Source organism: Acartia tonsa, chromosome 4 (genome assembly GCF_053477335.1).
Source record: "Acartia tonsa isolate MP-2025a chromosome 4, ASM5347733v1, whole genome shotgun sequence".
Classification (NCBI taxonomy): Eukaryota; Metazoa; Arthropoda; class Copepoda; order Calanoida; family Acartiidae; genus Acartia; species Acartia tonsa.
The window spans coordinates 25,414,791-25,484,993 of NC_137263.1; the positions used below are offsets into that span (position 1 = coordinate 25,414,791).

A 70,203-nucleotide genomic window follows, 5' to 3' on the forward strand; every position below is an offset into this window, starting at 1 on the left:
CCTATTACTCATCAGTATTTTTTAAAAATATTACAAGTATTATTTTTTATTTATTTTAGACAGATTATGTGTCTCTTTACCTGGAGATGATTGTTAGACAGTACAGTACAGTTGAGATGTGGTTATTATAAACGACACTATGCTTTAAAAAATTGCTTACAAACAAAAGTACATGTTTCCATTAATTTTTTTTTACCCCAATCATCATGAAAAATTAAAATATTCCAAGCCCAATTTAAAGAATCTCATTAAAATATATCGGTGGTTCATGTGTATTTTTAGAGAAAATTACTTGTTCTAGTCATAGCAATCAGACCGCTCCTTAGCCGCTTTTTAGCGGCCAGCCGCTAAATTTTAAAACAGCTGTAGAGCGGCCAATTTTGCAGCTAGGATGACCAAATTTTTAGTACAAACTTTTATTTTTCATAACAAAAAAATTACTTTTTCTGATCATCGCCGAAAATCGGCAAATAACGGAAACCGCCATTTTCGGCGGTTACGGCGGTAAAACGGCGGTTGGCGGCGCCAATTAATATTTTTATCTGTGTATTGCTGCTCAAGGATTTACCAAAAAAATTTATAGGTCTCTTGCTGTAATAGAAGCCACGATATTCTTGATATATGTCTGTAGTAAAAGCCGGACAAAAATCGGTCATAAAGTCGGTCAGGGAGCGGTCAAACGGTCATAACACCACTTTTCTCAGAAGGTCATTGATATCTAAGTATTCCCCAAAAAAATTTAGGTTTCTACCTTATACACAAAAGTCATAATGTAGAAATTAAGATTTATTTAGAATTTTTTCACAGTCACAGCTCTCCATCTTACCTACAAAAAAAATGAGATTGAAAAAACTAGAGGGGGGGGGGGGGGGCTCCCCGATCTGTAAGGGTTAAGGCGAATTGTAAATGAAAAATAAAAGTTCGTCGTTATTTGATTTTTTGCATGAAACGGCGTCTGTTCTTGGTTGTATAATGCAAATAAATACTGTAGTAGAAAACCTCCCTTCTTTATTTTGAAAAAAAAATCATAATAAGGGGGAGGCAATTTATATTCCTACAATATAAACTAAAAACTAATACACCCCCTGACCTCTAATGAGTGGAGTTTCTGTTCTTGACTATGACTTTTTAGGGAAACAGCCAACTTCCTTGAGTTGAATTCTATTTAACATTAATATGTCTTATACTAAAAATTTCAAACTAGGGTTTAATCCTAAAACAAATTTTCAATGCAAGACCTCAATTTTATTAACAAATTAAATTAATTATTCTTAAAAGGACACTAAATATTTCATTTCTACATATTTCATAAAAGATCGCAAACCTGCATTTTATTTAAAAAGTAAATATTTAATTGACAATTTAGAGTACAAATCCTGAATGAGTTTTGGGTTGTACAAATATTACTCAACGTTTACTCATATGTTGACAAAAACGAGGTCCTGATACCATCTCAAAACAATCGTATAAAGCCGGAGGCAAAATCTTACGCGGTAGTCGTCTGGTATGTTGTTGTTAGAAACGGCTAGCTCTGTGTATTACATACATACATCAATGAAATATAAACAAAGTAAGGCGCGTAAGCACGCGAATCAGTGCCTCTGACCAAACGACGCGCGATTTTGCTTTAGTTTTGTTAGTCCTGTGCTTGTATGCAGTAGTGACGCGCGTCACGCGCACACAAACAAACACACACACAATTTTAAATCCTTTATAATTATTTCCTTCTATACGAGACTTCATGTCTTGTAAAATTATATTTGTTGTGTGTGTTTGTTTGTATGTTTATATCATTTCTTGTGAAATTCTTCGTCGATGTATTGACTTCCCTGTCATTACATATAATCTTTGTGATTGATTTTATTAAATTAATCTTAAATTATCAATATCCTTATACACACACATATATACATTATACAATATACATACCTTAAATAATATATTTAAATAGTGATTATCAAATATCAAATGTTAAAATAATTTATTAACAAAAAAGATAACTTTTTATGACCCTATTAGAAAATACAGCTGATTACCCATTTCTTTGATAGTATGTACTACCATTGGTTAAAGCACAAGAAAACCCAAGCTTTCACCACACGCCCACATACTCAAATACGCTGGAACTATATCTTTTATGGAGAGAGAGTGTACTACAAGTATAATTACAAGTACAATGGCAAATTACTATTCCTGGCAAATAATCAACAAAATACTACATCTAAGAATGGAAACAAAATTTTAAGATATTTAGTTTTGTTTTTAGGTAGACCCCTGTTTCAAATAATATGAACTATACTATACAAAAATGGGCCTTCTAAAGTACTTAGATCCTATAATACTTTTCCAGTATGGCCTCAAAACCAAATAATATCCACTGGATTAGATTCTGTTTTGAACCATTCTAGAAAATCATGTATCGTATCGTATTATAGATTCTTTTCTGCGAATAATGAAATTAACACTAGTTTTGTTGGCCCCCGTATTTCATAAAAACTTTAATGAGAATATCATATTTCTTCAAAGATCAGACATCATTCTACTTTTTATTAGAAGATTAAGATTTTTTAAAAATGAAGATGAATATTCTGTATAAAATTGTTAAAAAATATCATGTGAGTCTAAATTTAATTTGATATCCAAGCAAACAAATGTATGAATATATTTGCTTCTAGAGTTCTATCATTCAAACTTTCTTAAGTTAATAAAGAAAACTGAAAATTGAAAATTTCAAAAGTTGATAAAAGAAAATTTACAAAATGTTCAAAGTTTCAAATGGAATTTTGTCATCCCATGACATATGTTTACTCCTGTAGCAATTTATTTTCATTGTTTTTTCAATCATTTTATCTTCATGAATAAAAGATATTAATCAATTAAGTAAAACAAATGTCCAAATTAAACTAAATTACTAACCAAAAAATGTTAAATTAGTTCAAGTTTAATATTAGTTATTGAAAAAAAAGTATTTTGTATTTCATTGTTGTGTTTTGAAGCCATAACTCTGCGGGACGTCAGCTCTAATAAACCTAACAAAAATATCATCTTTAAGAACCTAAATAAAGTATTTTGTTAATAATTCAACCTCACCAGAGCCAGAATACTCTTAAGCAGTGGCGTGCAACTGCACAGGGTTTTGCCAGGGAGTCGCGACCAAAAATTTTGACACCTCCTCCCGATTTTTTGATAAGCTAAAATCAAGAACTTCGGACTCTTACATAATTAAAATACTCAAAAGACAAAAATAATGTGGCTTTTTTGCCTTGGCCTCCCACCTGGCTCTTTAAAGGGGTGTAGATACCTGTTCATTTTGCAATGGGGGGTTATATACCCCCTACTACCCCCTTCTGTTCACCTCTGCTCTTAAGTAAAATTTGCCGGTATTTTTGTTCCAATTTAACTCAATAAAAGACAGTGATAAAATAAAATTATTTTATGTCTATTAAATAATTATATTTTGTCCGTGAAAATTTAAAAAAAAATCCAAGTTGATAAGTTTAAAAATGTTGTGGGAATTTCTCGTTTCTTCAAGGTTATGTTTCTTACAGTACTGGTGTTATTAAACCAAGGACCACTGTGTCCTTAAATAGTTCATCAATAACAAGCTAATAATTGTTTGACATAAGTGTACAAAAAATTTTACAATTATTTTTATCTCTAAGATATTGTCAATTAATTAATGACTATGGCTTTTCTTCTTATAAACAGTAAACATCCTTATTTTTAAATTTGATTGATGTTTAAAAAGTTGTCTACGAAATAACAAATATGTTCTAGGCATCACTCCTATTTGTCTTCTGATTGACGTACGAACGAACGGTCATTTCCTTTTTATGCAGTAGCAGTGCTTTAAATAATGTTAGGGGTGAGGGGTAGGTCATTAAGGGGGAAGGTATAATGATTGCAAGTGGTTTTTAAAGAACACACACACGCACACACACATGCACATACCACATATACACACAGTAAAGTAATGCATTGGTCAGTTTGCTTCATAATTTATCATTAAGTTTACAAAATGTATTTATAAAATATCATCAATTCTCGTTTTTTGATATAACTAGAATATCATCAATTCTCGTTTTTTGATATAACTAGAATTTCAAACACATTTGTTTCTGTGAGTTTTGGGGGGGGGAGGATACATTCTTTTTTCAAGACCCAATGAACTAGACGAAGAAAAATATACGCACAACCATCAACTGTATATTGTGCAATTTTCCTTTATTTTGATTACAATTTTATTTTAAGAACCTCCTTCTGCGGGCCTAGATACAATTTAAATTTGAATAAATTGAAATGAAGAATAAATAAATATATTCTTTTACATAATCCGCTAAAAAATTATTTATCCATTTACGTATATCAACATAAACCAATGGGATATACACATATTTTGTGTCCTATTAATGTCCAGTAGCAAATTGAAATATTGTTATTTATGACTAGCATATTGTTATTTGGGGGATTTTTTTCATATATCATATCCTTATTGATTCATAAATCCATATCCTCATTCCAAATTAAGTGAGTCATATTATACATTTTACATGTAGGGAATTTACATCAATTCAATTTTTTAAAAATAATGTGTCCAAAAGTCGTCAATACGTTCATTTTAAGCCTTTGATTTTACGCGACAGTTTAAGGCAACAGTTTAATTGTAAATCTGAAACTGGGTCACAAATACAGTTATTTTTACAATTTTAGAAATATTTATTTTATGTTTTCTTTTATGTATGGTGTCTTGTTACTTTATATTAAGTAGGTACACATGGCTTGTGAATTTTATGAATACATAGATTTTATTTGTAAGCGCTACTACTTTACTACTCCGTCTGTTCGTTATGAATAGTAAGTAGCGCTAGTTAAATTAACTTATTGTCGAAATACAACTTGAATAACATTCGTAGTTTTGGTCATTCTTTGGTAATAATGGTCATTTAGTCATTTATGGACAATATCGGTTAAAAAAGATATTTTTCTTCTCCATTACAAATTTCGTTGCTACGCTGCTTATTGACACATTTGTCCTGTTAAATAAGTATTCAAATTTTATTTAAAGATTTTATTTTGGTTTGCTGTACCATGCAGGCAATTAGAGATATTACAATGGATTATAGATTATACAACTCTACTTTATTCTTGCCCTAGTAAATCTAACCTTTATAGGTTATAAATATTGGTGAGAAGAAAGGTGTGTAGATTTTTATATCTCCCTTCTCCCTGAGGTGTATGCATATTTCTCTTTGTTTACATTTCTTTATGAGAACGCCCCTTTACCGAAACAAGGTTTGTAAAATATTTAGACCCACCCAAATTTTACTTCCTGTATTTATATTTATTTCCATCATATTTTTTTTATCCTTATATACGTCACTACGTGCTCTTTTTTTTCATGGATTTATAAAGATATGACATATTTAGGTAGGACAGCAAGTGATTTTAGTTTTGTAATCCTGCATTTAAGGTTGTTAACTTACATGAAGACGAAGTTCGCAAGTCAAAACATTAATTATGAACTTTTTTGCTTATAGATTACGCATTATGTTAAGTGTTATATTAGGTTATGTGAACTGATTTGTTTTAAATGAGTCAACGAAAGTAAATTTACAAATGTGTAAATATGTGGTTGCACGTATTTTGCCTGTGTATATGTCTTTATAATGATTCATCACAGTTGCACATGTGCTCCCAAGAAAGGCACATCTTATTTTGAAGTGTGTAATTAGATCTATGTCAAAGTATATAATGATCTAATAGCTCCTAACATAGTATATTTTCAATATTGCATAACCCTCATCTAACTAAGTGATACAAATAAAAATAGTGCAACCAAGCATTTGACCATCAATGCATAGATAAAAGACAATTTTCTATATTTTTTCATCATATTTTATAATATTATTAAAAATTATCCTCAGCAAGAATGTTTAATAAGATCACAAGAAATATTCTTGAAAAAAATAATATGTCTAATGATGTTGACATAGAGTCACTAACTACAGAGTCTAAAGATACCAAAACTGCCCCTAAAAATGACTCTATTAAATCAGTAAGAGCAAGTCTCCAAGAAGCTCTGAAGGTAATATCTTTACTCCAAGACAGAATTACTGCCCTAGAAAAGGTCAACAACAACACATCTACAGATAAGTGTTCTACTTGTCACTCAGACATAAAAAGAATAAAAGATATCCTAGGTATCAACGACGCCCCCAAACCCAACTGCACACTCAACTCTCACAATTCTGAACCAGAACTTGCTAAGATCCACAAAGCCAGACACATTGTGAACATAGGTGACCTCATTCATGTCGACAAAATTACGTGGAAATATGGAGGAAGCCACAGTGAACAGATTATGGCATTGTTTGGTAATAGCCAGGCTATAGTGAAAATATATCAATTAAAGCCTAAAGTTGTGAATGGGAAATCCCTTTATCCAGTGAATATATACTTCAGTTCTGAAGTTGCAAGTGATAAAGCTATCTCAATACTGAAATCTGTTTGTGACAAGGCTGGTAAGAGAATGCCAACTGTTCAATACGCCCTAACAGGCTTCCCAACACTACAGAAACGTGTCAGAGATGTTTCTTCTATTCTCAGCTTGGCAAAACAGAACAAAGAAATTACTGCCTATTCTATTATGAATTTCTCTATGGCAAAAGACAAATCCATAATCCCACTATATTCTGTTAAAGTTACTGAGAATGGACCATGGAGCAAGTATATAGAGAGTCAAACTATCAACCCAGACAGCGCAAGCAACGGACATATATTTCAGGAAAGCACTAACACAGAGGAAGCGCAGATCCACATTCAAACATTGACTGGAAAGATTATGGAACACATTCAGTCATTAGACCGCACAAACACTTCTATCAACCCTAAAAGGAACATCCAACAGAAAACTAACAAACACAACACTCCCTCAGATTCTGTGGACGGCATCAACAATTATCAAAACTCTAACCCTTTTATCAACAGTACTCATCAAAGTAAACGCGGACGCTCTTCCTCTTCTAGCCCATTTCTCCATGCCACAAAAAAACAGTTTTACAATATTCCCTCCAACGATCATCACAATACCTCCCCCTTTCTATACTCTCCACCACAGCAAACCCACATCTCCACATCCCCCCCTCCCCTCCAACAATTATATCCTATCACAAGCGTTCCTACAGTAACACAGCACCCCAGTCTAGCACCAGTCCACCTACACACTGGCATAGCCCCGCAGGGATACAACCACAGCAACTTCCAGACACACCAACAAACCTACAACCAACAGCAAAATCCAGGCCTAACTTATAATAGCTACAATGTGTAATATGATGATTTAAAATGTAGAATATGTTTTTACATAAGTTGCATTTTTAGGAGAATCTTTCATTGATTTGCCTTTAAATTTTTGGCTGTTGTCCAAAGCCAATTCTCATATTTAAATTTGGACTAAGAATTTCAAAAGTTTGGCTTTTGATTCCCTTTTTTATAGGAACACTCATTGTTTGTTTCTTCCCCCCCCCCCCCTTCTTCTTATTATTATATAGTTATATTATTAGTTTTAAGTTAAGATTAGAATGCAATTTGACTCCTCTTTTAACATAAGATTTGTTAACTGTCGTGGTCTAGGGCTCCTCTCAAGTAACAGCAAAAGGCATAGACTAAATAGGATTTCACACAAAATCAAAGAACTGGAATACTCCAATAATGGCATACCTTCCTTATATGCTCTCTTAGAAACAAAATTAAAACCTAGCAAAAATACCCCAAATCTCCCAAATAATTGTAGTTACATCGGGGAAACGTCAGGAGGAAAAGGAGGGATACTATTATATTCTCATAATACAGTTAGGGAGTTGAATCCATTTTTATAGAAGCAGAAATATAATCTATGATTATGGTTTGGACCCTCTAAAACTATAATCTACCCTTCCACTTTCCCCTCTCTTGGTGAAGATATCTTCAACGCCGATACGATTTTTGAAATGTAAGATTCTACTTTCCCCTCTCTTGGTGAAGATATCTTCAACGCCGATACGATTTTTGAAATGTAAGATTCCACTTTCCCCTCTCTTGGTGAAGATATCTTCAACGCCGATATGATTTTTGAAATTTAAGATTCCACTTTTGCCTCTCTTGGTGAAGATATCTTTAACAAGAGAGACAAAAGTGGAATCTTATATTTCAAAAATCGTATCGGCGTTGAAGATATCTTCACCAAGAGAGGGGAAAGTGGAAGGGTAGATTACAGTTTTAGAGGGTCCAAACCATAATCATAGATTATATTTCTGCTTCTATAAAAATGGATTCAACTCCCTAACTGTAATAGCTTGGAAACTGAAAATTTTAAAGTAATTTCATCAAAACATGCATGTTACATTAGACTGAAGATAAAAGAAAAATATATTGAGAACATTATAGTGTATCTCCCATGCGACATATTGGAGTGTTTTACTGTTCTTTCTGAAATCGAAAAATTCATTGTAAACAATAATATAAGCAATTTTTGCATATATGGTGATTTCAATATATCATTTGACTCACCTCACCATTCTTGTAAAGCTAAGCGGTTACAAAAATTTCTAAGCAAATTTAACTTGTTTGATCTAGCAGACAAATTAGGCAGTAATCATGCATATACTTGGTCCACTATTCGAAATAAAAAATTACATACTAGCAATATAGATCATTTTTTTGTCAATTTCGATGGTTTTACTTCCATAAGATTTGAGCACAATAGCTTTAGTGACCACATGCATGCGACAGTTAGCTTTAAAAAACCATACGTATATACATCTCCTAAATGGAAAAATTATTTATTTCGAAATAAGGACTTTACCTCTATGCTAGAAAAAAAAGCTACTGAATTTTTGTTCGATTACGCAGATCCCGGCATTTTATTAAAGTCTAAAGAATTTTATGTTGAAAACCCAACTTGCTTAGATAATGAAATGTCATTTAATAGCCTCGAGTATAAAGATACAACTGCTTTTTTTAAACTTCTGAAGCATCTTAAAAATGAACATGATCGTTTTTTCTCTAAATATAAACTGAAAAATTTTCATAAAACACAAGAATTTAACAAGCAAGTTAACATGTTGTATGAAAATTTAAGTAGATTTAATTCCAGAGATACATTAAATCAAATCCAAAATCTAGTAAAAACCCAACAAGATTATTTCAAAGGTCTAGTTTTTACACAAGCTGAATTTAAATATATGCAAAGATTAAAAGTTGATGGGGCAAACAATAGCTATACATTTAAACATATACCAAATCTTAAGAAGCAGAATTACAAATTAAAAATTGATGGTAATACAGTAACATGTCCCCATAAACTAGCAAATATATTTGCAGAAAATCATGCCAAAATTGTGTCCCCTGAAAACATCCCCCCCTCTGAATTAAAGGGTTTACTAGAGGACTATGATTTGACATTAGATGAAATATTTCCGCAAATTAAAAGTCTTACTTCTCCTTATTCTACATCTATTGAGTTTAAGAATATAATTAAGTCTATGAAAAACTGTTCTGCCCCAGGAATTACTTCAGAAACAAAAATTCTATTTGAGTTCTTAATTAATATTTTTCCAAATTTTATAACAAGAGCTTTGAATAACTTATACAATATCGACATTGATCAAAGCCCCTTTAAATTCATAAAAGATAGAAATATAATTTTCATTGCCAAGAAAAATAGTGACCTTTTGTCACCTGACGACTATCGTGGCATAGCGTTATTGGAAACTGTGTATAAAATTCTGTCTAAGGCACTGAATAAAAAACTTAATGTCCATCTTCATAAAATTATTCATAGTCAACAATTTGGCTTTGTTCCTAACAGAACAATGTCCAATGCATCAATTAACATTACAGCCGCCATAAACCACATTGTTAAAAAGAAGGACAATGCTCAAATCATTGCACTTGATTGGTCACGTGCCTTTGACACAATTTTACCCTCAGTTATTGACTCAATCTTATTGCATATAATTCCCAATGGTAGTTTTGCAAAAACGTTTAATCAACTTACAAATAACGGTAGATTTAGAGTAGCTATAAAAGGAACATTCTCCAAATTCTACAAGTTAAAAAGGGGGTCAGCTCAAGGTGACCCACCCAGTGGAAGTAAATTTATAATTACAAACCATATATTTATAAGATGCTTAATCAGCGAAAAATTAAAGCATATTTTCTATAAGATTGGAAAGAAACATACCAAACCTAAAAGTTTTGCTGATGATTCTATTTTAATTTCTCAATTGAAGACAAATAAGGATGTTAATGATTTAAAACAGTTATTGCACAAACTTGAGAAAGGTACCGGGCTTCATATAAACTTTAGTAAGACAAAAATTTTAACCCATGGCACCTTCCCCCCCGATCTTGCTTCTATAGGGAAAATTGTCGACAAACTTAAACATCTTGGAATTTACCTCTCCTTTAATCAAAATTTAGCAAGAATTCATACTTATGATGAATTATGTAGTAAACTTGAAAAAAAAGCAAAGTCAATTCCTCTAAAAAGCAGTTATAATTTGATTAAAAGACGCAATCTTTGTAGCCATTTATTATCAGCCTGTGCTTACCATGTATACAGAATTTATCCCCCTGACGAGAAATATTGTAAATCAATTTGGAAAATTATTTCAAAGTTTTTATGGTCTAGTAGAAATCCTGATGGAAAAATATCATACAGATATAAAATTTCACAAAATCGTATAGAACAAGATTTCACTCAGGGTGGTTTGAACTTTCTAAAACCTGACACCCAAGCATTTTCAATATGGTTAAATAGTTTTATGAATTGTCTAAGATTTTCTTCCCAACATAATGATACTACCATTAGCTTAATTTTAGAACATAAACATCTAAACATTCAAGCAATGTTACCTACATTTAGTTATAAAACAATAATTGAGCATCAAAATTTCTTTAAGAGTCTTTATCCATGTGCAGGTGGTAATTATTTTCATAAGCTAAGTGAGTTTTTTTATGATTTAGAACATGAACCATCCACGTTTTTCCAATCCCCCATTATTTCATCCAATTTTGCTAATATTTCAACACCTTTTAATAAACACGATGAAAATATATTACTTAAAACTAAGAAGCTAACCATCGCTTCCATATTTGAAACAAGAAAAATTGATGAAAATGTATTGTTTTTGCCATGCATAAAATCTGATCTATCGAATATAATTAGAGATGTTTCTTTAATAAATAAATTGAGTAAACTAGTAGAGTCAACAAAAACAGCTTTTCCTAGAGATTGTGTGTTTAGCATGAAGAGAGCAAAGCAACTTTTGATTCCAATTGGAACAGTTTTTTTAAAGAACAAATCTGTATTTTCTCTCCATTTTAAACTAATTCATAGAAATAAAAACTCATGTGAGCTACCTGCACTAAAAACTAGAGTGAGTGATAAGTTATATATTCCAGACAAAGAAATGCTTTCTATGTCGTTAAAAAAAATATTTAGCATGCCAATTATTTTATATTATAAAAATTTTATCCTTGAACAAATGAACAGAACATTAAATAGTAAAAATAAACTATATAAATTTAAATTAACTGATTCAAATTTATGTTCAAAATGTAATATAATAAGTTCAACAGAACATGCCCTCTATTTCTGTGTGTTTCCTACCTATTTTATACATAAACTTGCATTATTTCTAGATTATGTTCTAAATGATAGTAAGCCAGAATTCATCTTTTTAAAAGAAAACTTTTACTTATACAATATGTTTTATGAAGGCTTTTCAAACGATTTCTATCTACAATTATCCCATTTAATTTTAGTTGCAAAAGATAGATCTTTAAAAATAAGCATAGAGGACGATTTCATTAAGTGGGATGACAACAATTTCTATGCACACTCTATTCTTTTATCTCAATTTACTTGTAAACTCCTTCATAATGCTGGCTTGAATAACAATATAATATATGATTTTATTAATTTCATATCAAACTAAGCCTATCATACACATTGTTTCTTTTATTCGTTCTATGTGGATCGATTTATGTCTTAATTTTATCTTTTTATTATTATTATGTTTTAACTATGTTTGTATATTATTTCGTATTGGAATAAATATTTAAATGTCAAAAAAAAAAAAATAATGATTCATCTCAACAGGCCCATTTTTATCTTTATACAAGGATAATAAAATACATAAATAGCAAAGCAAAAATAATCTGGATAGAAATACAGACTTGGTGTTTTTAAGAGCAGATATATTTAAATGGAGAAAAAAATTTAGTTGGAAAAAATTACGAAACCTTAATTATTAAATTAAACTATTTGATTTTTAGTAGTTCATATGATAACTTTACTATAACTTCTTTTTATTTTCGGTTAAACAATAATCACGGTCTCTATTTAATGCGTTGTTTCTAGTTTCAAGTCTAAGACAATTAAAGCGATGCCCTTTGAGATACTCCTCTCTCGTTACTCTTCTAATCCCTTCCACATTTCTTATAAAAACTTGTTGTAATTTAATTTCCTTGTTTGCAAATGAAAAATATAAAATATAAAATCTGACCAAAATGGTTATGACCTACGGCTGTGTGTGCGTAAGTGTGTATGCATTAATGTGTGTGCGTGTGTGGATTCCTGTAATGGTTTGGTATTTAGGTGGATACCTGTTTACTTTGACACATTTTGGTGTATTTTCGGATCTTGTACAGTTAAGGTAAAAGTTTCTTGAATCGAACATTACATCAACAAAGAAAAACTTAGTCGTACTTCTTAGTTATACTTCTTTCATTAACAGAACCATAAGCTTCTAGGGGTGTCAACATCCCCCTTAAAATTAAAATTTGGAAATAATAATGTATATAGAATACATGGATAATGTGAGATATTCTCATGATAATATCAGGCTAATATAATGACATAATGAAGACTTTATCAGCAACCAAAATTGACGACATAAATTTCCCTGTCACAATATCCACGTATTCTATATCCATTGGAGTAATGCCTTCCGCTCTTCTTTACCCCATCACCTTTGAGAAAACGCAGTGCACGCCACTAATTTTCATAAAACTTTACAACAATACCGTACTTTTAAGGAATAATATATATTTATTTGAATTCAAGACATATATAAAAATGTGTAGTTGACTACTTGCTTAAGAAAATATTAATCCACTTATCTCCCCAACTGTTTAACATCATTAGTCTTTTTATCTTTGCCTTTCTTATTTTATAAAATGTTCAGGGTCAAACTCCTTTGTTTCAAGGAATACAATCTACAACCATGTCTTGTTTTCTTTATATGGTAGTATAGTGTGGCTTCAGGAGGGTGTGGGAGGTCCTCTTTTATTTATGTTCCAAAATAAAAGGCGGAAAGTTGTTATTGGACGGATAGTTTTTTTTGTCTGGGGGACTGTTTCTTGCTAACCCTTCCCAAAAACATGTATTCCGGGGTTGTTAAAAACTTCCAAAATCTGATTAGAAACTAGATCTATAGTGGTTAGATTAAATACTAGCTTAAACTATCGTCACCCAAAATATTATGCTTTATAAATTTCCGATAACCGGACTTTCCATTGCGTCAAAATTTCATAAAGTGTACGGAGTGGGGACAAAACCGCGACAAACAAAACCGCGACAGGGACAAAACCGCGACATAACAAAACCGCGACAGGGACAAAACCGCGACAGTGACAAAACCGCGACAGTGACAAAACCGCGACATTGCAAAAAAATCTATAATAAAAAAATCTTAATGCTAGAAGGTCATGGCCGCAGAGCTCGGCACCCTGGCCTGCCTAGCCGCGGGCGCTCGGCCCCCTTGCCTATAACCTAACCTAACCTAACCTATATGTTTGAATGTTTAATGTACATTAACTTATTTATAGTTTAGAATTTCGTGGGTTTTACAAAAAGGGGTTGGTAGATTTTTTTCAAATTTTTAATATTTTTTTTACAATAGTTAGGTTAGGTTAGGTTATGGGCAAGGGGGCCGAGCGCCCGCGGCTAGGCAGGCCAGAGGGCCGGGCGCTGCGGCCATGTATTTCTACAAAAAAAATCCTACATAGTTATATTTCTGTTATCTTTTAACTGTCGCGGTTTTGTAACTGTCGCGGTTTTGTCACTGTCGCGGTTTTGTCCCTGTCGCGGTTTTGTTATGTCGCGGTTTTGTCCCTGTCGCGGTTTTGTTTGTCGCGGTTTTGTCCCCACTCCAAGTGTACGACATTCTAGTTTTATTTTAGAGAAGCTTTGAATTGTTGGAAATCGGGATTTAGACAATTTTACAACAATTTGATAGTTCTTTCATGTCCAAAAACAATAAAGACCTAACATGTAATCCATCCTGTATAGACGCACTGACGTACTCATTATAGAAAATCTTTACGTTAAAGAAAATTTTTGGGTACTTTTGCATTGATATTTAATCATGGAACATTTACAAAAATTATTTTCTTAGGGCTACTAGACATATTTTCCTCATGTTACTAGATTATTAATTTGTTTACATAATTGCAGATAAGATTGTTTTTGATGGTAATGTTTTTTGATAAACATGAAACATGTTAATAAAGAGATGCTTGGATAATTTACGCATATTTTTTGACGCATTTAAACTAAATAGCGTAAAATATACGCAGACATGATATGATATGTTTCATTCTAGCTTCCTCTTCCAAAATTTAAAGTTGTGTATTGCAAAGATTTGTTGCTCTAGTAATCAGAGAATTTAATAAAAGGACCCAAAATATTTTATCTAACGAGTAATTATGGAAAGGAATAACCCATAAACCTGGCTATGAGCAATGGTTTATTTGAATGGTTAACTTGTTCAAATCTGTATACGCTCCAATTCAAGAAAATAGCATATGCCTACAACATTTTTATAATAAAGCAAACAGTATGTAAAACTGCTAAAATTTAGATAAAAATGAACCTGCCAATAGAAATACAAAAAATATCTATTTAGATAGGTTCAACGACAGACAAAGTAGTTTACGATACGATTTGTTAGCCATAGTTTTAAGGACTTAAATACAAAATACAAGGATTTTAGCACAACACCTATAAAAAAAGATACATGGGTCAGCTATAGCTAGGCTCAAAGTTCAAGCATTCGTGACTTGACACGCTTTCCTCAGGCAACTTCGAGATGTTACACCACCCTTGCATGCTGATTAAAGCTTTATATTTAAATAAAAAGATATCACATTGCTTGATCCAATTATGAACATTATAATCAAGAAGTTTATTGAGAAGAAATTATAAAGATTTTACTTTTAAGAAATAAAAAATAGTTTATTCTCCATACTTTTGTACTTTAAAAATTGAGAAGAAAAAAATATAAACAAATTGAAACCACAAGAAGATTTGTTTTTTGCACCATTCTTGTGTGAAATAAAAAAAATTTGGCAATAATATTTGTTTATCCATCAACCATTCATCAACAAAAATTTATCATCAATAAAAAGATACTTAAAAACAACGGTACGTTGAGTTTTAGTACACATAGCGTAACATGCAATTTAATAATATGTACATGCTTTTTATGACCTTATTTTTTTGTTAAATCCAATGAGATTTACTAAAATTGAAAGTTTGTGACATTTTTAGTTGGCAATTTTTTGTGAATTTTCCACGAATGAATAAATAATCCTCAAGTAGGCTAGACGACTGGCAGCGGTAGAATAGTATGCTTGGTTGCCTGATTTCGGCTGCCAAGCCCTTACTTTCTGTTTGCAATATATGACTAATTGTTGCATATCTTCTTTCTGTAAAAAAAAGGGTTTGTTGCAAAACTAATTGTCACGTCATATTAACTGTGTTCAGTTATATTGAATGCCGGGGTATGCTGTGGTATGCGCTCCTCTGATCATATGCACGTCAATAATATCAATATAGTTTTTTTTTGTTGTGAAGATACTCTACTAGTCTTTACAATTTAGGAGTTGGTCTGTTGATAATTTTTATTAAGGATTTTTATCACAACTTAGTATTCACTTTTTCTAACGTTTATTCAACTATTTTTACAAATACTTTTTTTCTTATAGCACTATTTGTATGACAGACAGACATACGAACAGACAAAAAGCGTTTTAAAATAGAAGTTTATTGATCCAAAGAATCATTACTAATAATTTTAAATTTTCAACATTTATTGACAATTTGCTAAAATATAAGCTGAAAAGTAGCTTTACACAAAAAAAATAAAAATTCTCACATTCTTGTCTTTTGTCTGCATATGCAAATGTGGACTTGACAGTGTAATGTTATCATGGATATGTGTCCAGGAACATGGATATAATATAGACTTTACAGTGTAATATTATGCATGAATATGTGTCCAGGAACATGGATATAAATACAGACTTGATATTGTACTTTTATCATGGATATGTGTCCAGGAACATGGATATAATTATAGACTTGATATTGTAATATTATTATTGATATGTGTCCAGGAACATGGATATAAATATAGACTTGATATTGTAATATTATTATTGATATGTGTCCAGAAACATGGATATAAATATAGACTTGATATTGTAATATTATTATTGATATGTGTCCAGGAACATGGATATAAATATAGACTTGATATTATAATATTATCATGGATATGTGTCCAGGAATATGGATATAAATATAGACTTGACAGTGTAATTTTATCATGGATATTATGTGTCCAGGAACATGGATATAAATATAGACTTGATATTGTAATATCATCATGGATATGTGTCCTGGAACATGGCGTCTGTAAAGAAGAATATCGCTAACAGCTGAACCAATATGTTTCTCCTTTACTATGTAACTTCTCATCAATCCTAGAAATGTTTATAATTATTTTAAAGGAGGGTACCACCACCCTACCAAGACAAATCGCCCCTGGAAAGAAAAAAATTCCCCCACAATAAAACTAAAATGACAACTTCACTCAAAAAAAATGCATGGGTCAAATATTTACTCCTCCCCCCCCCCCACCTCAAGAGCCCCTAGAGTCCTCTTTGGTATAGATTTATAATTCAAACAACTACCTTGCCCAAGTTGTGAAGACCCTTTTGTCTGCTAGCAAATTGTTTTCTGTTCTTCTTTTAGGGACTTAGCTGTGTTTATATTTCCGACGCTATAAGGTGATTTCAAAGACCAAGGGGAAGGGCTATAACAATGTGAGGCTACTAATAATACCTAAGCTAACTTAACCTAACTTAACACCTGTAGGGTGCTATAACCCTGCAGGGCTACTCAATATTGCATAAACTACCCTTATTTAACTTATCACCTGCGGGGGTACTAACCCTGTGGGGCTACTCAATATTATCTAACTTAACCTAACTATGCTTTACCTAACTTAACCTAACCACTGCAGGGAGCACTAACCAAATTGGTTTGTTCAATAATAAATAAATTAACCTAACCTAACCTAACTTAACCTAAACCTGAAGGGAGACCCTAAACTTGCAGAGATGCTAAATATTTCCTATACCAACCTAAACCAACTTTATCTCAACTAACCTCACTTAATCTAATCTTACTTAACCCCTGCAGGGGGCACTAACCCTGTGGGACTAATCAATATTACCTAACCTCTGAGGGAGGCCGTATCCCCTGAAGCTGCTGAATACTACCATAACTAACCTAAACTAACTAAACCCCTGTGGGGCTACCTAATATTTTAGAACCAAAACTTAACTTCACCTAACCTAACTTAACATAACATAATCTACCTAACCCCTGTGGGAGACCCTAACTCTCTAGGGCTAATCAATATTAAGTATAGTAACCTAACCTACCCCCTTTGAGAGGCCCTAAAACTGCGGGGCTACTCAAAAAGAAAGGTGGCTCTGCTGCGGCTGTAATAAAAACTTGATTGCTCATTGCACAATAACACTCTTTTTAGTAGCAAAGCTACTCTATAATTTGAAATGTCCGTCTGTCCATATGTCTGTCTGTCCGTTTGTCTTAGTTTGGGGGAAACGTGATTTTCTCGGCTCCTATAAAAGATAAAAGGCTGAAGTTTTTTGACAACATTCCAATTATTAAGGAGCCCAATTAACTATAAAACATCAATGGCGTTTTTATCCATATCTTTGGTGTTTATGGTCTAATTTCCAAAATTTTACAGTATTAAATAAAATTTCCTGTCATTTCAAGAAACAACTATAATGGTCAGACTGAAATTTTTTGACAACATTCCCATTATTAAGGAGCCCAATTAACTATAAAACATCAATGGCGGTGGGACCGCTTTTTAGCAGGTTTTAGGCAATTTTTGTATTTTTCACATTTTTATCCATACCTTTGGTGTTTATGGTCCGATTTCCAAAATGTTTTTGGTTATAGATATCAAAATTAAATTTCCTGTCTTTTCAAGAAAACATCAATGGCGGTCAGACTGCCTTTTTGCAGGTTTTTGGCTATTTTTATATTTTTCACACTTTCCTCATATCTTTGGTGTTTATGGTTTGATTTCAAAATTTTTTTTGTTAAAAATATCAAAATTTTATTTCTCGTTGTTTTGAGCATTCAGTATGTAATTTACTTTGACCGTCAGTCTGTTAGTCTTAGTAATGATATATAAGTATTAAAAATGAAAAACAAATGTTGAAAAGGTTTCATGATTTTTTCCCCAATATACATGTTTTTGACAACTAATCTTTAAATTCTTATACATAATTTTTGTGCTTCGCTACTTATGGATGTTGTCATCCTTGTTTTTGGTAAATTTCAGGTTTATATCAACACACTAGAATTGAAATTTTGTAAAAATCTTTAAAATTGAGATGGTACAAGAGCTTTAAAAACAGGTCTTTTTGCAGATTTTAAAAACTTTGCAGTTCTTGTACCATTGCAATTTTTGCATTACAGAAAAAATATTCAGCATGGGTCATTTTTTTGCATAAATCAACCAAAATTTTAACAAAACTTTTCTAAAACGGGATGGGGTAATAAAGAAAGACTTGATATTATAATATCATATTAATATCATATTATATTATATCTTATTTTAACATGCAGAAAAGTGTAAGGAAATATTTATCAGATAGTATATCCAATTTTGTGTATGTGTGTCCAATGTCCATTTCTAAGGCCAGTTTCAAATTCTAAGATTTGCTTAATATAGAAAGCAACATTAATAAAATAATAATCGCATTTGTAAAAAAAAGATTAAAACAATAAATATTTGATTTTTAGATTAAAAAATATATTAAGATCAACATCTACTTAATATGTAGTGACATCTGGGATGGAGAGGGGAATACAGCTTTAATTTTTATACATTAGATGAGATTAATAGATTTGTTATTTTCAGAAAGTTAGCAGGTTTTTTTAATACATACAGACAATTGGACAACCTTCATTTTTTTCTGTTTGATAAGACCTGTCTAAAGTTCTAATTTGTATTGTTCTGTGATTATATTTCTGTTTGCTTAGTGCACAAGGATGCATACATTGAGAAGGAAAGGTTTTTCAGCCAGATATCCGAAAATTCAAGTGACATATTGATCGTAATATTTAGAAAATCTCACTAAAGGACCACTATAAATCTTCCTAGAAAGCCTAGGCTAAATCTCTTCAGTAATTCTAAATTTATTTGAGACAGAAATAAAATAGGCGTACCTGAAGACATTAAAACCTTAGATTCGATTGTATTGTAACTTTTTAAATTGTTAGAGAGAGTGGGTTAACTAAAAGCTTGTCGTCACAAGTTCAATTCAAAAATATAGCTTTTTATAAATTTCTGCTACCAACTGGAAAATTTATCTTGCCTCTTTTTGTGCTTATTGCAAATTGTTAAAATTTCAACAGTACTCGTACATTTACATATATGAACACTACACAGATACAAAATTTTTCATTATTTCTCTCTCTCTCTCCCTCTGTATTTTTAGTAGCGCAGCTAACATCTAATTATACAATATGGTCAAGCGTGTGACACTCTGTCAGAGTAAACAATCAAATATAAATTATATTATTCTGCTATTCTAATCGTAATATATGTTAGTGGTTATTGAAACTGACGTTGCCAGCTCTTAATGCCCTACATATTGACACAATTGTCCTTGTTAAAGTGAATGCAGAATTTCCAAAGTTGTCATACAATTTGTTTAAAGTTAAAGATGAACCTGGACTTGAAATAATCATATTCTGATCATTTAAGCAATGTGTTCTATAGAGTTTTGTTACTCCCACTTTGCAATTGTGATATTCTCCACTGCTTCAATAATACACAAACAATGACCAAGGCATCTTTTTTGCCAAAAACAATAGTTAAACGGCGGATTCTATTCCCTTGTGAAACAAAAAGAAATATATGTAATTGTAAATAAGGAATGATCTAAAAGATACCTGAAAAATGGAAAAATTATACAACACGGTTATTGGGATTTATAATATATTATTTATATCAAGGTCGTCCAGGGATTTTTTTGGTTATTTTTGAAGTTGGAGGTTGTTCAATTTCTAAAGTGATGATCAATTCAACTGCAAGTGTAGGAGGCGGTAATAAAAAGGCACAAGATTCCTTCATAAATCTGCCTTACACCCCCTAACTTTTATTTACAAGTTGGTAGGGGGGGGGGGGGGGGGAGATGCTACAACCCTACCTTACATGGTATTGATTTGTAATGATATTCTTGGTGTCAGTTTTACTCCATTATAATTTTACATTATTCATTATTCGCAATACAATAGAGAAATGTAATAGTAATAAAATTTAAGTGTCAGATTTGCTTCTAATGTGATGATTTTGTCGAGAATCTTGCAAAATTTGAAAAGAATGAATTTAGAATGAAGATAGCCTAGGCACACCCTTCTTTAATAAAAGATAAATTTACAAACAAAAGCCTCTATCTATACCAAATTGTATAAATCACACTATAATTTTTACTTTTTTTATAGAAAATTTAAGCTAAACAATCTAAATAATGTTTACTTTAATGAGTAAAAGTGCAACTAAAATCTTTTTTTTTTAATTAACATCTAAGAAGGAGCAGCTAGGATATAAATTTAATAACCTAAATAAGATAATATAGGTTTCTAGTGTGATGATATTTTGGCACTTCCTTTATGGATTTTCTAGATCCATTAATTGTTTAGGAGAGATGTTGGATTGAAGCTATGAATATTTGTATGCAAAGTATTCTCTTATTGTTACCAACAGGAACATAGAATATTTCAAATATAGATCCTCAACATGCTCAAAAAATCTCGTTCCAGAAAAGATTTCTTGCTGCATGTCTAACTTACTTTAACCTCCCATCTGTGTGACAGTTCTTGTCCTTTAATTGATTTTTTGCTTCTTTTTTGGTATTATTATCCTCGTTATTACGTAGATGATATTTTATTCTCTAGAGCTTGATATAAATATTCTATGTTTGAGAGAACTATATTTATTGTGTAATAGTCTCTGAATGTGGCCTATTAAACCGTAATTAATGTTATTATGCTATATTTTCAAGGATACGAGATTTTCTATTGTTGTAAGATTGGATTAGATCATGGGTGCAGGATATCTCAAGTAAAATTTGACATACATATCATCATATATAAACAAACAGACATTGACCATAATTATCACTGTGTATTGATAATTAGGTTCAAAGACATTTATATAAAAGTTATTCTTTTGTGTATGCGCATAGTTCTAAGTATGGTGTATGTAAATGAAAACTACATGGTCAAGAATTTTTCTTCAGTTTTGAGATCAAAATAAAGCAGTACATTTTTTAGTCAGCTGGGTGTTTTGTGAGAATTTTGTTATAATTCGTTGCTCTTTAAATTTGATACTTATATTCCAGATACTTTGATTCAAATAGTTATAACTATTGACTATTGACTCTCAAGTCCTCTCCACGTCACCTTTCAACATACTCTTTATTTTAAATTGCAATGTAACGCGCTCAATCGCCTAGGGTATCAACACCCATCAGACAACCAACCCTTTGATTGCACGACTTTTGTCTGAGAAGTCCTAGCCGTGCATGGTAATGAGTTGCGCCTGTTCTGGGCCAAGGCATTCCCCCTACTATAACTACTTATGTCGCGCTTCTGACATAGCAGCAGTAGGAACCGTTTTTAACGTCTTTAGTTATGACGCGGTGTCGGACCGAGATTCGAACCTGTCACCTTCCCAACGACGAGCAGATGCACTACGTGTTGAGCCACGGTCGCGGGTTATAGAATAGTTATAACTAAGCTCTGTCCTGTGTCTTTTTGATGCAATATTAAATTTTATCAAAAATGTTTATGGTATTAGAAATATCTATAGAATGCATTATAGAGTAACTTCACAATCACAACTAATAAACATATGTTTGGTGTGTTTGTGTGCGGTGTACATATAGATTTATGAATTATGCCAATAAAATCTCTTTAGGAGTTTGCTTTGATTCGTTAATTATCAGATATGAAGGGAACATTTTGCCAAGTTTGGCCATTAACCAGCGACACAAACATAAATCAAATTAATGTATTAGGAGTTTTTTTTATTTGTGCAGCTACTCTCAAACAAGCTAGACTTTTACCTATGTTTGAAATTCATTATAATTGTTTTTTGACAAACTTGAAAATAAAATATTTTCATTATTTATGACTATGAAATTTTCATGTTTCAAATTGAAATTTGTTTTTTTATTCATCTGATATTGAAAATAAAAGAAAGAAGAAGAAAAATCGAGTAATTTTGAAAAAGTAATATGCATGCAAGTCTTTGTTTGGTTATGGTTAGGTTAAGTAAGGTACAACAAAGCCCTTCAGGGCTAGAATTACGAGCGTGAAGCCTTAAAGTGTTTAGATCCCCACAGTGCAGTGGCTAGCTGATATTTTTTAAAGAGTGGGTTGATTTTCATGTTGACCCCCTCAGAAATGAGGGATTGTACCTTTTAGTTTTGAGGAAGTATAAAAGCATATTCATTCTTGCAGTCCTAATATAGTATTGGTGACTCAGGCAAATTTTATCAATTCTAATTCAACAAGAATAGTATCTCCTTAGAAGCGAAGCAAGTTGTTCAAGTAAAACAGTGTTGCTTTGCTTGTATTAACAGTTTATTTCGTGGAGGTTGGAGAGGGATAGTTGGACGAATGAGAACAAATAATAAATTATTTTAAAAAGAAGTTTCATTAGAATTTTTTTGTGTTTTATATCAAGTCCAAAGACTCTTTGTTCTTTATTTGAATAGCTTTACTTGAAACTAGACACTGACATACTTGAGTAAGACCTACTGATGAATGTGTATTTTTATAGAGTTGCACCACTCCACATAAATCAACTAGTGCAATATGAATAATCTTTCCATATATGTGTTAAACATTAAAAAAGACTATCGAGAAGCTTCTCTTTTAAATACTATATATTGTTTTGTTTTATTGATTATGTAATTATCGGATATTACTCTTTTATTCCTTTTTCCTAATTGTGAAACAGCTGCACCCATGTGGAAAATAAGAACCCTGTTTTTTTCCTACTTATCAAAAACATATCTTAACAAAAGTTAAAAGTCATTATATACAATGCAATGTACATATACGTAGACATTTTTGGTGTGTCATTTTTTTAGGTATTTATCCACTTTAGTGGTAGTGCTTTAAAATGTAAAAAAAATATACCTAATTTGTCAAAGTGCAAAGTATTTTGGTCTTTGATTAAGCTGGTTAAGTAGTGTTAAGCCAACAGGGGTTTTGCCATTCCAGTTCTCAAAACGTCGTCAGCATCTATTTTTTTGTTGGATCAAAATTAATGAGCTATTTTAAGATTTAATTAAAGCTTTGTCTCTAGTCGCTAGGGTCTTAGAGACTTAAGCCTTAAGAGATACATACCTTTGAAAGCTAGAAAAATAACTTAAAACCTTAGTATTAACAGTGGATATATTACCTTAGCCCTATTGGTCCCGTGATTATCGAAACTTTAAGTATTACAAGGACAGAAATCGTTCTACTTGGTATTAAATATATTGTTATTACTTAACTGTAAAAAAAGGTAAGATATTTAATACATAAAGATATGAATTTATAGTTAGAAACTATAAAATTGTTGAAAAAATTACAATTCTCTGGAGGCGCAGATATAGTTTATAATTTTAAACAAAATTTGCGAGGAGACCTACAAGTCCATAAATCAAATTCTGCTCAGAAGGAATAAATTTTTAACGAGAGAAAATTTACATTTCAACATAAAATTGCTTTGCAGCAAATTCAAGGTCCGATTCAATATATATTCATGGAGAGACTTATAAATTCAAATAAATTTTCTAACAGTTTTTTTAAGTATTGCTTTAAAACCATTAATTTCCGATGGATTAGAACCAATTCTTAGCCATACTCAAAATCATATTTTGTTTCGTTGCCCTCAGCGCTAACAACGTTTTTTTTTTATTTTACCTTCTGCAGAAAGCTGTCTATAAAATGATACGATAAATAACTATTATCATATACAATTTAAAAGAATATACCTTACACGCACCTGACATAGAAGCTATAGGTACATTTTAAAATATTTTTTTATCGTGAATTGGTGTGGGCCGTCATTTACCGAAGGCTCATTATTTTTTCTTTGTGCTTTTATAAATATTTCAATCCCTGTATATTAAATGAGTTTTATTTCATTTTATTTCCTTTAATTAGCCTAAAATATTAACTTTCATTTCTGAATATATATCTGGCTTGTGTCATAATTATTTTTTGCTGTTGTAATAACAGCTTAAGTAGCGCAGCTACTGCAACTGTTCGCATGCACGTGCACATTATTTCTGATGGTCTTTTTTTCATTCTTATGAGATCTTAAGGTCAAACAGCATAAGGTATTGAAAAAGTCCTATTCAGTGATTCATTGACAGTAATTGCAAAAATAGAAAGGTTCCATTACAATTACCGTTGTAATTCATGTGTAAAGTTGTTAGCATATTATTGTCGCAACTCTTATGGACATGGTTATCCTCGTTTTTGATAAATATGAATCAATTCCTGAGATGTACTTTATACAAAGACGATTATTTACTAAGTATATTTGCGATTACTTTTATTTAATGAAATCTTCCAATTTTTAACAGGTACAAAACGGCCTGCTTAATTGCTTCAAGATCCATGTCAGATCTATATAGGAAATAAATGTCTATAAACGAGCTCAAGTTTTCCAAGGAATATATGATTAAAACTCATAGTGCTCCAATAATCCATAATAAACTCTCATTGCCCAGAACGATAAGACCCATTATTTTACTTTATTAAAAATAAATTCATTTTTTTCATTTCATGTTGCTTATACCTTATATTGATGCATTTAATTTCTAATCATAAAAAAGAAAATTTAAATTTATAATATGATAAATTTAAGAAAACTATGTTTTAAAAGAATTCGATTGTGGCGACATTTTGTGTGTTCAAATATTAAACTAAAATTGTAATAATCATCATTAACCCTTTGGTGATGGTAATGTAAAGAAAAAAATATAATTTATAAAAATCTTTTAAAAATTATTTAAATTATTAAATATTTACTTTCTTTTAGATAGTAATGCCGGGTGAGGAAAATAGATTTATTGAGAAATAGATATGCATATAGAAAACTAGCCAATAGGGAGATAATTATATCGAGCCAACTCTAGTATCTAATATCACAAAACTTTACCCTTTTGATTTTTTGATTTGATGAAAAGCAGAACCTAAAATGTGTCCAATGTACTGGAAGAGAACTCATATGCATTAAGTATTTCTGCGCATTTTAGCACAACAAATGGGAATTACACAATGTTTACAGATATCTAGTAGCGAAGCTACTCTTTAACATCAAACATTTGCCAGTCCTCCGGTCCGTTCAATCATTATGCGGTGGTGAAAAAAATTTGCTAAAAGTATGTTATATCATAGAAGAGATAGGTAGATTCGTTTGAAGATTTTTTATGAATTTTTAATATACAGGATCTTCGCTGTGGATTTTTCATGTTTTTCAATTAATGGATAATCTAATTTAATTAATACAATTTTTCTAGTTAAATTTCTACCATAAAATTGAACAATATCGTTGTGATCTATTTCAAATTTCTAAGAAATGAACAAATGCGTAGATTATTATACAAAACAAGGATGAAAACTTCCATAAATAGCCAAGCACAACAAATTGAGTTTGGCAAATTATAAAAGTGTGTTATATAGCTGATGTTCAGTGATCATAAAGAGAAGAATGTCCATGTCCAATAGACACTATAAAACTTTTTTACTATATACAAATGTCCTTTTAGCAAGCAGGCCGAATGACTAAGTAAGTTGCATAGTTCTTCAATCTTTCCTTGCTTAAATAGCACAAGAAAATCACAGTTTTCCCTAGGACAAAGTTAATTATCGAGTAGTTTCGCAACTAAAAATTATATAAAAATATGCATGGGATGTAAGTATGTAGAAATATGTCCATTTATTGTAAATAATTTTCTAAAAATACTTTATTTTCGTTTATACTTTAAACTTTAGAAAATTTCTAAGCTAAAAAGTTTTATATTCAAAAAAAAACTTTTAAAAAAGCATTAAAAAAAACGAAAACGTGTAAGTTTATTTTAACACTGTTAATGTTTTAATTATGAAATAAACATTAAACAAGTTAGTTTCTTTCATGTTATTCATAAAACTATGTATAAATTTTGTATAACTTTATAAGTTTTTTTTATCTAAACTTTTGTGAAAATACAAATTTTTCAAGTGAAATAATTCTGTTATATAATCTATGTTTTAATTTCAGAAAATTGTAAGTGAATAGTATTGAGAAGAAAACATTTGCATATAATAAGAAACCATACCAGGTTTCACTTCCTCTGCACTAAACATACACAAACACAGTGTGAGGCAAGCCATTCCAGTGCAGGTTACATAGTGGACACATTGACTTGTAATATATATATGTATTATAATAATATGTGAAGCTAAGTATAGGTGGGTACTTACCACCCTCTTCTTAATATCTTAACTCTTCCTTCCCCTTGTGCTGCACAGCAAGGTGGTGGAGGAAGCCATTTGTTAGCACCTAGGCGACTAAAGTATCAACTAGTGTGACAACAATGTCGACAGTATCATCAGTCAGAGACTCAAGAAAGGACCTGATATCCGTGGACAGTGAGAAGTGTGATCAATCCACCGCCGGCAGCAACGGCGGAGATTCCGGTGACATGACCACCTTCAATAGATCCAGGTCAAACAGGTTGCTGATCGGAGCCCTTGTTCTCAGCATAGCCCTGTGCGTAGGGCTTCTTATTGGTTTGATTGTAGTGAGTTCTAAGACACCTCCATCGAAACCTACGGGGTCGGACTATTCAGCAAAAAGTGAGGCGAATAAGGCAGAGCATGCAGGAGGAAATATCCATGAAGATATGTGCCTAACGGAAGGCTGCATAGGTATGGTTTATTCATTTTATTATAACAATTATAAAATTAAGACGAAAATAACGTTTTATCAAAGGCTTTTTAGATACCAAAATATATTGAAAATAAAAATTTTTAAGTGATTTTTTACAATTACATTTTAGAAGTGCATGTGTAATCTTTCACTAAAAAATTCGAATTTGTGCAATTTGTTCCACCATAAAATAAAATGGAAATAACAAAAAAAAGAATAATTGGCACTTTACCTAAAAGCACCAGTTTATACCACCCTTACCACCCATTTAGTAAATTTGTTTTGATTTCTTTTGATTGATTTAAGTTCACGTGAAGGTTTAGGGTAGATCCGCAGGGTTAGTTCTTGAATCAAGTTTTGAAAATAATGAGATAGGGTTATTTAACTTGCAATATACGTAATTTTGCCTTATAGTATGCACATTGTACATATATAGTATTTTTCTAAGTATATCTTTTGATTTTAAATTTAAAGTAACAAGTATAATTTGAACTAAAATATAATTTTATAGTTATTGTATAAAACGTACAAGTGCCATGTCTTTAGATTGCCATGTAAGGTTAAGTCATGTAAGTACTTTCAAATATAACATTGCTCATAGATGCATGTATCCTTCTTTACTGACTAAAACTTATCAATACGAACTAAACATAGCAATACAAACAAAAGGATAGTATTGGCATAAAGGACCACAAATAAATGAACCATGTGAAACTAGATGCCGCCCACATGATATTGAAGAACATGAAGAGGAGTGTGGACCCTTGTGATAACTTCTATGATTTTGCCTGCGGAGGTTTTGAGGAGAGAATTGTTATACCTGATGACAGATCTTCAAGGTAGGTTTTTGTATGCTTCAGTTTACATGCATGCTAGTGGATGCGCCTCTAGAATTGCTTAGCATCCTCCTGAAGACCCATGTGAAGCTTCCAACTAGGGAGAACTCAAATAGTGAACTTATCAGTCAAAACAGATTTGACAATTTCCTGCTAATATTTTCGCCAAGACTACGTAAATTTGTAAATTCCAGGGTTTTTATAAAACAAGATAGCTCTTTAAAAAAATATTTTTTAATGATTTTTTTTGTTAAATATAACTATAATGTATTATTGTTCGTACGTTTTTAAAAAATAATTCTCCATTCAAACTTTGTTTCTTCTTTATTTTGTGACAAGGATATAGGGACATTACGATGGCTAATTAATTCAAATTTTATGTCTTAGCTAGATAAAGGCTTAAATTAGGGGCGTCCAAACTTTTTTATTTGGGGGGGGGTAAACTTTTAAAAATAAAAACTTTGGGGGTGCCTATGGCACCCCCAAGCTCATTTGGGGGGGGGGGGGGGGGGGGGTAATCTTTATTTCATAGAGGCCTTTTTTTATTTTGGGGGGTAATCACCCCTTTACCCACCCCCCTTGGACGTCTATGGCTTAAATATTAAATATTCTTTTAAAAATCCAGTTTTCTAGCGAAATAAACCAATGTGGTTATAATTATATCGCTAAAATAATATTACTGTAATATAATTCGCATACATTCTGTTTAAAGTAAAAATATAAACTTAAAATTCATAAGTTTCTCTGAATAATGATTAGATATTAACAAAGCAAACTCAGAGAAAAAGACCAGGTAGAAGGTGCCCTTTGAGTATAACCTAATCGGCCTAACAGTTTAAAATCAAATAAAGCTTTTTCTCGGAGATAAAATTGGTTTCATTAGTAACTGGCACCCCCTTAACAGAGTTAAAAAGAACATCTTGGGAGCAATATTTGTATATCCTTGCATCCCATCCCTGTATCCCTGTTTTAGTGAACATTAATTACTTTGTGAAGAGACACTTGCCACCAGTTCAGAACAAATAACTCAATTAGCAGAGAACAACATCAAGTTTTTTTTAGTTGCACACCCAAACTAAAACATGTAACTGTCCGTATGCCCCCCCCCCCCCATTACCTGAACAAGTTGATTATTATTGTCTATTGATGAATGAATGTATAGGCATGGATATATAACCCAGATAACTACCTAGAACCATTGTTGGAGACCTTTTTCGTATACTAGTGAATTGCTTTCTGCTCCTTTGTAGTGGCTTGGCTGTGTTAATATTTCCGACGGTATTGACTGATATCTGATATTCAGAGACCAATTGAAAGTTGGCACAGGGTCCACAGGTTGGAGACATAAAGTTATTTAACCCCTTCTTCTCTTTTGTTTTATTTTAATTATTGAAGTATCTTTATAAATTACGAAGGTAAATTGTTTCATTAGGTAAAAAAGAAATATAGAAAGAAATTTTAATCTTGAGCCTATTAATGGTAAATTATCTTAAACCTGTACAACATTTTTGGTTAGATTGAAGCGAGACTATGATAATTGTCCTTGTTCTTTAATGTCTCCATAGAAAAGTATACATAGATAAACTTTCAATCTAAATGATAAATTATAGTGATATATGTGTATTAATGCGTTTAATGCATTTTTTACACGAGAAGGAGATATAAAGTTATGTTCTGTTCAAAATTTTAATTATTTATATCAATTTGCTTTGATATAAAAAAGGATTGAGCTAAAGTTTATTATTATATTATTTATTAATGAACTAAGTTTTTCAATTAGGTCTTATGTTATTTTCATAAAGTTACAAAGAAAATAAAAAAAGTGTTTTTTATGTAAAAAACAAGGATGACAGCATCCATAAAAGCAAACCTTAAAAAAATGTAATATAAAAACCCGTATTACTCTATCAAAAAAACTTAAATTATTTAAATACCGGATGCTTTGTAAAGACTTAAATCTGAATTATAGCGATGCTTTACTTATAACTTTATGCCTAATGATCCAAGGCATCTATATTTAAAAAATCAAGTAAATTGGACGCATAAATCATAGAAAAATATTGCTTTTAAAAAAGGAAAAATTTAATGTTTTAATTTTACATACGGACTTTCTGGTAATGACATTGTACCAAGTTAGAATGTTTGACAGTTATAACAGGCAGAAAAAACAAATTAACGGACTGACCAAAATGATAGAAAAGCACCACTGTAAAAAAAATTGTAAGGATTTTAATGTCATTACTGTATTAACAAAAGGCATTTCATACCTATTAAATGTGCATAACTCTTCTACCATAAAGTCTAGAGTAGATTTTTTTCAATCTTAAAACTGCAAACGTTATGACTGCTTGACTAAAAAATATATAAAAATGACAAAAAGTATAATGGAAACAAATAATGTAAATATAAAATATGTTGTAAATATGTAAATCTTTTCACAAGGGCTCGGTGGCTGCGTATTCTATTGGGGCTAGTCTTAGTGGATTGAAAAAGCATTCGACAACGCAAAATTTCAAAAGCTATTAACGCTATTGCTTCTTTTCCAAAAATAATACGTATGAAACCATACACACAAGCAGACGGTCGACCTGTTAACAGTTTAAACTTTAGCTTAGGTCACAAACGGCTGCGGCTGTGTAAAATCAAATGTTTCTGCGACTGATTAGCATCAAAATGCAAATGGCTGCGGCTGCCAAGCCCTGCTTATCACGATATTACGGCAAAGTTTTTGTTTGCTTTCATGTATTTGCGTAAACTTGAAAATTGTCTAATTACACGTAAAATTACTTTCCTCAAACTTTATTTACTTCTCATTATGGCTTAACAACTTTCCACTAGAGAACCTGGAGGGGACATGGACTTCACTTTTATATGAATTATTTTTAGATTTTAACAGGGATACAGGGATAGGATTGTGAAAGTAAAGCATACCTTCCCGGTAGTTATTGAGGCTGCTTTTCTGTTAGTGGACTAATAATGCTTTTGTAACAGTTGCTTTTACGCCCCCCTTGAGGGGCTAGAGGGAAAGTAGTTGGGGTTAAGTCGAGCTGCCAATTTTCAATATAGTTTATACAAGAAAAATTAGAAGGGGAGTGGGGAATCTTGTTTTGACACAGACAAAAAGACATCAAGTTACTTTTTCATTTAGATTTACCCAACCTAAACAGACAAATAAAACCTTCAGTATAAATCTTTCTTTCCTTTGTTGTTACATAACATTGAAATCCAACCAACATATAAATATGTGTTTGGTAAGTTAATATTTAGCTCCATAAAGTTCTCGCCACTTGGATTAGCGGCACAACATTTTATAGTAGGAGGTAGGCTTACAAAACATTAACTTATACTTTTAGGTTGCTGAAATGTTAGCTCTAATTAAAAGATATTTAGTCTAGTCGATGCGAGCATTAAAATAAGGGAAATTGTAGATTTTAGTGGTATTTTCAATTTATGGTACATACTCATTCTTGATATTATCAAAAGTGTTAACATTTTGTAATTGCTGATATACTTAAGTAGAATTATTTTAAAGATACTGTTTAAAATTTAATTCAATTTAAGGAAAGAATTATAAAAATTATGTATCACTTGTTGCATGTTGTTTGTTTTGTGTGTGAGTGTGTGTGTGTGTATGTGCCCCTTTCAAGGATATATATAAGAGACATTATTACACTAAACAGGGTTGGTAGTGATTTTGTATTTTGGTAAAAAAGCATGGCAATTAGACAGTTCTTTTTATAACAAACAATTATAAATTACATTTGCTGCAATGGACGTACAGCAGAACATTTTGGTTGTAGATATTTTGGAGTGGATTTGCTACTAAAGTAAGTTAAATCGCCATGACAGTTATGAAAAGTTTTATTGGGATCAGACAAGTAAGGTAATTATAACAAACCATAATTATTGAAATATTTCGTTTATATTATAGAGAACAAAATTTAAATATAAGTGGTATAAAATAATTTTTCTTGAGAGACGACAGACCTTTTATCCATGATTACACAGGGGAGACATTTTCTCACACTAATATTATATTTAACCATATCATACGAGGAAACAAATTCTCTCTCATTCAGGTTTAAGGTATGACTATTGTGGAAAATCATTTAGGGAATCAGGGTAAAAGGCTTGTTTAAGGGTATTATTAGGGGGCAAATTAGAATTTTATCATGGAATTCGAGCAGTATATGTGCATCAAACAAAACCCCTCCCAAACAGCTATGTTTTAAACTCCTTAAACCTTAAACAAAATTCTAAATTATTTGGCTGGTTGGTTATACGTCTTCAATGGTTTTAAATACAAAACAACATTTGGCATCTTTTATACAATAGGTATTTTAAAGGTGATTTTATGTCAGGTTTGTTTTTTTGTAATGTACCAACTTAACTCATTGGAGATATCAGTCAGTTATACAATTTGTTCTTTTCACAAACCATTCTTTAGAATATCTTAGTTTTAGACAATTCTGCTTATATAGACGTTCTACTTGAAAAATATTTAAAGACAACAATAAAGTTTCCCTAAAAAAACATTCTGAACAGATCTTAATTAACTTTTGAAAAGTTAATTTATATTTGATAATTGCCTAAAAATTGTAATATCAAAGTTATCTGGGTCAATTTAAATATAAAATCTAAAATATTTGTTGAATTGCTAAAATATTTATTTTCCTAAATTTTTGCATTACAAATATTAAAATGGTGGCTAGTTTGTGGTTTTGTGTATTAAGAAAATAATTATGTGCTGTAGTAAATAATTAAGATTACTTCCTTCTAATGTTGTTGTTTAATTGTTTGTCGGCTGGTTCGCTGCTGTTGGTTTGTCGGTTGTTGTGTTTGATACATTCACACAACTTCCTTCCTCTACCACTGATGTCCTATAGACAAAGCTATTCAACAGAATTATTAATTTAGCAAAGAAATTAATCAAATGCAATTCAAAACGCTAAAGACCTTATCTTCATGGAACCGAATACGATTATCTTCAACTAGAAATAGATTGGATGTTACGTAGGCCAGGAACCATATATTTATGACATTATAGACATAGCATTGTCCACGGAAACGAAAGAACTTTTTATAAGTCCAAAAATACAGTTCAGATTTTAAGCAAATTCAGCAATATGTTTTAAGTAAGTTATACTTATTTAGAAATGATACATAATTTTTTTTAAAATGGTAAATATATAAATTCTTTACTCATATTCTTTTTTTAAATATTTGTAATCATTGTTGTTTTTATAAATTTGTCTATATCTTACAAATAATACCTATTTCATTGTTTTGCTCTTGGTTTTTTATTACAAATTTTAATCTAATTTGAATTTAATTTTATGTAATCTCAGCTTTTTATCTTTTTATCTCAAGTTTCAAACAAATCTTATATTAGCTTTCATTTTATGTTATAAAAAAAACCTAAAGTTTGCTATTAATTACAAAAACAATACAAAATACACATACAAATAGTCGAAGGTTATTTTCTCGTATTCATTCGAATCCGGTGGATAGGAACCGGATCTCATCCATACGAAAAAAACTATGTCTAGCATCGTATTATATCCAGTTTTCTACGAATATAGAAATGTACAATCATAAGATTAAAACTTATACCCTTATCTGTTTGTCTGTTAATATGATCAACGTAAATAATTTACCAACTCGCAATTTGTAAATAAAAGGCCTTTAATACAGGAATAGGACAAAGGGCGACAAATTCATTATTTTTCAAATTCTATTGCTTTAGCTCTGCCCTTTAAGATTCTCAAAATCCTAGAATAGAGGGGGTAGAATGATTTATCTGTAAATGTCCTATATATTATTCCCTGATAAAAGGCGGAAATTTTTTGCACACGCAATTCTTAATAATACTAGTTTAATGTTGAATTATCTTCCTCCTTTATCCTCTTAAAAGATGCAGGCACAGCTACTCTACCGTGTATGTTTGTGCGTCAAGTAACATTATCAAATACGGCTTTAGCTTAATAAGTTCCCTGTGTGAATATATTTTTCTTATATCACAATTTTTGCAAATTGAATTTCACATATTTGATGATTTATTGCAAATACCTGCCAATTATTAACATTTAAAATGTGTTTTTTTGCTGCTCTTCTCAAAAACTTTATTTCCATTTCCAAAAAAAAATTGTCTCGAAAAGATTTACCAAGTTTTTAAAATACAAATATTAAGAAAGGTTTTGTGATTAAATTCTAAACAATTGTAGGTCCAATCATATAAACATTTTTTTAATATTTAAAAGATGCATTACAAACAATTTTAGGACTTTTTTTCTTTTTCTTGCTTCTTTAAGTTTTAAGAATAAAAGAAAATTATAAAAAGATTTTTTTCTTATGTAATCGGAAATGTCTTACATTTTTACAGACAAACTAGACAGTTTTTACTGGCATAGTTACAATTAATTAGGATATGTGGCTCCGTTTAACACCCCTTTATCCCAACCCTTAAGATCTTTTTGTACAGTCATAAATACTTAAATAAGGATTAGTGGCTTCACCTCTAGCCTCTATGAGTTCCTTCCCAATATGTGGAATTATAAGCAAATTTGTGTTATGAAATTCAAAGTTTCTCCAATATACTATACTAGCGGCTTCTAGAGGCCCTTGAATTAGGGGGGGGGGGGAAGGGATGCCGACCCCCCTCCTTTCAACTGTAGCTTCATAAAAAAAAGTTTCGCCACCCTTCTACGCAGGGAAGCCTTCCCCAAAAATTGTTATAAACCTTCCAAGGACTTGTGAGAAGCTACATTGTAAAGGAAAACCATATCGGTTCAGCGGTTAGCGAGATTATCGGTACAGACAGACAGTAATCTCAGAAGATGCTATTACTTTATTATAATGATCATCTATAATAGTCGCATTGGTCTATTGTATATTTCCTGAAAGGTACAAAATATTAAGCTTCATCCGCAAGGACAGACAAACAGTCAGACAGACATTATTCTACTTTGTATTTTAAATTATTTACACAACACTGGTTTGAAATTAAAACTTTATCGTTTCGTGAGTTAATTTTTAATTTATTTCATGTTTGGAAAGGAAAATTGATATGGTTTTATTAATGTGCATACATACATACATCCACCACCAATAAGGGAAATTATGCCCATAAGTAGCACAGCAATAACGTGCTGAAAGCTTTTATTTTAAAAATACATTAATACACTGCAATTAAGAATGAAATTATGTTTATGGAATTGCCGTTTTTATAATCCAATAATAAATAATTTGCAGGAATTGTTAACAAATCACATTTCCGTTAACCAGCCCATTTTGTTAGGGCAATTTATTTCAAAATCCCTCAAAAAATTATGATTCTTCATTCAATTAGCTTAAAGATATGTTAGATAGAGACTGCAAGACAGAGTTCTTAACATGTCATGATTATAGAGTAGCTGTTACTAAAGGATATATAGAGCTATATAAAGCAAGACCACAAATAAATGTATTATGTACAGGGTGAACAATTCAAAGTTGATAAAATTTGACAAAAAACAAATAATTAGGTACTAATTATTCCAATTGTCAAAAAATAGGCAGATTTTATACATATTTGTAAAGTAGAAATGTAATTTTTTCAAAGAGAATCGACCCCTTTTTACTTAAGGACAACTAGTTCTAAAAATCCAGTGATTTTTTTTAAACCTTTTTCATTTATATGTGTTGTCCAGATTTACAGTTACACACTGTATATTCTATATACATAAATATTGGGGAAAGTTAACAGTGATGAAATATTAATCATGCACTTCTATAATTTCTTTCCTAGCTTCATTAGTTTTATATTTGTAAAAACAATTTAATTTATTTGATGATTTACAAATTATCGGTTTATGGTACAAGGGTTTTTATTGGTAAAACTTAAAATAAACATGAAATGACAACTTTATGAACAATTTTAACATACATGACACAAAATAACCCAGTGATAAGTCAATAAAAGAAAAAAATATTTACTTTATTCAAATCTACACTTAAAAACAGTATCGGGGAAGGGGCTTCCCATGACCCTAGAGACTAGGGGGAAAGCCACTAATATAAGTTTTTTAAAACCTTAAAAAAATATATAATAACTATTTATCTTTTTAGGTCGCAGTTTGCTCTGATAGGAGATGATCTTCTGCAGCAGCTAAGAGAAATTCTGGAGGCTCCAGCTGAAAAGGGAGAGTCACGGGTATTCACTATGGCCAGGTACAATCCTTTTTTTCCATGGAGTGAAATTCACCGTGTAAAACAACTATATTGCCCCATTTTATTGCTCGTAAGTAGAAAAACATGAAATTGCGATTGCTTATCTAATGATAGCAATTACGACAAAAATATGCAGAAAATAATCTTTTCAAAGCAAGGAAAAATGGAGGCGAATTGTTTATTTGATTCGGGTAAATTTAACCACTTGAAATATCTAAGGGGTATTTTTTCATGATCTGAATGGAAGAAGTGTGTATTTCCTCTGAACGATGTAATCATAGCCTATTGGAAACTTTACTAAAAAGCCCAACCATTTACGTTAATAAAGATTTTCTTTTAGACAAAAAAAACACTTTAAAGGTTTTTACATTGCGTGAATATCAAGGCAAAATTCAAATTTGATACATATTACATTTGTTACAAATAAAATTTGTAGATTAGGAAAGGTTATTAGTGGGAAAATTCATCTATCAGTCTAAATTACAATGTAACACTAATGGTTGCGATCTTGTTTGTCATCATAAAATATATTTATATTTGAAGTAGTTAAATAACCCTCCCACTTTGAAGTAACACGCAGCTTATGCGCGGGAAAGTGATAGGCCCAATCTCGCCCCAACACCCCTTAATAAATAAAGATGTTAAAACCTGTTCCTACTTCTATGTCAGGTATTCGACATACATACTAGTAAGAGAAGGGGGAATGCCTTGACCCAAAACGGGCGCAAATCATTACCATGCAAAGGAATTGGTTCTAAGTTCTTCTTGTAGACTTTCCGAGGCTAAGTAGTTAGAAGGCACCGAAAAAGTAGGATGTAGTCTTATTGCTTTTTGGGTGTATAAAACCTGTAAAACAAAAATCATGCATTGGTTTATACTCTAGAAAGTTTTTCTCTCTCTATCTTTTTTTTCTCTCTCACTATCGGACAAATATAAACTAAAGTTTTGGGCGAATAATGGTTGTAGTTAAGCCAAGACTTGATTGTCATTTTACATATAATTAGGCACTAACTCTGGTATTTTCATTACATTTACAGCTCAATATCTCTGCTAACCATACAAAAACAAGCAAGATAAAATTTGTATTTAAAATAATCAAAATTTTTAAGGCTTTGTTCATTTAAATATATTCATGCAAAAGAATGGCAATTAAAATTCATCTTTACTGAGCCAAAAGAAATAGAAAGTAAAAATTGTTGTTTATAAGAGTGGAAAAAATATGTTTTTAGTAAGAATATTTTTTCTTGATGGTTGATACCTATAATATAAAGTAGTAAGAGTTTTTTGTCTGTCCCGAAGGATCTCGCTAACCGCTGAACCGATATTATTCTCCTTTACAGTGAAGCTATTTTTGGAGAGGGTGTCTTCACCCCCCACCCAAAAAAAAAATTTTTTCACTCTTTTAAAACTCAAATTTAAAATGGGATGATGTCGACTTTTTCCCTCCAACCCTGCCCTGTACCAATATGAAGCTCACTGTCGGTCCAGTGGTAAGATCATTCATACACCTTGCCGCTTTTATATCATATTTTTATATTTTGATCATAAGATGACCTAAAGGGGTAAAAATAACAAATTTTAAAATTCACTTATCTTCGAGGAACTTATATAGATATTATACACTTTTTTCAGAGACACATACAAAGCTTGTATGGACACAGACAATATCGAGAAGATTGGGTTGCAGCCCATGAAGGACATGCTCAAGAAACTTGGAGGCTGGCCAGTTCTCGAGGGTGACTCTTGGGACGAAGAAAACTTTTCCTGGATCGACACAGTGTACAAGTTCCGCGAGAACGGCTACTCCACAGATTATCTGATTGATTTCTCCATTGTTACAGACAGCAAGAACTCGAGCTGGAGAGTCATTGACATCGACCAGGCCTCGCTGGGCATGTCCAGGGAGTATCTTATCAACGGGTTGGAAGACGATGATGTGATTAGCTACTACAATTACATGGTGAATGTTGCTGTGCTCCTGGGAGCAGATAGAGTTCAGGCGGAGAGAGAGCTGAAGGAGTCTCTCAAGTTTGAGATAGAGCTTGCGGAGGCTAGCCAGCCCAGAGAGAACAGAAGGAACGCGACCAGGTTGTACAATCCTGTTCTCATCAAGGATCTGGACAAGGTTACACCTCTGGTCCCTTGGTTGGAGTACATCAATAAAATTTTAACACCTGAACTTTTACAGGTAAAAATTATTTTTTAGGATTTCTTTCCATCAGCAAAGAGGATCAAACACATTTTTGTAAATACTTTTTGAAAACATGAATATATTTCCTGCGTATAGCTTCTAACACGTTTGGTGTCAGAAATTGTGATTTGATGATGCAGGTGATACCAACTATTTGGTGCTGCACCAAATGTACTACATTTTTTTTAATTACCTCTTGGACAAAGAACCTAGAGGCTAGGGGCGAATCCGCTAGTAAGGCTTATATAGTAGCTTCAAAAATCAAACTAAAAGCATTACTTAATTTCCGGATATTAAAGACTAAGTTCATTTTAAAACAAATGTTTAGCGTACATACATACATTTTAGATAATTAACATTCATAAAACAAGTGCAATTAGGTCAAAAATTATGACAGCAACTATAAACCAATAAATTATTTTTAATTTTGGCAGTATTATCAAAAACAACATAAAATATGAAATTATCTTGGTGCCTCATTTAAGAATTAACCAATATGTGCTTTATTTTTTTAAAATCTATAATACAAAGTATAACGATGACTGTCTGTTTGTTTGTTTGTAGCGAAGGATCTCGCTAACCGCTGAAACGATCGGGTTCTCCTTTACAGGGAAGCTTCACATAGGTCCCGGGAAGGTTTAAAACTATTTTCTTGGGGGATGGGACACCCCCAACCCCCAACTCCCCCCCAAAAAATGAAAAATCCCCCCCCCCCCAAAGAACTCATTAAATAAAGAAGGAAATTAAGTTTAATTTGAAAACGTCCACGGACACTTTATTCCGCGTGGGTGACGTCCACAATTAGAGAGTGGCTGCGTTGCTTATAAAAAAAACTTAATTACATGTTGTTGCGTTTATAATTTAAAGTTTGTCGCCTAATGATTTAATTTTTCTATTTGATGGTGTGTCTCACATATAAATTAATATCATCATTCAATTGTTTGAAAAAAGACAATTATGTTTTATCCTTATTTTTGCCATGCTTGAAAACAGTATTGCATATTTAAAACAGTGGCGTTCTAAAGGGAGGTTCGGGGGATATATCCACCACCCGTGGAAAATTAAGGGAATAATTTTGGTTTAAGGAGGGTATAAAAATTTTCGGCAAACACAGTGCAGACTACTTTTAATATACTTTTCAAATCTTTAATAGTTATTTCTCGCATCGTATTATAAACGGCTTTCCGCGGATATAGAATGTACAATTATAAGATTAAAACTATTTTTTTTAGCCCCGAGGTGCCGAAGGCACCGGCTAAAAAACTGGTTTTAATCTTATGATTGTACATTTTTATATTCGTAGAAAGCTGGATATAATACGGTGCTAGACATAGTTTTTTCGTATGGATGAGAACTGGTTCCTATCCACCGGATTCGAATGAATACGAGAATAGTTATTTCTCGTATCGTATTATAAACGGCTTTCCGCGGATATAGAATGTACAATTATAAGATTAAAACTAGTTTTTTTAGCCGGTGCCTTCTTATGATTGTACATTTCTATATTCGTAGAAAACTGGATATAATACGATGCTAGACATAGTTTTTCCGTATTCATGAGAACCGGTTCCTATCCACCGGATTCGAATGAATACGAGAAAATGTACTAAAATTTAAAATGAAAATGAACGATAATTGGATGTATTGTACACTACTGAATACGATTAACAATATTATCAATTATAGTGAAGAAAGTTTAGAAACTGAAGGCTTTTTAACCAAATGAAAATTTAATGAAATGACTAAATTTTTATATTGGTTTTAAACATTTGGGGACTAGAATTAATTACAGTCCAATGTCCTCCCCCTGCCTGATTACGGGTAACTAAGCTGTTGGAAAAAGTGTAATCTATTCTTAAAATTTTATTTATTCTGAGTAATTTGAATTGTAACTTTAAACAAAGTTTCTTCTTCTCTTTGACAATAGATACTCTTTTAGTGAATGTTTCTGTCTGTTATGTTAGGGGTTATCGACGATTTTTATTTAGATAATTTACTTCATTAACCTGCATTTCACCTTTCAATTCCCTTTTCTTCCTCTTCCCCGTCCCTTATTGTTTCTGCTCTCCTCATTTACTAACCCTTCAACATATAAAAGAGGGGAAAACTGAAACAATGAAACAAGGATCAGCTTTACGTTCAGTACGCATAATATCGTAACTTTTATTATTCTAGAATTTACGAAATATGTTTATATATTTTTAAACAGCTTATCTACTATAGGAATCTTCCTTTCTTAATTGCAAAGCTACCTTGTAATTTATTTGGGTTTGTGCTTCTGTAAGCTGTAAAAATATAAATTTTACATACTCAAAACACAAAAATTAATTCGAATAAGAATTAACAATAACTCGACGGTTGTAAAATTTGACTTCAAAAAAGATGTAGGATGGGAACATTATTTAAAATGTTCAAAATAGTTTTGTTCTTTTGGATATATTTGTTTAATCCTAATTCTGAATTTCTAGTTGGCATAATCTAAGTGTTTCTTAAAATTTTATTTGTCTCGCAACTAATTGTTTTAATAAACTTTAAGGATTAACCTCTCTTCGGTAGAAAATAACACCATATTTCATTGGAATGACCTGTTTTGGCTGTTGGAAAAGTAAAAGGCTTTTTCTACCATTGAACTATCCTTTTCTGATATTCAGGTTGATGAGAATGAGCGGACAATAGTGAATGAGCCTGGATATCTTCAAAATCTGACTAAAATTCTGCCAAAGACTAGCAACAGGTGCTTTGTTATTTTAGTAGCGGAGCCATGCTCTGATAAGGCCATGTTTGTCTGTCCTGACGTAGAAGTAAGTAATATGCCAAATCACTTAAATACGTGAAAGGAAGAAGAACAGGGGGGTGTCAACCAAAATTATTTCAGATTTTAAAAATAAAACAAATGAGAGGGAGGGGATAATTTTTCTGAGCCGATTTCTCTTTTGAATGTTGAGGTACCCTCGCAAAATTGAATACAACCAGGTCATATATGAAGCATTACTGTAAAGTAAATTCGTTTAGGACTTTAGTGGTTAGTAAAATCTTTCGGTAGAGATAAAAAGACATCGTGTCACTTTTATGTAATGATAAAATGTAGTAAGTTTGTAATTACACATCTTTAATTATTTCATGCACGTTGTTTAAAAATACGTATGGGACAAAGAAAATAAACCAAGATAATATTGCTTCGAATTAAAACTTATATTTTATCATCCAACTTATAATTTACTTCTCCGTATTTCAAATCCAAATGTCAGATATATAAAGACAATTTTATCTTTTTACGTAGAATTCCAACCATTTCAGTCGAAATTGAATTTTGAATAAAATATTGTAAATGATTTTGATTCCTTTGACATCTTTTCAAAATAAATGTTAAAGCATCAACTCTCAGACCAAATGGAAAAGGATAATTTCTGTAATTTTTTTTTTATATATTTTTCCATATAGCGCTCTTAATGAATACTTTGCAAAGGAACTATTAAGACTATTAGCGCTAATATTTTTGCTGTTTTGGATTAAAAAGTCGAGCAGCTTATAGCGACTAATAAAAATGACGTCATACAATACAAATGACCAACGAGAGGCCAGTATATATTTTACCATTGGTCAATTACAATGTATACCGGCCTATCATTGGCCAATTGCAATGCATGACGTCAATTTTATTATGCACTATAAGCTGCTTCAAAAAGGTCTATTATGAAACTATGCTTATACGACATGGTGGAATTTACTTTTTAGTTGTTCTCTGGGGAATAGGATTAGCTGGTTAGTGTTAATGGACATTAACAATTAGTATGCTTTTAACTGAAAGGCGTAAGTTTTCACTAAAACTAATCTTGTTCGATCTATTCATACATTTTTAGTTTAGAATAAATTTATATTTTGTGAAAATACGACAAGTATGATTATGTAATGTGAATAAGGAATCCCTGTTCACCCTAAACAATAATTTTTTCATTCAGTATTTATATTTTACATTTTTCGACAAAAATGTTTCTATTGAAACACCCTGTATAACCAAAATTCTTCTATGCTACGCATGGCTCCAAATAGTTTTATGTTGATATAATAACATCACTAAATTTCAACAGGGAAGGCAAGGGACAAAACATTAAGTAATAAATTATAAAAAATATAATGTATGACTATGCATAGTGAAAAACACACAAACACACAAAATAAATATAAACTTACAAGAGCTTAAGCTTTAAAAATCATACTAAACTTTTAAAAATCTTTGACTTATATCTCCTCTTTACCTTTAGGCATTTTGTGTTTATAACCTCCTTCTTTTATTCATTTTATTCTTGTTTAGGATTACTCCTTTTTTCATGTTTTTGTCGACAATTTTCATAACCCTTGTTGATCACGGAATTTTTTAAGGCTTAGAATTCCAACTCTTGAGCAAATATTCTCTAAAATTCGTCATAATCGTCAAACTTCTCTAATTTAGAGTGATTGGCAACTACATGATGTGGCGTGCAGCCCGGGCATCTCTGGGATACTTCACTGAGGAGGCCAGGAAGATCCAGCTCGACTTTGCCAAGAATGTGACTGGCAAGAAGAGTGACACAGACAGATGGAAGCAGTGCACAGGTAACTTTATTTTTTTCTCTTCAAAAAAATGCTTGTCTAGTTTAACTTGAGTCTATTGATTCAGCCGAATATTAGCTATAGATCTAAAAAATCGGGTTAACATACTAAGTGTCCAATTAGCTATGACCGTCAACAAAGCTGGAAGCTCTAAATGTGGAAGGTATCGACATGAACCTGTTTATAATCTAAGTTATTTTTTCCTTTTACTTTTACATTATTTTGACGTTTGAAGAAACTATTTTAAAGAATTTGTTTGAGACTTAAACTAATGAAATTTAGGTATACATATAATGGATATAAAGTATGATAGATTTTCCAATATGGTAAACCTATTTAGAGGATACACATTACATGCACCTCTGTAAAGATGATTTTACCAAACAAAAAATTTTATTTGTTTTATTAGCATCATTCATTGCAGGTGCGGCTACTGGCAGTTTCTCCTCCCCCATTGGCAGCATGTATGTCCAGAAACACTTCAAAGAAGAGGCCAAGAAGTCCATGGATGAAATGGTGAGGGATATCAGGAAAGAGTTTGACAATATCCTCAATGAAATTGACTGGATGGATAATAAAACAAAGAAAAGAGCGAAGGTAAAATAAAGTTTCTAAATATTCGGTTAATTTTAATTAAGTGTAATCACGAGAAAATCAATTAGAAGCACGTTAAAGCAAAATATTAGGAACATAAAGTAATCTACGCAATATATTTTTATTTAAATTGAAGAAATATTTGCCGATTAACATAGGCGCTATTAAGCTTTATCGCTGCTCTATATAATAAGGTTAAGCTAATCTATAATAATAACTGTTATATAACTAGAGCTTCTTTTCTACACTCCTTTGAATTGATGTATTAAATAAAATTTTGCAACATTAAATACTAAAGAATAAATTAAAATGCAAACTTCATAATGCATAATAATTCATTTGGTGCATAATGGTTTAATAAACAAGTCCAAATTTTCACTAACCCTTTACTTATCAGAGGCGTGCTGGAAGGGTGTGAACCCCCCGGTCAACTCTCTCATTGACATTACTCCTATACACCTCTTTCATATTTTATGTACAGCCTTCTAAATATTTGTTTTATTGGGGGACCTCTAAGTTTCTATTAAGCATAGAAATCTTCATTTCCTTATTTAAAAAAAAAAAACTGAAAATAAGGAGGGTTATTTGCCAACCCCATTTTGGTGGCCCTACGGGACTATCCAGTATCTAATTCTACCTGGCCTAAAGTAATAAAAAAACAAACGAAAAATTTTTCTTGTAGCTATTTTCTGGCATTTACACACAATATAGATATCACATATCTACTCAGCCGTTTCAAATTTTTGTATTGAATAATGAGATCGATTAAATAAAAATCACCTTTTTTTTGCCTTAAACCATCGTTTAAATGTTTTTTTTTAATTATTCTATTTCCTTTAAATTAAAGTAATATTGTACAATGTAAGTTTATATTGTGTGGTGTTCTTGACAGTAATTACATAAAACAAATGACTAATATCCTCCCCTATTAGATAATTGATCTTAATTATGCTAATCAACTCAATTTGCATTATACAACATGCATACACATTGTACAAACTTACTAACATACTTTTTAAAAGCGAAGTATTTCTATAATTAGGGTCGTCCGTCCGTCCGAGATAGTTAGCTTTTATTCGTTAATTTAGGCATGTTAGAATTGTCCTATCGATTTCAAATTTTGCATGGCGATTCCTGTAGTAGTTAGGTACGATTTAGAAAGCGTAGCAACTCTATAATCGTTACCAGAATGTCCGTACGTTCATTTTAAACATGTTGATTTTTTTACTTTTTAATAACAATTTTTATTTAAACAGAATTCTGCATTTAATAAGTTTTGCAACAAATTTACGTATAATTTTATTTTCAAATTTTGTATATTCAGTTCTGACACTCAACAATAGTTAATGTTCGTCTGTCATATCGTTTCAGAGCTTCGCTTTTATGGATGTTGTCATCCTTGTTAGTAGTGCAGCTTCTATAGAACTATGATTGGTCTGTACGTCCGTCAATAGTCTGTCTGAATGTTTCTGTAATTATTTTATTGCACTTCTGCTATCTATCTAGTTATCTGTGAATAGTTGAATAAAAAATTATAAAATAATTTCCTTTTGTAGACCACAGGATGAGATTAATCTTATATTTTTTCCATGTTTTTTTTTCATTACGGGTCTCTACCAGTTTTTAACCAGTTGAATTCTAAACCATGATCGGAAAAATATTTGTTAACTAAAATCTATTTATGTATAATTTTATATTTTCAGGCAAAGTTAGCTAGTATGAAGGAATATATTGGATATCCAGAAGAAATTCTTGACAACTGGAGGCTGGAAGAACTTTACGAGAAGCTTCATATTGACGCAAACACTCATTTCATGAACGGAATCCACATGTCCATCTGGGCTACTGATTACTCATGGGGTAAACTCAGGTAAGATTGTGATTAAGTTGCCTTTAGGGGTTTACATATGGCCCCAGAATTTTTTTGATTCAAGGAAATAACTAATTTCTATTTAAAAACTTATAAGAACTTAAAAGTATGCTTTTTCACAATAGTAAACAGTAAAATATATAGATTGCTACAATAACAATAACCCAAATTTGCAGAGTAAGAAGTGTCTTCAGATACATTACTTCTTCAAACAGCTGTTTCTGCCTAAGATAAATTAAAAAGACGGTTCATCAGCCACAAAGGAGTAAATCGTAAGAAAAACAAGCTGTTATATTAACTACTAATCAATTAATATTTGACGCGACGGCTGTACAAAAAATCTATGTAAATAAGAAATTTATCGACTTTTACTTAAAGACTGATATCCTAAAATACTTAAATCCTTTTTTGGCATCCAAGGTATATTTACTATAGTGTTAAATTGTATTTCAAAGTTGACCCCTTTGGTTCAACTCTAATCTAATTTACTAGAAATTTGTTGAATTTCAATTGGAAAATGTTAAATCCTATCACATTTAGAACTTACTCGCACATGTGTTTAAGTTGCATTTTATGTTAGATGTTTTAGAGTTAAATAAACCATAATTAGATTAATTTTCAACAATATTTTAATTGGAAAGTTTTAAAGGATTGGTTCTAACTTTCATTTTATGTTCACGTTTGTGTAAAGATTATAAGAAAAATATTTATTTAAGCCAACATTCAAATCCAGATTTTGATATGAGCCATAGACTCTGTAGGCTAAAGGAGCGGCTGAAATGAACGATAAGCATTAAGCAAATCTAAAGTAATATTTACATTTATTGGGTGCATAATAAGTATAGCCCCGTGATCCATATTATGCCTTTGAAAACTAAATCAATCGTGGTAGGTGGAAAAAAAAAAAAACTTTTACATAAAACATCCTCATGCACATTTTAAATTAAAGGGAGAAGGTTGATAAGACAGACTGGAAGAGACACGGTGCTCCCGCAGTTGTAAATGCCTTCTATTCCTCAATTGAGAACAGCATCCAGTTTCCTGCTGGCATTCTTCAGGTAAAGAACAGCACAGGCCTTCTATTTGGAAATAACATTAATATAATGGTTGATATTAATTTCGCAAATAGTAGTTTTCAAAAAAAAATTATGTCTATTGCAAGAAATCTTAAATTTCGAAATGCTATGATGTCTTTTCTGAGTGTAGTTAAGAATATTATATTTTAAGAATATTATAGAAATATTACATATTTTTTTTCAAGCAAACGAAAAATGATTTGAGATTCACTGAATTATTTTATTCTAATCAAATGGCATTCATTGTGTTTATTTTAATAATATCAGAATTATCAATATATGTTGCATCAATTAATTAACTTAATTGAATTAAAATTTTAGGGTATTTTCTTTGAGGCTGACCGTCCCTCCTACATGAACTATGGTGGAGTTGGTTGGGTTATTGGTCATGAAATTACTCATGGTTTTGATGATCAGGGCAGACAGTATGATGATGAAGGTAAGTTCAATATTTTAGGCAGGAATAAAGTATAGCCAACAAGCTAGTATACATCTAGTATAATATTTGGGGGGCATATAAAAAGGTCGTCAATTTTAACAAGTGTTGCCCCCAAACAACAGCTGAAAATTAAGTTCAATATTTTAGGCAGGAATAAAGTATAGCCAACAAGCGAAATAAATCTAGTATAATATTTGGGGGGCATATAAAAAGGTCGTCAATTTTAACAAGTGTTGCCCCCCAACAACAGCTGGAAATCACGTATAGATTTTGTGGTTTTTTTTTCTCTAATTAATCTTTTTAAGTAGTTTGTTAGCCCCAAGAGGCCGAAGAGCCGTGCTAACAAAAATGGTTTAAATTTTATGATTTTAAATTTAATATTCGTGGAAAATTGTGTGTAATAGGATGCTATACATGATTTTTCAGTATGGCTGAGAACCGGTTCTAATCCAGTGGATATCAATCGGTTTCGAAGCCGTACTGGAAAAATAATTAATGATTTATTAGTTCTTCATGGAACTTTGGGAGAGGTGGAATTTGGGTTATCTAGATTTCTTGGTAGTTGGTACAAACAGACAGCTAGACATCCTACCTCTTTCATGAAATGCTAATATATTACTATTCGAGAGAGAAAAATTATATGGTTTATATTTAAATTCATAAAAAAAAATGTTATATATTTGACATTTTCCATATTAAAACTTTATTTTGATTTCATTTTCTGGCTTCCTTGAGGAATAACTTTTCAATAAAACTTACAACTTTTTATAAAAGTTTTAATATTAAAGTATATTTGTTTCTTTCATGTCAAGTAAGTTGAGAAAGATCAAATGTCATAGAAAAATTTTGAGGGTGATACATACAATCTAATTTTTTTATTCAAAATCCTTAAAAAGTCTTTTTAAAGCATGGATTTTCTTTAGCTCGTTTTTTTATGTCAAGCATATTCAAGAATTAAACATTATGGGTGCTGTCATCCTTGTTTTAATTAGTTTTAAATCACAAAATATACAATAATTGGTTTTTTTTCAAATGATTTCCTTTAAAAAGTTTATTATATCACAATAAAGTTTACCTAGATTTTTTTTACATTTAGAATATAAAATTATTTTGTTTCCTCTGCTCCTCTTAATATTCTGTGTATAACACAAGTACATTTAGGATTCTCTAAGATTTTGCGGGGTTTGTATAAGTGTTGTGTTTCATGTGTAAGAATGTGCTTCTTTAATCTGAGGATATTATCTTTTCCGCATGATATGCTGTCTTGTGAATAAAATTTGCATTACATGTTTTGTTGTATTATTAGCAGCATAGCTACTCTGTTTCTACCAAGATAAGACTGTTCGATAGTCCTTAAAAATTTACAATCACAGTGCCTTCGAAGGTGCTTTGACTTTAGTGTCAGAACCTAAATTGGGACATAGTGCATTTCATTACCCTAGGTTAGGTAACTTCATTTCACTTTTCAATAAAATCTAAAATGCAGCGGTTTTTGAGAAAATTAAATTAAAAAATTTCAAGTTCAATTTTCACCCACTAGGAGTTACCGCATAATCATGACAAGAAAAGCAAAGATTATTTATTTAAAATTTTGAACAACTTTGCTTTCATAAAGTCAGTCATAAAATCTCTCTATATATGATTTATTTAAGGCTGAATTTCCGTGACCTTAGCAAAGCAATTGATAAAAATGGCCATTAATTAACTCACTTCAGGAGTGGTTTTATGAAGAACTTTATAAAAGCAAAGTTGTTCAAAATTTTGAATAAATAATCTTTGCTTTTCTTGTCATAATTATGCGGTAACTCCTAGTGGGTGAAAATTAAACTTGAAATTTTCAAATCTAATTTTCTGAAAAACCGCTGCATTTTAGATTTTATTGAAAAGTGAAATGAAATGACCTAACCTAGGGTAATGAAATGTACTATGTCCCAATTTAGGTTCTGTCACAAAAGTCAAAGCACCTTCATTTGCACTGTGCAATATCTTCGCAGTTTTTTACTACACACCTAAAGTAATTCAACAAAATACATGCGCAAATTTGCTTCAAACATTTACCTAATATGTAGTAAGAGCGAGGTTCTCCTTAATTTCAAGTAATCGCACAAGGACCTAAGGGCACCGTTCAGTTGTACTGAATATGTTGCTCTTTCATCTAGGAATAATAGGTTAATTAATTTCCTACAGACAACCGACCATTTTATTGCACGATCTTTGTCTCGATTTGCTAACTGTACATTGTATTGGGTTGCGCATATTTTTTGGCCAAGACATATACCTACTATCTATATTTGCGCACGCGCTGGATATATCAGCAGTACGTGTCATTATTTCATATCCAAGATATTTCATTTTATTTTATTTTATTACATGATGTATAATTACAGTTTAATAAATTAAAGAAATAATACTTGTTACTGCTACGCTATTTACAACAGGACAATTCTTGTTTTTATATGTGTAGTAAGTAAGGGTGTGTGTGGTAGCCCGCTTATATTGCAGATAAATTCGCATGGTTTTGCAGACTAAATCTTTTATATACACCCGCTTGCAGCGCTTTTTATTTGATTAGCTGATGTACGTAATATGACTACATTGAATTCTTTATTTTAAAATGAACAAGTTTACCAAAAACATATTTCATTAAATGGCCTCTTCTTAGTTCTATCTACATATCAATTAAAGCAAGAATTAAATTATATCGCAAAAAAACATCAAACATCCCATTAACAATAGGTTTATTAATGACATATATAATGTTATACTTATTAACCATTTAATGCTTCTATTTATATTTTCAATCATTTGAAAAGTTCTTTACAATATTCAGGGATAAGGGATGGGAAACGTAGAAAAATATTATTTCAGGTCTATATCATTACTAGGCCTAAAAAAACAGTTATAGGAAGGTGCAGTCGTTAGTTTTGAAAGTTATCAACTATAATAATATAGCTGATTAAGTGAGAAGAAAAAATAAAGTATAGAATAGAATTAAGGTAGAAGATTCCTTGTAGCTAGCCTAAAATAAAATTAGAACTTTTAATAGACCCAATATGTCAATGGCTTTTATTTCAAAATATGTTATTATCTCCTCAAATTTTCTTTATGAGTAAAATTTAATTTAAAGATATTTTGTTTTCATTGCTTACTAAAGTTCAAAGTCGAAAATAAATAAATTACGTATAAGTGAATAAGTACCTCTGTAACATTCTGTCAACTAACTGTTCCATGGCAAGATTAGACATAACTATATTTTTTCTTTAAAAAACTTAATTTTACGTTTAAAATAAACAGAAATACTCAAATAAATGTGTAATAAATTATAGAAAAATTAATAAAAAAAATATAAAAAAAAATAATGAGCACATTTTTATTTACATCTAGAACTAGTTTTGGTTTCGTATTTATTTAAGGGGGGTTATCATTTCTGCATAAAATTTTTAAAATTTGAATGGACCAAATACAACAACAGTTTCTTTATAAACTACCAAATTAAAATTCTTAGCTACTTATATTCCAAAACAATAATTCCTCCATTTTTGTTTTTCTATAGGTTAGTTATTATTATTTAGAAGCAGAAATTTGTCTGTATTTTGAATTTTTTTTTATGATGCGCACTTTGCCTGGTTTTTTATATTGCCATCCGCCAATTGCCTATTGGTTGGTGCAAAACAAGCCCAAATTACCGAACACTATTGGTTTAGAGTAGCAGCCAATAGAAGCCATCCACAAATGGCTTTATTTAATTAGGAAATGATAAATGTTGCATTATCCCTTTCGAAGCCAGGCCGGGACCTCTTTTATGGCCAGGTTTCCTATCCCTTATCCCTGACAATATTAAAATATTTTTTCTTCAGGTAATTTGAAGAATTGGTGGGAGGAGGAGACCCAAAACAGATTCCTTGAGAAGGCTAATTGTATAATCTGGCAGTATGGCAATTATACAGCGGATTCTGTTGATAAAAATCTTAATGGCATTAATACACAGGTGAACAATTTGTTGGGATATTATTTATTAGTCAGGTAATAAGAAGCAGTTACAGCAGTAAATTTATGCTATTGAAGTCTAGGATGTCGTTAGTTCCCCAAATATAATTTAGCGATGCATTCCCTCAAGGTATCCAACGAGTAATAACCCCCCCCCCCCTTCCTCCCATTATTTTCAAGAGGGGTTGGGTTCTTTACGCCTTACTCTTGCAGTGTGCGATTCTATACATATTAAATAACCTAAAGTAAAACACTAACACAGAAAAACTACCCTCCCTTGATTTACATTAAAATAAGGGGAGGATGAAAAGCAAAAAAATCAAAACCGAGTTGCTCTAACTGTTATAGAATATTTTTTAATTTGAATGTAAACTTTTATCTTATTTCAGGGTGAAAATATAGCAGACAATGGAGGAATAAAAGAAGCTTATAGAGCATATCAATCCTGGACCAAGAGACACGGAGATGAACCAAAACTACCTGGACTTCATAGCTATAATAATAACCAGGTAAATACAATTTGATATTAGGTGTCTGAAGGTGTCTTTTTACCTTTTCTCCTTAGTAAAATAAAAAATTTATCCAATGTTAGTGAAAAAAGAACTAGTGATTCTAAACACCTTAATTTTTATATGGGAGTTAATACACCCATCCTATTTTTTGCCTTTATTATTTTAAATCTTTTATAGCCAATCGCAAATTACTTTTTTCTATATTTTTTTAGTAAATTCTAAATAAATATTTCAAATTAAGAGGATTAATAAGAAAGGTGAAAATTATGGTTTTTGTGAACTTTTCTAGGGATAGATTCAAACCATAAATATTTTTAAATTGATTTTAATACCTTATGATAATTTTAGATGTTCTGGATATCCGCGGCCAATATTTGGTGCTCTAAATACCGCGACAAGGCACTGGAGAAGAGAATTAAGACTGGAGCCCACTCCCCAGGCATGTTCAGGGTCAGGGGACCATTCAGCAACAGCAAGGAGTTCGCCAAAGACTTTAATTGTCCTCTGGGGTCAAATATGAATCCTGTGGACAAATGCGAAGTCTGGTAGTGTTGTGGGTGATATGCATTTGGAAGGCGGGGGGATTTGAGAACCCCTATGACAGATAATCAAACAAAACATTTTTAATATATGTATTTATACATTCCTTTGCAATAGAAATAATAATTTTCAGGAAAGGAAATTGCACCTGTTTATTAACTATTTCGCCTTTAACTTTCTATTTTTAAATTTCAAATTAATAACTTAAGAGTTATAGCATTCTGTTATAAAATAATTTGCGGTATATCTTATATTATACTCTAAAATTGTAGAAGGCAAAATAGTTTTTTTTATAGGGGACATTTTCCTGTTCTGAATATATTATTGATAAAAAGTGACAAAACTGTCGTACAAAATACGTAAAGTTAAATGATTTATGTAAAATTTATACTTTTATTTTATAATGATTGTTGTTTTATACTAAAACTAGTCATATTTTATTGTTCAAGTATTTCCATAAAATTTTACATTTACTGTTTACCATAATTAAATAAAGATATATTTATTATCAATAAATGTGCATTTATAAATTTTTGAAAAAAATATCATATTAATGTTAAAATTATTATTTAATTATAATTATATTGTGCCTTAAATGTTTTATCTTAAATAAAGTTATTATATTAATAATATTTTTTTTAAGTTTCTAATTTTGGAATATCTAGGTATAGTTTTTACAGAAAAAAATTGGATATCACTGATAATAAAATTATGCATCTGTTATATATTCGCCCCATCCATTCAACAGGCGGCAGTAAATGCCGGAATAGTTATTTATCGCATCATATTATAGACAACTTTCCGCGGATTTTAAAATAAAAATCATAAGATCAAAACCCAGGCCTAGGCCTTCTGCCCCTCGGGGCTAATAAAACGGGTTTTAATTTTATGATTTTTATTTTAATATTCGTGAAAAATTGGTTATTATACGATGCTACACATGATTTTTCAATATGACCAAGAACCGGTTTTAATCCATCGCTTATTACCATAACTTGGTTATCAATGAATTTTCTAAAATTGTGTTTCTGTGGCTGGCCTGGCTACATTTTATTTTTAAAAAGAAATGAAATATTTTATCATGGTTGAAGTAAATTACAAAAGCAAGCGAAAATGTACAAAAACATTAACGTCAGAAGAAAAAAAATAAATAATGTGGTTACAAATTTACAGGTTTCATACAAGGATAATAATATACATAGCAACTAGCATAGTTCAGAAATAAAAAAAATTACAAACAGATCAAATACAGTCAAACAGACGAAGAGAAAAAATAAGATAATGGGTAAAAGGCAAGGATATCGTTATAATAAAGTAAAAGGATCTCTGTGTGTCTGTCTGTGTGTACCGAAGGATCTCGCTAACCACCAAGCCTGTATGGTTTGCCTTTACAGGATAGCTTCTCATGGGTACTGGGAAAGTTTTTTTCAACTATTAGGGGGGAGGGTACCACGGGCGTAGCCGCTAGTCATAAAGAAAGTAAAGAAAATCCACGAGCAATCTGAGTTAAAAGTAACCATGAGTAAGCGAAAAAAAGTTCTTATTTCCCAATACAATTTCTCACAGACGTACAAATGAATTATAGAGTAGGATCAATATCAAAACTAAATCTCAAGATGTTTTTTCAACAGTCACAACAGATTTTCATTGAAAACATTTTATTTCCTACTTCAAACAAAGGACTCGCTTGAATTCCGGATGGAAATACCAGAATCTGAATTCAATTTTGACAGATCTGAGTTCTTTTGCTTTGCCGCCAGACATCGAATCTTAAATTTGAATAGAAATTTTATATGGAATATGGATTTATCATTATTATTTGATATATTTACATACTAGTAGCGCTGCCCTTATAGCCTCTAGAAATAACGTAAAGTTTAATGTTATAAAAAATAGGAAAGATTATTTGATGAGAAGTAGAATTCTAATTTTAGTTTTAAAAAGGTTAATTTTTTTCTGGAGGCAATTTCACTTTGGAGGTGGTGGTACCCTCCCTTAATATAGTTTTAAACATTTTAAAGGAGAACCATATCGGTTCAGCGGTTAGAGAGCACAGAGACACAGACAAACACACAGGCAGAGATCATGTTACTTTATTACAAGGATTTAAAAAAATATATAACTAAATTTTATCAAATTGAAATTAAAATATCTTTTATGGTTTGGGTATTCAGTATTCACGCAACCTTTTTTATATGATTAAATATATGCAATTCGTACAATTATCAATATTAATTTTGAATTTAAGTTTTAAAATTATCTTGTTCAGTTCACCCAATCCCCCATCCCTTTCCAATTAGGAGGGAGTGGATAATGGTCTGTAAATTACAATGGTGCCAAAAGTTTATAACCAGGTTATTTTATTCGTTGACTCAGAAACGTTATTGGATTTTGTTTTGTTAGTTCAAAAATATCAGTGACTAAACTTTTTAACCTATATTTTAATCCACAGAAGGGGTGATATTGTTTTTCGTCATGGAGGAAATATATAAATTTATCGCCCATTGTCCTATTCCTTAAGATATCTGCTTTTACCAGTAAATTCGTTCGAATTATGGGTATTATTTCACAAAGAAGTTCGAGACAGAGAGACAAATACAAAATATACAATTCAATTGTAAAAAAAAACTAAACTAACCTTGTTGAATGAAAATGCCTTGCTATTCATTCCAGGTGCTCTGGGCTTCAATCCTACGGATAACTGCATATCTAAAATGGGTAAATGAACAGACTTTATTTATTGTATTTCCAGTATGACTTCAAAACCGAATAATATCCGCTGGATTTGAAGCAGTTTGATCCACAAATAAAAGTCACCAATTGCATCGTATTATAGACAATTTTCTACAAATATTAAAATAAAAAGCAAAAAAGGAATACCAGTTTTGTTTGCCCGGGCCGTCGGATTCTCAGGGATTTATCTTAAATATTTCATTTTACTATCAGCGGAACGCTGTCTATAATACGGTGCGATAAATTTAAAAAAACTAACTTGCCATTGGAAGTAATTATCCTTGTATCATTATTGTCTGTGTTTTTGCTGTGATATTTATATTTTGACCATCAGAACTGTTCAGTGTTGGACAGACAAAAATTTATCATTTTTACTTTTTTGAATTATTTTTTCCCATACAAAAAATCTAATTTTCAATATACATATATCAGAGCACGCCAACTACTGCTGTCACACAGATTTTCTACTATGCTTAGATGAAGTTGCAGTCGTACAATTAAATTCTAGTCGTACTCAGATGAAGCAATTCGCAGCTGGAACCACAGCCAGAACGGCTTTGAGGAAGTCACAGCCGCTAAATTAAAAAAAATATTGCAGAAAAAGCCAAGTTGCCTATTTCTTTTTTAAATGTCAACGTTTTGTGCTTTAAAAAGTAATATTTAAAAGTTTTTAAAAATGAACATGTCTATAATTTGTTGTATCGTTGAGTATAAGTATAATAATATCAGGGAAAAAGGGGACAGTGGACTCAAAATAATACTGCCCACCAAACTGTTCTTGCATTAATTAGTTTTAATGAACACTTTGGGAGGCACTATTGAATCTTGAATAGGTTGAACAAAGTAACATTATCTAAACTTTTCTCCTAATAATTTTGATCGACTTAGGGAAAAATTTTATTTTACATTTTTTGAGGGTGCATTCTATCGTCTATTGTTACATACCTTAAGATTCCTGGTATAATATGCATAGTGAAGAAGCTAATATAATAATGTAAACATTATGTAAATGGATGCGAATATTCAAACTAAATTCTTATAAGCACTTGGGACAATATTCCACAAATTTATATTCTTATTTTCATTTTTCTGAAGTTTATATAAACATTAAAATAACACGGTGTACGTCACTGTCTGTTTAAATAATGGCTGGTAAGGTTATTTTCTGTAAAGCTTCCTTTTAATTTCCAACAGGTTGAAAAGGGGAAAGGATTGTAAAGACAACCATGTTTGAACATTAACATAATAAAATATCTTGGGAGGATAAATTTAACCTCTCCAACCCTGTTCTAGTCTAGACTGTAACTATGTATATATTAATAAAGAAGAAAGAGGATATTTTCTTTAATTTTTATGCATTTTTATTTGCTAAGCTTGGTGACATTTCAACAGTTTATCAACTCCTAAAAATGCGTATAATACAGGATACTTGGACATTGTGAAGCTCCTTCTTAAAAAATTGTGCTTTCAGGCACCAGGAATTAAATACAAAAAAAAATCCAGTTTTTGTGTTAAATTTTTTGTATTGCCAAAAAGCTAATAATCGTCATGTTTAACATATGGACTTATGGACTTTCTAAGAATGGCTTTAAGAATAAGCAAAAACAAAATGCTATTATTTATTTTTGCATACTTTGTGTGTACGTGTATATATGTATGTATGTGTGTGTGGGTGTGTACGTGTAAATTTGTTTGTGTGTGTTTACTGTGTACGTGTATATTTGTGTGTTTGTTCACTGTGTATGATGTATGTGTGTGTTTTCAGAATTGCAAGAATACTGATGCATTTTAAATGAAAGATCTAATATTCTGTGGTTTATCTAGAGAAATTATATATTATTATTATGAAAAAGCATACGTAATTAACTGATGGTAATATTGTTTGATATAATTTTGAAATTCAATGTAGGCTGTATCAATAAAATTAAATCCTGTGTTTGAAAAAGTTTTGAATTTTGTCATGTTTCGAACAAATAACGCCATGGTACAAAAAGAATAACTTTAAAATTATAGCCCAGAGATCATAATTACAAGTTACGTCTTATAGAACATGCTTTGTGTGTTAAGATGAGGTATATAAAATTGTACCCAAAGGTTGGCTCCATCTTGCTGCATAGTGTCTGGCAGACCAGCCCAGAGAATTACTGGTCACGGGATCTGCTCCTTTCTGCTCCAGAACACTCACTGTACTCTCATTTCCATAATAGGCAGCAATTTGTAAGGGTGTTGATCCTATTTGATTGATTCTATATTAGATGGACGAGTGACTTAGAATAACATTTACTGTAAGTTAGGGGTAACCCTAAATATTTAGAATGTTTTTTTTAAAAAAACTCTACATCACCCCTTACTATTTTGGAAGGGGGTGTTCCACATCCCCAATAAAATTGTTTAAATCCTTATAATAAAGTAAGATGATGTCTGTTTTTTGTCTGTTTGTCTGTGTGTACTGAAGGATCTCGCTAACCACCAAACCGATCGGGTTCTCCTTAACAGGGTAGCTTCTCATAGGTCCAGGGAAGGTTTATAACTATTTGGGGGAAGGGTATCACCACCCTCCCAAGAGAAATCGCCTACCCCCTTAAAAAAAATTTATATTTTTTTACCTAAAAAAAAATGTGGGGGGGGGGGACACCAACAACCCCCCGCCCTCCCCTCCCCAGAAAATCTTTTTTTACTTTTTCTTTTAAAATCTAAAATAATAGATTGGATATAATTCGACTCTCCCATCTTCAAGTACCCTTAGATGCCTGTAGGGGCGTAGCCGCTAGTTACTAAATAAAGCAACAGGGAATTCCCCAGGAAAAATCAGGGAAATATGGGAAATTATATTGTTGCCCTTAGTTCTTACAAACATGCTTTTAAAATATTTGATTCGGTTATTAAATCTTGATTGGTTTTAATCAACAATCATTATCTACAGAAAGGGTAATTTTTATCATCATTGGGGATGTACTGTACCTTCATGTAATTAAATTTATCTTCTATTGTTCCATCCCTAAAGATTCCCGGGAAAATTAGTACCCAATCGGTGCAGACAGATAGAAGAATGGACAGACAAACAGTAAACATAAATATTAAATACCTGAAAAATTTCTTGCTTCAATTTGATTTTGTTGTTCCTGAATATAAAACAAAATACATTTACAGCAAGGATTTGAGATGAAAATAAAAATACGTGCTTTTAGATTTTGACTGTGTTCTTCATATTAAGTTAAGTAAATCTTTTAGTTGTAGCATAATTTTGCTCTTCTCTTTCTATTGTATGTTTAACAAAATACCCTTTTTATTAATAATTTTTAGATTACCTTGACATTGAGAGAGCTGAGATAAGACTCAAGACTTGGTTTTGTACCACTTCTAAATTAATAATTATTAATTATTCAAAGTAAGATAAAAATAACTTTATTAAAAAGCAAAGAAAGTATCTGCACAAATAGGACAGACTTTGTATTTAAAAGAATATACGAAAAATTGTTTGGATTTTGACATATTGCGCCATCGTATTAAATAACCCTCCAACACCCCCCTCCACCAAATTTCAAATTCAAGAAATAAAAGCATAAAAGTAACCATTTTATTAGAATATTTACGCTATTACAACAAGAACGACAAGTTCTCAAAACCATTTGAAAAATATTTAAAGGCCACAGAAACGGCAATAATTAATACACTTAAAATTCTAATTAGTTGCTAACCTTGCCAACTCGTGAATATTATAGCAGGATTTACTCTGACCCTTCAGATTTCTGCCTAATTTTCCTGTACTACCAATCTTCTCAACTTTCTTTAACATTCTTTTTCTGCAATAAATTACAATTTTTGTGTATTTTTTGTTATAGTTCACTGATGAATTCTCTCTATAAATATATGAACTACTGGCTACGCCCCTAGAGGCCCCTATGGGCACTTGAGTGAAGGATTTAATTTTAGTAATGAAACGAAAAAGAAAAATTTTTTGGAGGGGGTTATATTTTCTAGGGTTGATTTATTTAGTAAAGGTTGTTGTACACTCCCTTTTGACATTTGAGAAGCTTCGCTGTAAAGGAGGACCATATTGGCCCAAGCGGTTGGTGAGATTCTTCTTTACACACATCCTGTTACTTTTACAATAGTACAGCGTAAAATCAGTCCAATATTGTTTTAAGTAACATCTATTAGTTTTTCCTTAGGTTTGTTTAACAAAAGCTTGTTCTGTTTAGCATTACACTCTATATCCCATTCCCCACTACTTATGTGAAATTTTCTCAGTTTGAAATAATACAACCATTTCAATCAATTTTGTAGCCATAACAAATTCTTCGAAATGGTGTAATGAGAATAAAAAAAACTTATTTCAAAAATTCTAATCAGTCAAGGAGCTTGTGTGTCTTTTTTATGCAGGGATCTGCAGCCGCCCATTTTTACCAACTTAATTCTATAATCTATTCGACAAATTAAACTTAAATAAATCTTTGAGAAAAAAAAGATGGCGATTGCAGGTACAAATTGTCCAACGAAATGATCCATTGGCTGGCCTTAAACTTGTTTTGGTAGCATAATATTCATCCATCAACATTGTGTTGTGTTCTTAAGAATAATTCATAACCCTGCAATATATAATATACATATATTTCCCGACTGAAAAGATATTCAACATTTCAACACTATACCATAAACCGGGTCCTGCACACAAATTGCCCAAAACTTAAACTTTCCTAAAGACTAGTTACCCTAAAGGCCTCTAGCACATTAAAGAGCGGGAGAAGTCGACCATCCACTTTCAATTAGGAGGGTGTTGAAATAGTTATAAACCTAGGACCTACGAGAAGATACACTGTAAAGGAGAATCATATCAGTTAGCAAGATCCTTAGGTACACACAGACAGACATCATAAGATAACAAATAAGATTAGTATAGTCTTCAGAATCAAATAAATATTAAACTGTTCACCTATTCGCATATTAATAGGTATGTATAATTTGTATTTTATTATGTTCGGCTGTATCACTGAAAAAGAGTAAAATTTTATATTGACCTCAATTATATCCTTTTGATTATTTGTTTAAAACAAGAGATTTCGTGCTTTCCCTCAAACCTTCTAGCGAGCACTGAAATACTCCATCATAATTTTTAAAAGAAATTGAAAATAACTAGTGGGTATTAGTTTTCTTCTTTATTATGCCTAAGCCCTGGTTGGTCTACACTGTAGTGCCCTAATTCTGCGGAGAAACCCCGTATTCAATATGATCTAACTCAACCAACCTAAAGAAAAACACAGACAATCAAAAAACGTTAAAGAGAAACGAAATAAATTCTAAAAAAGTTCATCGTTTTGACACTTCAAATGGCGCACCCTGTATTCATATTTATGTACATAAAAACTAAAACACACATTATCCTTTTCAATTTAAATTTCCAAGAGTTTGTTTAAATTAAGTTGAAATCATCTGTGTTTAATTTTTTGGATAATCCTTCTCTTAGAAACGATTTCAAAATTCTAAAATTTATAATGCTGCTTTTGTATTTTAAATCTTTGCAGTTAGTTACAAAAATGTAAAATCAGAACAATTTATGATAAATTAATATATTTTCTCGTATTCATTCGAATCCGGTGGATAGAAACCGGTTCTCATCCATACGAAAAAACTATGTCTAGCATCGTATTATATCCAGTTTTCTACGAATATAGAAATGTACAATCATAAGATTAAAACTATAGTTTTTTTAGCCGGTGCCTTCGGCACCACGGGGCTAAAAAAACTAGTTTTAATCTTATAATTGTACATTCTATATCCGCGGAAAGCCGTTTATAATACGATACGAGAAATAACTATTCCCTGTTAGACTACAATCCTTCTTTAAATATATTTTTTTGGGCGAATTAAGAATATTAGGCCATAGGTTCATCAAAAGGTTTTTCGGGAAGGATTACCCTTGATTTGTTAAGGGTTGACAGACTGTAATTTGACGGTCTTAAATTTAGGCAATAAAGTTTAAAATTCAAAATGCTGTTTTTACGGTCAGCGCAGCGAAGAGTTATGATTGTAATGGTTCAAAAACCAGACGAATAATGCGTAATTATAAAGAAACAAGGATGATAACATCCATAAAAGCGAAGCACTGAAACGTTATGACAAACGGACATTAACACTTGTATAGTGTCAGAACTGAATAATCAGAATATAAATGTATAAAGGTCAAAGCAAAATTGTAAGTAAATTTGTTGAAAACTGCTTGATAAAGGATAATGTTTAAGGACATACTTACATTTTAGGACTTGATTATAGAGTTGCTTCGCCTGTAACATTATACTTTGTTGTCCCAGGAATCAGTAAACCAAAAATCAGATCAATCGGATGATTAGATCATATAAAAATTTGTTGTTAAAAATTAAAAAAAAAACATGTTTAAAATATACGTACGGACATTTTGGTAATGATTATAGAGTTGCTACGCTTTCTAAATCTTACCTAACTACTTAAGGAATCACCATGCAAAGTTTGAAATCGATAGGACAATTCTAACATCCCTAAATTAACGAAAAAAGCTATCCGTTACAGACGGACGGACGTACGGACGGACGGACCGACCCTAATTATAAAAAAGCTTCGCTTTTAAAAATATTCTAAAATAAACTTTTAGAGTAGCTACACTTCTATTAAAACAAGATAAATTATTACGTATGTTTAGATTTCAAGATTCTAAAGCACAACCAGAATTTTAAATTAAAAATGTTGATATTAAGCATTAAACTGCAGAATTTAAATTTAGAAGAAAAAAATATGATTCAAGTTTTGAATTGGTTTATCGAGTTTTGAGATCTAAGTAAATATAGTTGAAGAATGTTGAAGATTTGAACAAATACGGATAAATATTCAAATTAGGAATCCTGGCTGTGTACGCAGTTCTCTTCACTGGATTTTTATAGAGAAGCTACTATATAAATCACAATGTTCCTTCGACAGTATGTATGTTTGTTTGTATGTTTGTCTGTTTAACCGTACATCTTTTGTGGTGATTCTTGGCGCAAATGAACAGCTACTTTGTAATTTCCCAAAAATGTTTGACTTTCAATACTTATAAGGAAATGTGAATTTCTCGGCTGATATATTCTTCTTTATTTTCTACAATTTTTCCTAGCCATTGAGGCCATTCTATTCCATAATTTATTTTGCTAAGTATTAATATTCTGCTTATTCAGTTCTTACACTATAAGTGTTAATGTTCGTTTGTCCTTAAGTTTCAGAACTTTTATGGATGTTGTCATCCTTATTTACAGGGTATTTAAATTGGTATTTACTTTAATAACATATAATTGATGATACATATTTATTCTTTTTAAAGAAAAACTTTCATTTGTTCTTATAAGCGCAGCCAAATATTTATGAAAGTCAAATGAAGGATATTAAAAACATTCATTTGTTTTTTGCATATTCATTAACTTTTACTTATAAAGTAGAGAGAGGACATTATTATTATATGTAACATATCACTAAAAGTTTTATAATCACATTATCTTATTTGTTGGCTTAAAATCTTTGGTTACTTTTTTAAAATTTGGATGGTTCCGAACTAGTAGAGTCTAATCTTTCAAATCAATAATTTTAATCTATAAAAGGTTCAATTTATCTATCATCATTGGACATATGTATCAATACATCGTCCATTTTCTTTTCCCTTCAGATCCAAGCATTTCAGGTTTCCAACTGTTGGTCATAACTCACTCTGTTGGAATCTAGGGTGTGCCACCACTTCCAAATTTTGTCATATCAGCAAAGTATTTTATAATCGCGAAAAGATACAATGGCAAATATATGAGAAAGGGTGCTATTTCATCAGAATAAAGCAAAGTAAAAAGGGCCATTTTTGCTGTAGTTATAACAATCAGTTCTGATGATGTAATACTAGCGAAAATGATGATATACCTTTCATTCATTTATGGCTCGCGCAGCGCATTAGAAAGCAAATATCTAAAATTTTCCCTTCGCTGCCGCCTAAATTAAGACTATATGTAAATAGATTATATTTTAAGTAACAAAAGTCAAGTAACATAACTATGTATAGATTAAATCTGCTGCATGCTTAACAGTGAGTTTTTGGCAATAAAAAGTAGCTGGTTGAAGCATGGTGGAGAAAATCTGTCCACCTTTATAATATTGAAACGGAAGGCGTACGAACATACCTTAATTACAGAATAATTGCGCTGTCACTGACGGCTTATAATGCAACGGTTATTAAATTGAATTCACCATATAAATCACAGTTTTGTTTTTCACTAAGCTTTCTCTATGAATGAAACTTTTGTGACTAAAGTGTTAAAATATGTTGAGTGTTTTTTTGTAAGCTTGTATTATATAAAGGTGTGGCGAGTTTGAAAAGTAAGGCCCGACTAATACAGAAAAATGTTTGAATGCATATTGCGATGTATCGGCGGTTTCCCTCATAGTGCATATGGACCACAAACAATCTTTTTGAAGAAAAAAAAAGTAGTTTTTAGCTTATTTTCTGCTATGGATAGTTAAAAGGAAAAAAGAGGATAGTTGACGCAAGGGCCCCACAGGATTAGTGTCCTTCATAGAAACTAGAAACATATTTTTTCTTTTAAAAATAATTGGAAAAACATGGGGGAGGGGGGGGGGGAGGTGATGGGGTTCGTCCATTAGTTTGAGAAATGGCATCAATGTATCCGTTCATTTCATCTTTAAATTATGCAAGAAACAAAAAAAAATACTTAATTATACGGAGACAATACCGCTTTCTTTCTCAACAATATTTTTATTTAAAAATTCTACGGATTTTTTTCTGACTTTCAGAAAATATAAAACTGCACATTTAACACTTCCTTTCTAAAATTGTTTGCAAATCTAAAGTGTGTGCTAAAAATCTTGTGTTTTCACGTATGAACAAGAGAGAATAATACTTATCCAAAGGAGAGATGTTATGTGGTAGGCGGCATACGGACAAGCCTTTTCCAGAGTATGCGATGCTCCGTGTTTACCAAATAACACCCCGGCGCTAATCCCAGCTTATCACAATTCTGCCCAGCCCCTTTCTGGGCCCTGGCCATTGTCTACACATCAGAGACGGCGGTCAACTTGGAGACCGCTGATAATGGGAGGGGCGCTGCCCCTCTCCCCTTCATGCCCCCAGCAACCTACCCTTTTCCGGGAGACGTCTACCTTACCCCCTACGGGAGCCTACCACTCTACTGCTCACCTGGATGGGGCTTCTCCCCATCTCCCCCACACCCTTCTCTACCTAACCCATTTATAATCTATTTTGTATATAAACTAGTAACTTTGTTGTATATGCATTCAGTTCAAATATATCTCTTAAACAGTAACTACTTGTAGTTCCTTATTGATAGAATCCTTCAAGGCTAGGGGCTCCTTTGAATCGAACTCGCGTTGTAGGGTTGAAACGCTTCACCCTACCACAGTTACATTAATTTATGTAGAAATAATATTTTTAAAATCGGTGTAGATCATATTTGTAAATTGTGAACTGCAAAACGGAAAAATAGCAGAGAGGAAAGGTACATTGGACTGTAAATTTTACTTGTCCCCACAGATTGGGTTGTACAAACCTACGAACGTAGCGCATCAGCTCGTCGTCGTGGAGGTGATAATTCGATTCTTAACACTGCGATATAGCTAAAGACGTTGATAAAAGTTCCTACTGCTGCTATTTCAGGTGCGTGACATTAATAGTCAGAATATCGGGGGAATGCCTTGGCCCAAAACAGGTGCAACTCAATACCACCCATAGTTGGTGTAACAGTTGGTGTTCGGACAGCAAAGGATTTATTTGGCTCCTCTTAGTTATCATTTGTTGTTGGACCTGGTGTTAGAGTGTCATAAACAGCAGCCTCGCCCGTATAAGGTAATTAATAATTTCTTTTCTCGTATTCATCCGAATCCGGTGCGAGAAAAAACTAAATAAGAAATAAATAAATTATATTTATAGAGATGCTGCGCTCTAAAAGCTGAGGGAAATTGCAAGATTTTCATTGGAGTGCAATGTATATATACAATGTATATGTACATTGTTTCTATATTTCATTCTTTACATAACACAATCTTAGATTGCACACAGAAAAAAAGGTCATCAGCTGCGCCCGCATATACTCAGCCGCAGATATTGGTTTATTATACAATTGTTATTGGTAAAAAATACCTAAAAACTATTCGGCTGCTAATAAATAAATTTCATCGAAGACCTATATTAATTTTAAAAATAATTCTTTATAATACAAAACATGATATAGAGGGCAACACTTGAATAACAAACAAGCGTTTTTTTTACGTCTAAAATTAAAAAATATATTGTTATACAGTAATTGCAAAGATAATAGTAATGTTTTACAATTTTATTTAGTAATAGTCAAAATTTCGAGAAAATGCAAAAATTCACTCTTTTCCATCCTTAATGTCACCTTGACTGTTAGATTTGATGCAATTTTTACTTGGCATGTAAAGCTAAAGCTAAAAGATTTTGTCGTAAGTACTGCAACAGTAGTATCGTCTGTAAAAAGAGGAAAAATGCGGTTGCCAAATAGTTAAAAAGTTGAAAATAAGTTTGAAGGGGAATGATTAACATTTATGGTTCCCAGATGCCTGCCTTGTCCAGTGCATTGGTGCATATAAGTTAATACAAATTGTTATCAACTCAACAAAATAAAGAACAATTATTTCCATAAATAATTCTGTAAATAATTAGAAAATAAACTGCCATAAGTACGTTTTCTAGTTAATCTTAGGGTATATTCAGAAAATGGATATTTAGTGAACAGTCAAATAATATTGAACCTTCACAAAAACATGTTTGCACTACAGACAAACATATGGTCATGTAATAGATTGTTGAATATTTTATCTGAAATGAATTGCATGGCGTCGTCGAGACAGATGGAGTGAGAGTCATTTGAACGAAGAAGGGTGTTTTTTACCTATAATATTTTTTCAGCAATATAGCTTTAATTCAACCAAAGACGTATACGCAATAGAATGTGGCTTAATCTCTTATTCTTTCAGACCTGAAAGCAGAATAAAAAACTTCCCAATTTCAAGACAAATCTATACAACCAAAGACGTATACGCAATAGAATGTGGCTTAATCTTTTATTCTTTCAGACCTGAAAGCAGAATAAAAAACTTCTCAATTTCAAGACAAATCTAGTCCTAGTTTTCCCTGAGGTGAGCTGTGTTTGTAATCTTTTTCCTTTCTTGTGATAAAACATATTAATATTACAACAGTACTATTTTCTTACATTTGTAAGTTGCGAAGCTCTTCTCTAAGTATTGTGTCTGTCTGTTCTGTTGTAATGCTTTTGTTATAATTCTACTAACTAATATTAATCTTTTTTCCTGTCTGTTTCTTCTTTCCCTTACTCTCGGAATGTTTGACCGTGAAGCTCTTTATAGTGCAGTGCCTATAAAAAATGACGTCATACAAATACAATACAAATGACCTATGCTAAGCCAATACACAGACTAAATTACCAATGGCAAGCCAGTATACATTTCAATTGACCAATGGTAGGCCAGTATGACGTCATTTTTTAATGGCAGTATAAAAAGCTTCTTTGTCTGCATGCTTTTTCTGTCATTATTTCAAATAACTTTGCTACTATTGTATGTAATCGTCCATGTTTTGTACAGATGTGCACCTCTGAGACAAAACAAATGTAAATCAAAATATATTTCTATAAAGATGTTAGAATTTATGGATAGGTCTCTTTTCCCATAAGAACCTTTTAAGACCAAGGAGGATATTATTGCTATGTGCGTTAAAATTGTATCACTGCTGCTGCTATGTCAGACGCACTAATATTACTGGAATGAACAGTATTCATGCCAAAGCTTAAGAACAAAACGACCCGCACAGCTTATTATCAACAAATAAATCAAATTAATCAATCAAAGGGCTTAGTAACCTTCCAATGTCTTAAGCAGATATGAAGTTTGTCTTGTTCCTTGTTATCATTCTAAAGAAATTTTACAAATCAAGAGGCTCTAGAGGAAAAACAACACAATGTTTTATTTTAGAGGAAAACAGTAAAAGTGTCTGACTATGACGTCAGAAAAAATTAACAATTAACTAATGAGAGGCTGCTATATATTTTACCACAGTGAATACTGTCTTCTTATTGGTTAATTGTTAATTTTTTCTGACGTTATAGTCAGACACTTTTACTGTTTTCATTTTAGAGCATATCCGGATTAATGTAGTGCATAATTATGTGGCAAACTTTTGTCTGGAGATCCTAACTGTCTATTAGTGATAACATGTTTGTGGGTCAAGGCAACTGCTACTATTTACGTCACGCGCCTCACACAGAAGCAGAAGGAACTATATCGTAGCCTTGAACCAACCCCGAAGTGTACAAAACCTTAAAAATTATAATTTTTTCACATTAAATTTTTGTATAAAAATTCTAAAAGGAAATCAATTTAATATTTTATGAAATTAAAGAAATCACGCCATGTCAAAGCCTATATTATTTCTGATTTAAACTAATACCTACTTTTATAAATTTATATTACCTAGGAGTTTCACAATTGCATAATCTTATTAAATAAACTTATCAAATTATAAATTTCATTAAAAAAAAGATTAAAAGGTAAAAATATTGTAAATAATGAATATAAAAACATACATATATTTTTGGTTTTCCATGAAATAAATATTTTACTTTTATAAATGTCTTAATTTGTCTAAATCATGGCGTTGAAAAGTTTGTTATGTTATGTCAAAACAAAAGTGATTAATTATGTTTTACATTTTTCCAATTTAGTAGATGGTTTTCAAAATATTCAAATCACACACAAAATGAATTCACAGGAGAATATAACATTCTGATTAATTAATGATTAATAGTTGTGAAGGTAATTTCTGTTATAGGTAAACGTTCTCATGACAAATGGAACAAAATTAGGACCATTGTAAAAAACGGAGTAGCGGGTTTCGTCGTATTTTTACAGTAGTTGCAACCACGGTTAGCCGCAGAGACACCCTCAGTCATAATCGCCAAGCGGCTTTTAGCAGTTTTAGCAGCTGTATTACTCATTTAAACAGGTGAGACAAACACTGAAGAAGCAGCCGCAAATAACCGTACTGATGTTCGAAAAACGTAGGAGGCTTGGAGGAAAGGTTGTTTTAAATTGTTGTTGTCGATTCAGAGGAAAATTTTTTTAAAAATGAAAGGCCAAATACAAAAATAAGAAAATAGTTTTCTTTATGTCCATGAAACTGATAAATTTTCGTCAGATTCAAACCAGTTTTAAATGATATGTTACATATTCAATATTTGCATTCTTTAATATTTGTTTCTTTCTCTCTTAAAAAAGACTGGCTTGGATCGATTTTTTCCCTCTTAGGCAATATTACAGAACACAAAAATTGTAGAGTAGCTTCACAAGGGAAAAAAACCCAATCCTACTTTAAATTCTATTTTATTATGCAAAAATCTTAAAGAAACATCTAGAAATAAATTATCAAGAAAAATCTGTTTATGTTTATAAATCAATGAACTATAGTCCTTGACATATAACTTTTCCACAATTCAACATATGAAAGACTTTTTCCTTCCCTTTTTTCTTTGTATTAGTACTTGAATTAAAACTTTACCCTTTTTATGAACAAAAATTATCAAGAAAAATCCTGCTAAAGTCAATGAACTATAGTTTATTGACATGTATCTTTTCCACAGCTCAACACATGAAAAGAGTTATGCCTTCCCCTGTGTCTTGAGGAGGTGTTGAATTATAATTTTACCCACTCATATGAACAAATCAACATAATATCCTTCCCCTTTTGTCTTTATGCATTTAGTCTTTGAATCAAAACTTAACTCTTTTTATGGTAATTCCTACAAAACAACAAAAATAGTTAAAATAATAGTCAAATATTTTTCTAGTTTAACAATAACATTATTATGGGATTTCTGGTTTCGGAAAGCCTCTGCTTAAGGATCTCATACAGGTTTAATAGTTCTTAAAAAACATAAGAACAGTTATTGGCTAAAATTTCCTAAGCATAGGACTCGTTGAAATCACTAATTCCATATCTTCATTTTTAATATGCAGAAATTATATGTGATCACTTTACAATCTTTAATTTGCTAATTTGTCACATTGTAACAACTCTCAATGATTTTTCAAATGTCTCAAAGAGAAGGAAAAAGGGAAACATTTGGTGATACTTTGCCTAGATTGTAGGATCTGCCTGGCTAGCAGGCTCCGCCTGGATAGCAGGCTCTGCCTGAGTAGTAGGCTCTGCCTAGTTAGCTGGGAAGTCAGGCCTATAAAAGGCAGCCCAAATGGGCTCTACAGGCAGTTGTGATACAACCCTTTAACTATTCACAACTCAAGCCTTGGGGATAAGATGGGATACAAATTTTTTGAAACTTTTAACTTGGCTACTCCTCTTTGAGATTTTTGGTAAACATGCCTAAATTAAAATAGATTTTTGTTAAATAATTTGAATTTATTCCATTTCCTTAAAAATAAAAATCTGAGATATTAAAAAACTTTGTTTATATATTAGGTATAGGGGGGAAACAATAGGGTTTAAGCCCCTATGGGCAAATATTGATAAATAATTATTAAAATTAGGTACAAGGAATAAAATCTGTTTGGACCTTAAGATATCACAATAGAATCCGTGTTACGGGATCGAATGATGGATCTGAGGTTCTAACAATCTTATTTCTTTAGTAGTATAGTTCCTAAACCATAAGATAACACCATAGACGTCAATTATATAGGCGTCGCAGGTTGGTTAGCAGGCCCCCACCCTCGTGGTAGTCTCTTCGGAGACAAAGAGGCTAGCTTACTCTGAGGTTGGAAGGAATTTATTTCTTTATTATTTTGTGCTAGATTCTGAGATAACACAGTAGACGCCAACAATATCGGCGTCGCATGTTGGTTAGCAGGTCCCCACACTCGTGGTAGCCCCTTCGGAGGTAAAGTGACTAGCTTATTCGATAAATCTCAGCACAAAATATTAGAGAATCTTATTTATTTTACGCCAAGACTTTAAGATAACACAGTAGATGCTAATCATATCGGCGTCGCATGTTGGTTAGCAGGCCCCCACGCTCGTGGTAGTCTTTTCGGAGACAAAGAGGCTAGCTTAATCTATAGATCTTGGCCTAAAATATTTGTTTGAACTTTATAGGTTACCAATAACTTAATAGTTTGATTTACAATAGACGTATGATCGTTAATATACATTCCTGAAACCACCTATAGCACATTATTTTCGGAATAGGATTTT

The 70,203-nt window shown here is 31.5% G+C and overlaps 2 protein-coding genes across 2 annotated transcripts; one reads left to right on the plus strand and one right to left on the minus strand.

Moving 5' to 3' along the window:
• Window positions 1-26,712: 26,712 nt before the first annotated feature.
• Window positions 26,713-52,838, plus strand: LOC145316554 (neprilysin-2-like). Its single transcript, XM_080157128.1, has 13 exons — window positions 26,713-27,364; window positions 28,084-28,204; window positions 36,308-36,409; window positions 38,042-38,597; window positions 41,252-41,334; window positions 43,051-43,193; window positions 43,615-43,787; window positions 45,488-45,654; window positions 46,604-46,712; window positions 47,052-47,169; window positions 51,027-51,157; window positions 51,546-51,665; window positions 52,017-52,838. Exons 1-13 carry the CDS (start codon window positions 27,031-27,033, stop codon window positions 52,215-52,217), a joined length of 2,358 nt encoding a protein of 785 aa, XP_080013254.1. The 5' UTR covers window positions 26,713-27,030; the 3' UTR covers window positions 52,218-52,838.
• LOC145316555 (uncharacterized) lies at window positions 52,299-58,760 on the minus strand. The gene is made up of 6 exons (XM_080157129.1): window positions 58,640-58,760; window positions 58,250-58,301; window positions 58,027-58,063; window positions 57,030-57,173; window positions 54,847-54,917; window positions 52,299-53,977 (listed from the first exon to the last, which is right to left on the minus strand). Exons 1-6 carry the CDS (start codon window positions 58,735-58,737, stop codon window positions 53,879-53,881), a joined length of 501 nt encoding a protein of 166 aa, XP_080013255.1. The 5' UTR covers window positions 58,738-58,760; the 3' UTR covers window positions 52,299-53,878.
• Between the last annotated feature and the right edge of the window lie 11,443 nt (window positions 58,761-70,203).

Coding starts and splice junctions, on each gene's coding strand:
- LOC145316554 (XM_080157128.1), top strand. CDS start 27,031: ATGTCGACAGTATCATCAGTCAGAGACTCAAGAAAGGACCTGATATCC. Junction 47,170..51,026: donor CAGACAGTATGATGATGAAG/GTAAGTTCAATA, acceptor TTTTTTCTTCAG/GTAATTTGAAGAATTGGTGG. Junction 51,666..52,016: donor ATAGCTATAATAATAACCAG/GTAAATACAATT, acceptor TGATAATTTTAG/ATGTTCTGGATATCCGCGGC.
- LOC145316555 (XM_080157129.1), bottom strand. CDS start 58,737: ATGTTAAAGAAAGTTGAGAAGATTGGTAGTACAGGAAAATTAGGCAGA. Junction 57,174..58,026: donor TGAAGCAAGAAATTTTTCAG/GTATTTAATATT, acceptor TCAATCAAATAG/GATCAACACCCTTACAAATT. Junction 54,918..57,029: donor AAGATGGAGCCAACCTTTGG/GTACAATTTTAT, acceptor TACCCATTTTAG/ATATGCAGTTATCCGTAGGA.